Source organism: Pelobates fuscus, chromosome 11 (genome assembly GCF_036172605.1).
Source record: "Pelobates fuscus isolate aPelFus1 chromosome 11, aPelFus1.pri, whole genome shotgun sequence".
NCBI lineage: Eukaryota > Metazoa > Chordata > Amphibia > Anura > Pelobatidae > Pelobates > Pelobates fuscus.
Window position 1 is genome coordinate 143,497,513 of NC_086327.1, and position 72,089 is coordinate 143,569,601.

At 43.0% G+C, this 72,089-nt stretch overlaps 1 protein-coding gene across 1 annotated transcript; it reads right to left on the reverse strand.

Annotated features, from left to right (window-relative positions):
• Window positions 1–16,333: 16,333 nt before the first annotated feature.
• On the reverse strand, window positions 16,334–52,330 carry TMEM201 (transmembrane protein 201). The gene is made up of 11 exons (XM_063436611.1): window positions 52,121–52,330; window positions 38,122–38,242; window positions 37,477–37,671; window positions 36,830–37,006; window positions 34,173–34,513; window positions 30,873–31,067; window positions 20,355–20,581; window positions 18,913–18,990; window positions 17,670–17,945; window positions 16,553–16,690; window positions 16,334–16,475 (listed from the first exon to the last, which is right to left on the reverse strand). The coding sequence occupies exons 1-11, from the start codon at window positions 52,207–52,209 to the stop codon at window positions 16,369–16,371; spliced, it is 1,944 nt and encodes a 647-aa protein (XP_063292681.1). The 5' UTR covers window positions 52,210–52,330; the 3' UTR covers window positions 16,334–16,368.
• Window positions 52,331–72,089: the final 19,759 nt, after the last annotated feature.

Consider the following 72,089-nt stretch of genomic DNA (forward strand, 5'->3'; position numbering starts at 1 on the left):
CTAGTTAGACCCCTCCCGGGGCAGTTGATGGATGTAAGTCCTAGTCAGACCCCTCCTGGGGTAGTTGTTGGATGTAAGTCCTAGTCAGACCCCTCCTGGGGCAGTTGTTGGATGTAAGTCCTAGTCAGACCCCTCCTGGGGCAGTTGTTGGATGTAAGTACCAGTCAGACCCCTCCTGGGGCAGTTGCTGGAGGGGGCGGTAGGTACCAGTCAGAGGGGGGTTGGTAAGTGCCCATCGCGGACCTTGCTTTGGGCTCCCAGTAGTAGTAGGGCGGGGATCCGCCGTCCATCCCCGGTAGGGCGCGCCGTTCTGGCTCCCAGTAGTGCAGCAGGGGCCCCTGGGGGGGCAGCCCCGGGTACAGCAGGGATGTGAAGGCTCCCATGGGGTGGGGGGGCCCCCAGGGGCCGCTGAGCACCGGGCAGGGGCAGTAGGCGGGCGGATCGTGGTAGCGGAGCCCCATGGCGGGGGGCCCCGGGCTGAGCGGAGGCTGAGCCGCCCGCCTGAGCCGCCTCCTCCGCCGGTAGTTCCCCGGCTCGAACAGGTCCCGGAAGGCGGGCTCCAGCGCCCACAGGCTGCCCTTAGCGCGTCCCGCGGGGGCGGGGCCTCGGGGCACCTTCCGGAAGCAGCGGTGGAGGCTGAGGTTGTGGCGGACGCTGTTCTGCCAGCCCTTGGTCTCCAGCCGCCGGTAATACGGGAAGCGGCGCTCGATGGCCCGGTAGATGTCACTGAGCGGCAGCTGGCGGCCCGGACTCTCCTCCAGGACCAGCGCGATCAGAGCCACGTAGGAGTATGGCGGCTTCTCCGCCTCCGCGGGGCCGGGCTCCTCCTCCGCGGGGCGCTGATCCTCCTTCATGGCCGCTCCGTCCTCCTCCAACAGCGGAACCTGCCAGCACAGCGGCTCCGCCGGGCACCACATCCCCCACGGACCCGCCCAGAGGCATGTCAGGGGCTCCCAGACCGCCCCGGGCGCCATGTAACCACACCCACCGACCGTTACTGCCACCCAGGCCACGCCCACTCTGACTGGGCAGCCACACCCACCGACCGTTACTGCCGCACAGGCCACGCCCACTCTGACTGGGCAGCCACACCCACCGACCGTTACTGACACCCAGGCCACGTCCACCGACCGTTAGTGATAGGCAGGCCACACCCCCGGCCGCCCCGCCCCTGGTGTCACTTGAGGGTCAGTCCTAGAACGCTAGTCCTGTCCCTGACCTCCAGGCTGACCTGTGCCTGGAAACAATGTAACCAGCCTGAAACAATGTGTCAATCACAGCCAGCCAGGGCACAGGGAGTACCCAGACACCCAGCAATCACAGCCAGCCAGGGCACAGGGAGTACCCAGACACCCAGCAATCACAGCCAGCCAGGGCACAGGGAGTAACCACACACCCAGCAATCACAGCCAGCCAGGGCACAGGGAGTAACCACACACCCAGCAATCACAGCCAGCCAGGGCACAGGGAGTACCCAGACACCCAGAAATCACAGCCAGCCAGGGCACAGGGAGTAACCACACACCCAGCAATCACAGCCAGCCAGGGCACAGGGAGTACCCAGACACCCAGAAATCACAGCCAGCCAGGGCACAGGGAGTAACCACACACCCAGCAATCACAGCCAGCCAGGGCACAGGGAGTAACCACACACCCAGCAATCACAGCCAGCCAGGGCACAGGGAGTACCCAGACACCCAGAAATCACAGCCAGCCAGGGCACAGGGAGTAACCACACACCCAGAAATCACAGCCAGCCAGGGCACAGGGCGTACCCAGACACCCAGAAATCACAGCCAGCCAGGGCACAGGGAGTAACCACACACCCAGCAATCACAGCCAGCCAGGGCACAGGGAGTAACCAGACACCCAGAAATCACAGCCAGCCAGGGCACATGGAGTAACCACACACCCAGCAATCACAGCCAGCCAGGGCACAGGGTGTACCCAGACACCCAGAAATCACAGCCAGCCAGGGCACAGGGAGTAACCACACACCCAGCAATCACAGCCAGCCAGGGCACAGGGAGTAACCAGACACCCAGAAATCACAGCCAGCCAGGGCACAGGGAGTAACCACACACCCAGCAATCACAGCCAGCCAGGGCACAGGGCGTACCCAGACACCCAGAAATCACAGCCAGCCAGGGCACAGGGAGTAACCACACACCCAGCAATCACAGCCAGCCAGGGCACAGGGAGTAACCAGACACCCAGAAATCACAGCCAGCCAGGGCACAGGGAGTAACCACACACCCAGCAATCACAGCCAGTCAGGGCACAGGGAGTAACCACACACCCAGCAATCACAGCCAGTCAGGGCACAGGGCGTACCCAGACACCCAGAAATCACAGCCAGCCAGGGCACAGGGAGTAACCACACACCCAGCAATCACAGCCAGCCAGGGCACAGGGAGTAACCAGACACCCAGAAATCACAGCCAGCCAGGGAGTAACCACACACCCAGAAATCACAGCCAGCCAGGGAGTAACCACACACCCAGAAATCACAGCCAGCCAGGGAGTACCCAGACACCCAGAAATCACAGCCAACCAGAGAGTAACCAGACACCCAGCAATCACAGCCAGCCAGGGAGTAACCACACACCCAGAAATCACAGCCAGCCAGGGCACAGGGAGTAACCAGACACCCAGAAATCACAGCCAGCCAGGGCACAGGGAGTAACCAGACACCCAGAAATCACAGCCAGCCAGGGCACAGGGAGTACCCAGACACCCAGAAATCACAGCCAGCCAGGGCACAGGGAGTACCCAGACACCCAGAAATCACAGCCAGCCAGGGAGTAACCAGACACCCAGAAATCACAGCCAGCCAGGGAGTAACCAGACACCCAGAAATCACAGCCAGGGCACAGGGAGTAACCACATACCCAGAAATCACAGCCAGCCAGGGCACAGGGAGTAACCAGACACCCAGAAATCACAGCCAGCCAGGGCACAGGGAGTACCCAGAAATCACAGCCAGCCAGGGAGTAACCAGACACCCAGAAATCTCAGCCAGCCAGGGAGTAACCAGACACCCAGAAATCACAGCCAGCCAGGGAGTAACCAGACACCCAGAAATCACAGCCAGCCAGGGCACAGGGAGTAACCAGACACCCAGAAATCACAGCCAGCCAGGGCACAGGGAGTACCCAGACACCCAGAAATCACAGCCAGCCAGGGCACAGGAAGTAATCAGACACCCGGAAATCACAGCCAGCCAGAGAGTAACCAGACACCCAGCATTCACAGCCAGCCAGGGCACAGGAAGTAACCAGTCACCCAGAAATCACAGCCAGCCAGAGAGTAACCAAACACCTAGCAATCACAGCCAGCCAGGGCACAGGGAGTAACCAGACACCCAGAAATCACAGCCAGCCAGGGCACAGGAAGTAACCAGACACCCAGCAATCACAGCCAGCCAGGGAACAGGAAGTAACCAGACACCCAGCAATCACAGCCAGCTAGGGCACAGGGAGTAACCACACACCCAGAAATCACAGCCAGCCAGGGCACAGGGAGTAACCACACACCCAGCAATCACAGCCAGCCAGGGCACAGGGAGTAACCACACACCCAGCAATCACAGCCAGCCAGGGCACAGGGAGTACCCAGACACCCAGAAATCACAGCCAGCCAGGGCACAGGGAGTAACCACACACCCAGCAATCACAGCCAGCCAGGGCACAGGGAGTACCCAGACACCCAGAAATCACAGCCAGCCAGGGCACAGGGAGTAACCACACACCCAGCAATCACAGCCAGCCAGGGCACAGGGAGTAACCACACACCCAGCAATCACAGCCAGCCAGGGCACAGGGAGTACCCAGACACCCAGAAATCACAGCCAGCCAGGGCACAGGGAGTAACCACACACCCAGCAATCACAGCCAGCCAGGGCACAGGGAGTACCCAGACACCCAGAAATCACAGCCAGCCAGGGCACAGGGAGTAACCACACACCCAGAAATCACAGCCAGCCAGGGCACAGGGCGTACCCAGACACCCAGAAATCACAGCCAGCCAGGGCACAGGGAGTAACCACACACCCAGCAATCACAGCCAGCCAGGGCACAGGGAGTAACCAGACACCCAGAAATCACAGCCAGCCAGGGCACAGGGAGTAACCACACACCCAGCAATCACAGCCAGCCAGGGCACAGGGTGTACCCAGACACCCAGAAATCACAGCCAGCCAGGGCACAGGGAGTAACCACACACCCAGCAATCACAGCCAGCCAGGGCACAGGGAGTAACCAGACACCCAGAAATCACAGCCAGCCAGGGCACAGGGAGTAACCACACACCCAGCAATCACAGCCAGCCAGGGCACAGGGCGTACCCAGACACCCAGAAATCACAGCCAGCCAGGGCACAGGGAGTAACCACACACCCAGCAATCACAGCCAGCCAGGGCACAGGGAGTAACCAGACACCCAGAAATCACAGCCAGCCAGGGCACAGGGAGTAACCACACACCCAGCAATCACAGCCAGTCAGGGCACAGGGAGTAACCACACACCCAGCAATCACAGCCAGTCAGGGCACAGGGCGTACCCAGACACCCAGAAATCACAGCCAGCCAGGGCACAGGGAGTAACCACACACCCAGCAATCACAGCCAGCCAGGGCACAGGGAGTAACCAGACACCCAGAAATCACAGCCAGCCAGGGAGTAACCACACACCCAGAAATCACAGCCAGCCAGGGAGTAACCACACACCCAGAAATCACAGCCAGCCAGGGAGTACCCAGACACCCAGAAATCACAGCCAACCAGAGAGTAACCAGACACCCAGCAATCACAGCCAGCCAGGGAGTAACCACACACCCAGAAATCACAGCCAGCCAGGGCACAGGGAGTAACCAGACACCCAGAAATCACAGCCAGCCAGGGCACAGGGAGTAACCAGACACCCAGAAATCACAGCCAGCCAGGGCACAGGGAGTACCCAGACACCCAGAAATCACAGCCAGCCAGGGCACAGGGAGTACCCAGACACCCAGAAATCACAGCCAGCCAGGGAGTAACCAGACACCCAGAAATCACAGCCAGCCAGGGATAACCAGACACCCAGAAATCACAGCCAGGGCACAGGGAGTAACCACATACCCAGAAATCACAGCCAGCCAGGGCACAGGGAGTAACCAGACACCCAGAAATCACAGCCAGCCAGGGCACAGGGAGTACCCAGAAATCACAGCCAGCCAGGGAGTAACCAGACACCCAGAAATCTCAGCCAGCCAGGGAGTAACCAGACACCCAGAAATCACAGCCAGCCAGGGAGTAACCAGACACCCAGAAATCACAGCCAGCCAGGGCACAGGGAGTAACCAGACACCCAGAAATCACAGCCAGCCAGGGCACAGGGAGTACCCAGACACCCAGAAATCACAGCCAGCCAGGGCACAGGAAGTAATCAGACACCCGGAAATCACAGCCAGCCAGAGAGTAACCAGACACCCAGCATTCACAGCCAGCCAGGGCACAGGAAGTAACCAGTCACCCAGAAATCACAGCCAGCCAGAGAGTAACCAAACACCTAGCAATCACAGCCAGCCAGGGCACAGGGAGTAACCAGACACCCAGAAATCACAGCCAGCCAGGGCACAGGGAGTAACCAGACACCCAGCAATCACAGCCAGCCAGGGAACAGGAAGTAACCAGACACCCAGCAATCACAGCCAGCTAGGGCACAGGGAGTAACCACACACCCAGAAATCACAGCCGGCCAGAGAGTAACCAGACACCCAGCAATCACAGCCAGCCAGGGCACAGGGAGTAACCACACACCCAGAAATCACAGCCAGCCAGGGCGTAACCACACACCCAGAAATCACAGCCAGCCAGGGCACAGGGAGTAACCAGACACCCAGAAATCACAGCCAGCCAGGGCACAGGGAGTAACCACACAACCAGACATCACAGCCAGCCAGGGCACAAGGAGTACCCAGACACCCAGAAATCACAGCCAGCCAGGGCACAGGGAGTACCCAGAAATCACAGCCAGCCAGGGCACAGGGAGTACCCAGCAATCACAGCCAGCCAGGGCACAGGGAGTAACCACACACCCAGAAATCACAGCCAGCCAGGGCACAGGGAGTAACCACACACCCAGAAATCACAGCCAGCCAGGGCACAGGGAGTAACCAGACACCCAGAAATCACAGCCAGCCAGGGCACAGGGAGTAACCACACAACCAGAAATCACAGCCAGCCAGGGCACAAGGAGTACCCAGACACCCAGAAATCACAGCCAGCCAGGGCACAGGGAGTACCCAGAAATCACAGCCAGCCAGGGCACAGGGAGTACCCAGAAATCACAGCCAGCCAGGGCACAGGGAGTAACCAGACACCCAGAAATCACAGCCAGCCAGGGAGTAACCAGACATCCGGAAATCACAGCCAGCCAGGGCACAGGGAGTAACCACACACCCAGAAATCACAGCCAGCCAAAGCACAGGGAGTACCCACACACCCAGAAATCACAGCCTGCCAGGGAGTAACCACACACCCAGAAATCACAGCCAGGGCACAGGGAGTAACCACACACCCAGAAATCACAGCCAGCCAGGGGCACAGGGAGTAACCACACACCCAGAAATCACAGCAAGCCAGGGGCACAGGGAGTAACCACACACCCAGAAATCACAGCAAGCCAGAGCACAGGGAGTACCCAGACACCCAGAAATCACAGCCAGCGAGAGTACCCAGACACCCAGAAATCACAGCCAGCCAGGGGCACAGGGAGTAACCACACACCCAGAAATCACAGCCAGCCAAAGCACAGGGAGTAACCACACACCCAGAAATCACAGCCTGCCAGGGAGTAACCACACACCCAGAAATCACAGCCAGCCAGGGGCACAGGGAGTAACCACACACCCAGAAATCACAGCAAGCCAGAGCACAGGGAGTAACCAGACACCCAGAAATCAGCCAGCCTGGGCACAGGGAGTAACCACACACCCAGAAATCACAGCCAGCCAGAGCACAGGGAGTAACCACACACCCAGAAATCACAGCCAGACAGGGAGTAACCACACACCCAGAAATCACAGCCAGCCAGGGCACAGGGAGTAACCACACACCCAGAAATCACAGCCAGCCAAAGCACAGGGAGTAACCACACACCCAGAAATCACAGCCTGCCAGGGAGTAACCACACACCCAGAAATCACAGCCAGCCAGGGGCACAGGGAGTAACCACACACCCAGAAATCACAGCCAGCCAAAGCACAGGGAGTAACCACACACCCAGAAATCACAGCCAGTCCAGCTGTGAATATTTTTTTCTCTTTTTCCAGATTATTCTAGCCTGAATTTGCCATTTTGTTTTTAATTTGCTACAACTCACAGTCTAATTAATAAACCTTATTAAAGGGATATCCAAGCACCATAGCTACTACAGCCTACTAATGGTTATAGTCGGAAGAGTGCCCTGGCTGTCACCTGTGGTACATCGCTGGCTCCTTTCCTAAATGAAGCTTCCATTATCTCCACTGGGCGATGCCCTCAGTACGCTACCAGTGAGCGAAGCAGTTTTCCAGCTACAGAGGAGGCTACGGGTGCCTGGCAGAGTCCAGGTAAGTTGTCAAACAGTTGATTACTTACCTTGGATTCGATTCAGGACACTCTTGGCATCATAACTACAGCAAGATGTAGCAGTTACAATTCTTGGAGTGTCCCTTTAAAACTAAGATATGCAGGCAGTGGCATTGTGGCCCATGTGGAATTATCTCTTTCACCAGTGAGACAAAGGGGTTCAAATTTAAAGGGGAAAGTAGAGGTTTTTACATTCTGGCACCATGGACAAATTATAGGAGATTCCTTTGGCAATGGTGGCATATCTTTTGAACAGATGTTGCCATGTTTTTAGGTGATCTATATTAACAATATTAAAGGGACACTAGTCACCAAAACAGCTTTAGCTTAATGAAGCTGTTTTGGTGTATAGAACATGCCCCTGCAGCCTCACTGCTCAATCCTCTGCCATTTAGGAGTTAAATCCCTTTGTTTATGAACCCTAGTCACACCTCCCTGCATGTGACTTGCACAGCCTTCCATAAACACTTCCTGTAAAGAGAGCCCTATTTAGGCTTTCTTTATTGCAAGTTCTGTTTAATTAAGATTTTCTTATCCCCTGCTATGTTAATAGCTTGCTAGACCCTGCAAGAGCCTCCTGTATGTGATTAACCCATTAATGACGGACACGATCCGTCATGTGTTAAAATTAATCCTAGATCAGGGCGATCGCAGGGTTAATGCTCCTCCGGTCTGCCTCGGTATTCAAGGCAAAACGTGAGCACCCGATCGCGCTGCCCCTGCAGCTGTGATCGCTTTAACAGCATGTCAGAGCAAGCACATGTGCTGCAGGGACCTGGTCCGCCTCCCTGCGCTTCCGCGTTCTGTGATCTTCTCCCTGCAAAAAATTACATTAAAAAAAGGTAAATCCCACCCCCTTTCCCCTGCTTTAAAAAAATTAACCCCTTCACTGCCATTTGATCACGGACTACAGTGATCAATATACATATCAGGGTATTTTACTATGATCCGATTTTTATTAACTCCTGAGGGTTAACTTATTTTTTAGCCCTCAGGGGTTAAAAGTTATTTTATTAAGTTAAATATTTTTAAAAAAAATTATATATTATATATATATATATATATATATATATATATATATATATATATATATATATATTATCACCATTTACATAGCGCCAACAGATTCCGTAGCGCTTTACAATATTATGAGAGGGAGGATGTAACTATAAAAAGGACAATTGCAAGAAAATTTACAGGAACGATAGGTTGAAGAGGACCCTGCTCAAAGGTATAAAACACATTAGGACAGGAATTATCAATCAAATAAGGTGGGAGTGAAGCAGAGCTGGAGGAGAGAGTAGAGTGCTGCCCTTTAGGGGAGAGCAAGAGACAGGTATGTGAGGTAGAGCTTAGTCTGCCATAAGCTTTCCTAAAGAGATGGAATTTAAGGCACTTATTAAAAGATTGAAGACTAGGGGAGAGTCTGATGGCGGTAGGCAGGCTATTTCATAGAAAAGGAGCCGCCCCCAAGAGAGGTCCTGCAAGCGCGAGTTGGCTGTATGGTTGCGAGCAGCGGACAGGAGGTGGTCACGGGCAGAGCGGAGGGAGCGAGAAGGGACATACCTACGGATCAGTGAAGAGATATAAGAGAGGCTAGAATTGTTTAGTGCTTTATATGTATGGGTTAGCACTTTGAATTGACTCCTATAGGATACAGGGAGCTAATGTAAGGACTGGCAGAGCGGTGAGGTGTGAGAGGACCGACTAGAGAGGAAAATCAGTCTAGCGGCAGCATTCATTACAGACTGTAGCGAGGCAGTACGGCTTTTGGGGAGACCAATCAGGAGAGGGTTACAGTAATCCATGCGGGAAATTACTAGAGCATGGACAAGCTCCTTGGTAGCATCTTGCGTAAGAAAGGGGCGGATGCGGGCTATGTTTTTGAGTTGGAACCTACAGGATTTGGCAACAAACTGGATGTGAGGCTCAAAGGTGAGACCAGAGTCAAGTATGACGCCAAGACAGCGCGCTTGCAGGGATGGACTGATGTGGATATCACTAACTTGGGTGGAAGTTAGTGGGGAATTTGGTGTTCACGTTAAAAGTTTTTTTTTTAAAAAAAAAAGTAAAAAGTTGTTTTTTTTTAAGTTTTATTAATATTTAAAAAAAAAAAAAGTTACAAAAAATCCCACCCCCTCTTTAGCCAGTCCTAATAAAAAATTAACCCCTTCCCTGCCAGTTGATCACTGCTTATGGTGATCACAGTATAACTATTATTTTTTTTAACCCTCAGGGATTTAATTTATTTCATTAATTTAAATATTTTAAAATAATATATTTTGCTAGCTGGGGTGGATGGAAGTTATGGGAAATTGGGGAATTTACTTAGTGCTGCTTACTGCTTAGTTAGGGGTCAACGGTAAAAAAAAGTTTATAACAATTTTAAAAAGTAAAAAAAAAATACATAAAAAAAAATGCTAGTGAAAAAAAATGATATAATGACCACGCTAAGGTTCAAAATATGCCTTTTGAATTACCCCGAGGTGTAAATATACATATTTGTATTCAGCGATGTCTCACGTGTAAAACAGTACCCCCTATGTACAGGTTTTATGGTGTTCTGGGAAGTTACAGGGTCAAATAGAGCATGTTCCATTTTTTTCACATTGAAATTCGCCAGATTGGTTGCCTTTGAGACCGTATGGTAGCCCAGGAATAAGACCATGATGGCATACCATTTACAATAGTAGACAACCCAAGGTATTGCAAATGGGGTATGTCCAGCCTTTTTTAGTAGCCACTTGGTCACAAACACTGGCCAAAGTTGGTGTTAATATGTTTGTGTGTGAAAAATGCAAAAAACTAATTTGTACGCCAATTTTGGCCAGTGTTTGTGACCAAGTGGCTTCTAAAAAAGGCTGGACATACCCCATTTGCAATACCTTGGGTTGTCTACTTTTGCAAATAGTATTCCATCATGGGGGTAATTTTTATTCCTGGGCTACCACACGGTCTCAAAGGCAACGTAACCAATCTTGCGAATATCAATGTGAAAAAACTGAAACGCAAGCCTTATATTTGACTAACATTTGAAAACACCATAAAGCCTGTACATGAGTGGTACTGGTATACTCAGGAGACGTCGGTGAACACAAATATTAGTGTTTCAAAACAGTAAAACAGATCACAACAATTATATCGAGAGTGCAAGTGCCATTTGTGTGTGAAAAATGCAAAAAATTTAACTTTCACTGACAATATCATCATTGTAATACATTTTACTGTTTTGAAACACTAATATGTGTTCAGTGAAGTCTTCCGAGTAAAACATGACCCCCCATGTACAGGTTTTATGGTGTCTTGGAAAGTTACAGGGTTAAATATAGTGCTAGCAAATTAAATTCCCTGAACTTTTGGCCTGGGTTGTCAGGCAGGTCTCGCAAATTGTAATTAATAAAATCAGCTAATTATGTAAAATTATTAATTTATTAAAATGATTTTATATATATATATATATATATATATATATATACACACACACACATGTATATGTATATAATTTAAATTTATATATAGGTGTATATATATATATATATATATATATATATATATATATATAGTGCTATATACTTATGTATATAGATATCAAAATACATGTAAAACTAAATATATATTATCAAAATACAGGTCGAACGAAATTACACATTTTATTTTTAAACGTATTTACATATTTATTTTAGATATAATTATATATATTAATATTAAGATACACTTAGTGTGTGTGTATATATATATATATATATATATATATATATATATATATATATATATATATATATATATATATATATATATATATATATATATATATATATATAGTGGAATATACCTTGCACTTAGGCTTCAAACATGCCAGACCGGGTTCAATACCAGGGCTTGAATATCCAACTGGTAAAATAGTATGGCTGCACTCACGAATTTCCAATAAAATATAACTTTTATTCCAGTTCCAGTTATTCCAGATCTATTTTAAGGAACTGGAATAAAAGTTATATTTTATTGGAAATCCGTGAGTGCAGCCATACTATTTTACCATATAGATATATATATATATATATATATATATATAGAGAGAGAGAGAGAGAGAGAGGCCTGTAATTGTGGGAGGGACTATTAGTCCTATTTAAACCCAGTAAGCCCCTGCTTACCTGTCGTCGACGATCTCAGAAGTTCCCCTCCCACCGCACCCTTTATTATTTCATATTATCTAGGTGGACCCTCTTTTTACAGGTCTAACCTAACGTTGGTTTTGGCACACCTCAACAGACTTTGTTCTTATTAAACTTTCATTATATCACAACCATACGTCCCTCTAAATGTGTCGTACACAAATATATATATGTATATGTGATCTAAGTATATATAATTTTATTTTAAACTGTTTTAACCTTTTTTTTTCAGCAGGGGGACTACCTATCATTCCAGGCACTCCCCCTGCTGGCACTGCTGTGGACGGCTATTCCGTCCATGTGATCGCGATCACATGGCCCAGGAGGGCCGGAACGGCAGCAGAGGGACTCCCTGGGATGCCAGATAAGTCCTCCCACCGTGATCGCCGGCAAGTACATAGGACGGCGGGGACGTGCTATGCGTCCTGGCGGCGTTTATAGCCGGGTCCCCAAGGACGGCATAGCATGCCCGCCGTCCTTAAAGGGTTAAACATGGACACAGCGTGAAACTTCAGAGTTAGAAAAAAAACTGAATGGCTGTGTCTCAAATGTGCCCCTTCAACATCCACATATACCTGGCAAAGGTACATACGGGGTATTGTTGTACTCAGACGACATAGCTGAGCAACTTATGAAATATTATACAGCCATTGCACACATAAGATTTGCAAAATATACTGTGCAATCTCACTTTGTGTGTCAAAAAGGCAGAAAAATACGCTTATTACCACTACACTTGGTACAAGCTAGCGGAAAAAAGGTCCCACACTAAGGTTCAAAATATGCCTTTTAAAATACCCTGGGATGTCTTCTTTAAGAAATGGTATGCCTTTATGGGATAGTTGGAATATATAGCCTGCATAAAATACTCCAAAATGGGACGTGGACACAGCGTAAAAATTCAAAGTTTGAAAAAAAAAAAGAAAAAACTGGAATGGTTGTGTCTCAAATGTGCCCCTTTAATATCCACATATACCTGGCAAAGGTACATATGGGGGTATTGCTGTACTCCGCCGACATAGCTGAGCAACATATGAAGTATTATACAGTCGTAGCACACATAATGGTATGCCTTTATGGTGTAATTGAAATATGTCGCTTGCTGAAGTGCTCCAGAATGGAAAACAGAGCCATCAAAACCCATCAATGAAAATTCACACTTAAAAACCTGTAATTGTCACGTCTCTTTTACAGCACTGTAACTTCACAAAATAGTGTCTAGATCATACATTGGGCATATTGTTTTACTCAGAAGATGTAACTGAGCATTATTTGGGGGATTTTATGACAGTGACACATCAAGTGTAAGAAATACTCCTCATAAATTCAACATGTATGTAAAAAATGCAATTTTTTTCCTCACCACAAACTGACATAAATTGGTAAAAAAAAATGGTGACAAGTTAAAGGAAACCTCCAGTGCCAGGAAAACAATCCGTTTTCCTGGCGCTGCAGGTCACCTCTCCCTCCCACCCCCCAATCCCCTGTTGCTGAAGGGGTGAAAACCCCTTCAGTAACTTACCTGAGACCCAGCCGATGTCCCTCGTCGCGGCTTCCTCCTCCGCGCCGCTCCTCCTTCTGACTCCGTCGGCCGGTGGGCGAGGCTGATCCCGCCCACCGGCCGAGGAGACCTAATGCGCATGCGCGGCATTCCCCATAGGAAAGCATTGAAAAAGATTTTTAATGCTTTCCTATGGGGAATTGAGCGACGCTATGATTTAGGAAGTGCCCTCTAGTGGTTGTCTAGTAGACAGCCAGTAGAGGTGGAGTTAAGCCTGCAAGGTAATTATTGCAGTTTATAAAAAACTGCAATAATTACACTTGCAGGGTTAAGGGTAGTGGGAGTTGGCACCCAGACCACTCCATTGGGCAGAAGTGGTCCAGAGTGTCCCTTTAAGGCACAATATACACCATATAAAATACCCTGGAGTGTCTGCTTTCTCAAATGGAAGCCTTTTGTGGCTTAAACTGCTATAATGCCACAAAAGAGACATAGGCAAATCAATGACAATTCTAACTATAGAAACTGAAATAGCATTGTCTCTTTTATGGCATTATAGCTTCACAGAATAGTGCCAAAGGCATACAATGGGGCTATCATTATACTCAGCAGATGTAGCTGAACACAATTTGGGGTTCTGTGCAGGAATAGCGCACACCAGCTTTACGAAATACACATTACAAATACCTTGTTATATGTGAATGTGTCGAAATAGAGAAAAAACACAATTTAACCCCAATATTTAGCCGAGATTAGCGATGAAATGGCTATGTAAAAAGAGTCACAATAACTTTAGGTAAATAGCCTGTGGTGTCTACTTTATATAAATATATACTTCTGTGTGGCAATTTTGTTTTCTTTTATGGCTATTAAACTTACAAGACAAACATACCAAATTCTAAAATCGCTCCACATTCAATTTTATTTTAGTCCTTGTATTTTGTGACCCGTAACTTTCAAAATAGGCTGAAATCCTAGACATTATGTACTCTATGAATCAAGACACATACATTACATTATTCCCTACATTTTAGGGCTTAAACTTTTTTTTTAGTTTTTTTTAACCCCTTAAGGACCAAACTTCTGGAATAAAAGGGAATCATGACATGTCACACATGTCATGTGTCCTTAAGGGGTTAAATAAAGAAAATTTATGTTACATCAAATTAAAGCCATTTTTGTCCTCTAAAAAATAGTATATAATAATATGGTGTTGGTGCAATAAATGAGAGAGATGCAAATTGCAGTTGAACACAAACCGCAAAAAATGCAAAAATTGCTTGTGTCCTTAAGGGGTTAAAGTTCAAATTACAGAGAAAGAGATAAATTTGTTTAAGGTAAATTACATCTGATTGAACGTGAAACCAGTTTTTTTTTTTTAAGCAGACTGCGTCAATCAGAGCCAGGGGAGGTGTGGCAAGGGGTGCATAAACAGAAACAAACTGATTTAACTTTTAAATGGCAGAGAATGGAGCAGTGAAACCTGAGAGGCATGTTCTATACACTAAAACTGCTACATTAAGCTAAAGTTGTTTAGGTGACTATAAGACTGGCTTGCCGTATACGATTCTCTATTAAGGCACCCCTGCAATTGTAATACTTAAAACTACTACCCCAAGCATCATTACTACTTCAGTGCTCTGAAGTCTGGATGTGCAGCATGGTGCCTGAAGTCTGGATGTGCAGCATGGTGCCTGAAGTCTGGATGTGCAGCATGGTGCCTGAAGTCTGGATGTGCAGCATGGTGCCTGAAGTCTGGATGTGCAGCATGGTGCCTGAAGTCTGGATGTGCAGCATGGTGCCTGAAGTCTGGATGTGCAGCATGGTGCCTGAAGTCTGGATGTGCAGCATGGTGCCTGAAGTCTGGATGTGCAGCATGGTGCCTGAAGTCTGGATGTGCAGCATGGTGCCTGAAGTCTGGATGTGCAGCATGGTGCCTGAAGTCTGGATGTGCAGCATGGTGCCTGAAGTCTGGATGTGCAGCATGGTGCCTGAAGTCTGGATGTGCAGCATGGTGCCTGAAGTCTGGATGTGCAGCATGGTGCCTGAAGTCTGGATGTGCAGCATGGTGCCTGAAGTCTGGATGTGCAGCATGGTGCCTGAAGTCTGGATGTGCAGCATGGTGCCTGAAGTCTGGATGTGCAGCATGGTGCCTGAAGTCTGGATGTGCAGCATGGTGCCTGAAGTCTGGATGTGCAGCATGGTGCCTGAAGTCTGGATGTGCAGCATGGTGCCTGAAGTCTGGATGTGCAGCATGGTGCCTGAAGTCTGGATGTGCAGCATGGTGCCTGAAGTCTGGATGTGCAGCATGGTGCCTGAAGTCTGGATGTGCAGCATGGTGCCTGAAGTCTGGATGTGCAGCATGGTGCCTGAAGTCTGGATGTGCAGCATGGTGCCTGAAGTCTGGATGTGCAGCATGGTGCCTGAAGTCTGGATGTGCAGCATGGTGCCTGAAGTCTGGATGTGCAGGGTTTCAATATAAAATGCTGCAGTTACAACATTGACGGAGGTGTACCCATCGGCAGCAGCGTCACGTGCTAGAAAAATAGTTAGAGGATGGCTAATGTCAACTCTGTACATAATGCCATCTATTGGTAGAGCTGTTGCTCTCAGCCAATGAATGGCTAATGGATCGGCACCCAGCTCTGTAGAAATTAGATGTCACCATAGCACCCGGTGGGACCAAAGTAAAAGAGGGCAAATCATTGCAAAACGGTTTACTTCATTATCAGGAGACTGCACCAGGGCACACCTGGCATCATAACCACGATAGCTAGGTGTAGTGGTTATGGTGCTTGGAGTAACCCTTTTAAAAACTGTGTTTATTTATAATCATATCTACTCCAAGTGTAAAAAAAAAATAAAAAATATTATTCAACTACACCATAATAGCATCACAATATATTCCCAAATCCCAACAGATGGTACAGTGTTGCCTAAATACTGTACATTCCTTTCAACGATTTGACAAATACAGGAAACTCTTTAATAATATTCTCTCTCTCTATATATAAAAAACAAAAAACTAACGAAAAACAAGCACTGCCGAAATGAGGTTTTAAAATTTTATTCTATATCTTTCTACTTTAAACTAAAGAGATAACTAAGGGGTGAAGGTAGAAAGACAGGAAGAGGAGATTAAGGGTGAGGCTGATGACAAAAAATCCATGAATGAGGCCGATTCCACAGAAACCTGCAAGATAAAAGAGACTGTGAAAAACAGCACCACCTGCAAATCAGCCCAGCCCAGGATTGCACTAATCCTCATACCTTGCCGGATCTTTGGGGAGTCCATGAATCCAGTCGTCGTGTCCACTGGGCATGTAGAGGATTGTGAGGAGTTCTCCTCTTTGTAAAGTGCTGTGTTGTTTGACACACTGTAAGCTGTTGGTGGGATCCTCGCATTGGCTGTAGAATGAGAAAGATCATAAGTAGATGGCATTTTACGAAAGTTTGATGCACTTGTTGATAAACTAAATCATGTAATCCTAACATTATTTTGATAAACCCAAGAAAATACCCAGATACTTTACCCAAACATTGTGTTGAAAATCTGTATAAATAGAGGTCAGATTTGTGGCAGTTGTGATAAGAAAAAAGTAGCTGCTACCAGTTAATATGGGTCACTTATTACTATAATTTTTACATGTATTTAAATATAATTTGACAGATATGACAGTGTCAAGAGGAAAAAAAACAGCCTGAGCAAATCCTCTCTTATATAATAGCCTCAATGACATTGTGACAAATGTACAATATTGTGTAACCTGGGGCTAACTCGCAGTGTGTCATATTAATGAGATTGCTGGAGGGGTGTCATGCTTCAACCGCAATGGTAATGACCAGGAGAAAAATCACCACCTTAAGCATGGCAAATGTCCAATTTGGGCCTACTATATTAAATGGAGACTGAGTGGTAAGGGGGGGGGGGGGGGGAGGATAGGGACGAGAAAACCCTAAAAACAAACATTGAACGTTCATTAAATTATTCCAAACAGAGGCACAATTAGCCAAGAAGGGACAATAGCAGATTTGGAGAAACTGGCTAGGTCAGCTATTTTGATCTAATTCATGAAAATTCTAATTTTAGTGAATAACCAGGAAAAAAGGTCACAAAATTCAAGTCCCCACCGTGTTGTTGTCGATAAGGGCTTAACGCTGGAAAGCAAGCAGACTTTCACTCACAGCTTAGTTTACACAATTTCCCAGAAATATTGAACAGATTCCAGTCAATTGTACAAAATCAGTGCAAAAATATGAATGTAAACGATTCAGAATAACAGAACATACAGCGCTGCTCAATTGGCAGAAAAAATATGCTTAATAAAAAAAGATACAAAAATGGTTTGATGTAGGAATGATTTGCTCAGATGCGTAGGAGACTTACAGTAATGTTTGGTCACAAATTGTGGGATCTCCAAAAGGCAGAGTGTGCTGTCAGGGTAGCAAGAAGAATCCTCACTGCTGTTCCGAGTTAGATTTCCATTCAGTGATGTATGCGATAGTCCAAGCTTTTGCCCATGAAGGTTCAGTCGGGCAGGACTTATCAATGGTCTTCGATGGTACATGGACCCCGAGCTGGAGATAGCAGAGCCGGCAATAGAAGGGGTAGGGGAAGGAAGAGGAGTGGATGCACGACTACCTGACAGAAGGGAGTAGTAATCTGGGAGAAAGCAAATTGGACACCTCAGAAGTTCAGTCTTTTGTTCTAAGGCATTGCAATATATACACAAAGAAAAGTTAATAATACATTTGAAATCTGCAATTTCTCAGGATTTATGGGTTTAACAAGGGGTTTTGTTAGTTGTATTTCAATTGCAAACTAAAATCGAACGACTGAACTACAACTCTTATTTCATGACATCAAATACACCTGTACCAAAAACACTTTAGGTTGGGAAGGAGGGGTAGCAGAGGAGGACTTGAACTAAAGCAGAGCCACTGAACTCACCCAGACCGTGTCATTCCAAGTAACTACTCTAGCAGTCACAGTGTAGTCTGACGGATAAAACTAATTATGGATTAGGGCACTTAAAGGTTTAGAAATACAGGTTTGTATTCGTGACATTATAGTGTTCCTTTAAGGAACACTATAGTCACCTAAATTACTTTAGCTAAATAAAGCGGTTTTAGTGTATAGATCATTCCCCTGCAATTTCACTGCTCAATTCACATTCATTTAGGAGTTAAATCACTTTGTTTCTGTTTATGCAGCCCTAGCCACACCTCCCCTGGCTATGATTGACACAGCCTGCGTGAAAAAAAACCTGGTTTCACTTTCAAACAGATGTAATTTACCTTAAATAATTGTATCTCAATCTCTAAATTGAACTTTAATCACATACAGGAGGCTCTTGCAGGGTCTAGCAAGCTATTAACATAGCAGGGGATAAGAAAATCTTAATTAAACAGAACTTGCAATAAAGAAAGCCTAAATAGGGCTCTCTTTACAGGAAGTGTTTATGGAAGGCTGTGCAAGTCACATGCAGGGAGGTGTGACTAGGGTTCATAAACAAAGGGATTTAACTCCTAAATGGCAGAGGATTGAGCAGTGAGGCTGCAGGGGCATGTTCTATACACCAAAACTGCTTGCTAGAAAGATTTGATTCAAATGTTACATCCTTTTTTACCTGAACCAGCAGATTCCTGACCCTTGTAGGTAGAGGCTACGGATGGTGGGCGACTTCCGCTGAACAGGTACCCTGAATCTGCAGCAGGAGCACACAAGATTAGATTCAATCTATTGACTAATACTGCACACTAACTCGAACGCACAAAAAAATAATAAAATACACAAAAAATATATCACTGTAAGCTCCCATTTTGTAATTCACACAAAAAAATGGCATACATATAGGCCTGTTTAACAACTGTCCAACTTTGTTGTTAACTCACTGTATAATGAGTAAATCCCCAAGTGATATCTGCACTCTGACAACACAGGGAGGTGTAAATATGCCAAATACTTGTTCGGAGTTAAACCTTGACCATGACCACTGAAGAAAGCAGATTATGCCAAAGAAATTTACATTGATCCATTAAAAACTGTTCTTCTGTCATGTTAAAGAGATACTCCAACACTATATTTACCAGCATATACTTATTCCAAGACTGTTTTACATATTAGTAACTGTTTGAGAGCAGAATTAATAAGTGCCACACATTTTCAGTGCAGGAACCATATATGGCTATTCAGTGCATTGCGTGAGTACCACCCATTTAATATCTATAGGGTGTATATATGTGGCCAATGTCTCTGAAATCCATCGGGGGCAAGGGGCTGGCTGTAAAGTCTGAGACACTGAGTGTTGCACATTCCACTGCAGAGAGGGGGAGAGGTGTCCAGCTGACCGTGTCTTACGCCCATTTAAAGAGAATCAAAATGATCCATGCATCCGATCCCCTTCCCCTGATTCATTGAAGGAAGAGAAGACTAGAAATATTTTATATGAAGCCACTTAATGAATTTCTCGTAAAATCTCTCATGTGTGGAACCCCAGTCATTTTGCCATTCTGGTAGTACCTTTAAACTAGTTGATGCCAATCTCCCCATCAATGCAACCGGAGGTGGTCCTTCTGCTCTGATAATGTCAATAGAAGTAATAAAAGCAGAGATATGGAGACAAATTTAATCTTTAAAAGGTTTCCTTTACTTCATTTATTCTCCAGGTATGCGTTAAAAATAAATCCAGCAACGTACAACAAAAAGGGCTTTCGACTCCCCAAACATCAGTCAACGCATTTCATTCTTTAGTACTTTAGACTGGTGCACCTAAAGTGCTGACATACGAAACGTGTTGACTGTTAATTTGCTGAATCGCAAGCATTCTTGTACGTTGCCAAATTGATTTTAACCCAAATGTAGGGAATAAATGAAGAAAAGGGAACATTTTAAAGATTAACCTGGTCTCAATATCGCTGCTTTTATTACAAATTTTGGCAGAAATAAAATTGCAAATGTAAGAAACAAATCACAAATGGCGTTGAATCACAGTACGTTGCACATGTGCACAGTTGACTTTCAGACTGTCTAAGCATATCAGGTGGAAATCATATTCAACTGTTCCATTACCTGTACGGGAAAGTGAAGGAATAGTGCCCAGAGAGAGGGCTTTGCTCAGACGACCATGCAGCGAGGAAGTGGTGTCCTTCAGTTGGGATTCATACTTCTGCTTTTTCATCAACTGCAGTAGCAGCTCAGGTGGGGTAAATAAAATGGGAGTAGAAGCAGGCACAACTCCAGGGTTGATTGGAACAGTTCCGACAAACGAATCACAATTTGACTCTTTGGAAACAATCCTGTTGAAGGGAGGAGGAGGTGGCTGAGCAAGATTCTCAGGAAAAGAAGAAACTATACAGTCTATAGCAGAAAGTAAACAGCGAACATGAAAGAGCTCTCACTTCATCACAGAGTGTCTCAGGTTCTGCCAAGACCAGTGAAATAGTCAACATAAAGGAAATAGCCAGCATTTCTTAGATTTGTGCTTCTTTCACTAGTTACCCAAATGCAACCTGGCATTAGAATCCTGAAATGTGATCAGTTACTTGTGGGACCCAATAAGAAAACTGAGGGAGTGCTGGATGGTTTCATTTATTTGGCTAAAACTAGAACAGAAAAAGAGACTTCACAAAGACCTAGGGCCTAGGCAGATAATCACTTTACATAGAAAACATAGAGCATGACGGCAGATAAGAACCATTCGGCCCATCTAGTCTGCCCAGTTTCTAAATACTTTCATTAGTCCCTGGCATTATCTTAGTTAGGATAGCCTTATGCCTATCCCACGCATGCGTAACCCCTTAAGGACCAAACTTCTGGAATAAAAGGGAATCATGACATGTCACACGTCATGTGTCCTTAAGGGGTTCACGGTGTTAACCTCTACCACTTCAGCTGGAAGGCTATTCAATGCATCCACTACCCTCTCAGTAAAGTAATACTCCCTGGTATTATTTTTAAACCTTTGCCCCTCTAATTTAAGACTGTCCTCTTGTTGTGGCAGTTTTTCTTCTTTTAAATATAGTCTCCTCCTTTACTGTGTTGATTCCCTTTATGTATTTAAATGTTTCTATCATATCCCCCCTGTCTCGTCTTTCCTCCATGCTTTATTTTAAACCAAATTTATTTTAAAGCTACTCGGGGCAATTAAGTTATTATGGATGCTAGGGTGCCATAATGACAGCAGTCCTGAAAGGGTTAATGGCAATTTGACACTGCCAAGTCTGTCTTGCTTACCTCAGGTGGAGGGAAACCCAATATATAGCTCGCCTCTGGTTTTAAAATCATGTTGACACAATAAAACAAGCTTTCTTAAAGGAAGTTTTCTTATTGCTTGGACTAACAGAATTTTGAAAACAAGAACCTTTAAGGAAATCCTCACATTATTAAGTTGAAAGCGTTGAAAAATTAAGGAGGTTTCCAAATCAAGTCATTCAATAAAATAAATACTATGTGAATACACCAAGAAGTCTTCCAGACACCCGACGAGAAAGAATATTCGGTAAATCATACTAACATGGGGCAAAAAATAAATAAATTACCAACTCATGTATAGTAAGATTATAGCAATTTGCTTTAATTTAGCATTCAGCAAAGAATAAGGGGAAAAACAAACCCTTCAATCAAATGACCTGTGATGCCAATAAATGTACAAAATCAGAACAATGCATGGATTATCTCAATATTCATTATACTTGGATATCAATGCATGTCAGATGGTTCAAATTCCTTTTAATCTAGACCTGAAAGAATTCAACGAGTAAGAAGCCACACGTAAATCCCGCACAATTTGTTCAGGGGTAGATTAAAAAGAATTTGATTTGTTTGTACCAACTGAAAATCATTAACTCCCCCCCTCCCCAACTTAGCTTTAGATATATCTACATTACAAAGTATGTCATATTGAGACATGCCAACAGGAAGTACCCATCCAGTAACATATATAGAATATGTAGATATTGGTCTATGTCGGGGGGATTCCCAGATTCTTCCACGATGCTTGGCCATTCTAAAGGTGTTCCAAAGAATCAGGATAGTTGTAGTTTTAAAGCCTATGTATACGTAGTTACTTTATTTGTATTGCCCCCAATTGCTTTGGACCGTGACTCTGCCATCTCTCTAGTAATGTGACCCTAATATTTGATTGTATCACATCCATAAGGACTATTGATGTCCTTTCTGATGGAAGAAATCCATCAGTTCTGCTAAAATCTGGCTTCCCTTTATCAAGAGAATGGTAAATAGATTTTGTAGTATTTGCCACCTTCAACCATTTTCCAGAATACATCTTTATACTTTTTTTTGTAATCATTCTAAGGAACAGGGTAAAGAATAAGTAGACACAGCATATCCGAATGGAGAGCGAACCTTTCAGGAACAATTCATGGAGAATAACTGAAGACAACTTTATCTCCATGAAACATTAAAAGTATTTCATAGTACGACAATATAATGAAGAGGACATTCAAAACGAAGGTAGGATTTGATAATGTACAGATAGCCTTGAGTCTCTGAACTTAAGACTTTAGCTTAATTACTGTCGCCGATAATACTGCCAAAGCCTTTTTTCATGTATAAAATAAAGGCCCAAACAAAGATTTGCTGACATAGGTGCATCTGATCTCAGTGTGACCGTTCTGTAAAAAATATAACTCAGCAAATACTCACCTTTGACATTTCAGCATTTGCAGGTTCTGAAACCAAGAACGGTCTGAGTCAATCCTAGCATTGTTTTTAAATGGGATTGGGCAGATCCCATAGTTCCTATACAACAATGGCAACTTCTTTCTTTCAGGCAAATTCCAACATCTATTCTAGCTCGTCGGAATAATAAGTTTCCCTGAAAGAGTATTCTAGGTTGGTTACATATACACATACACACACACACACACACACCATTATTAAAACAGACTGTAGCAACTCACAGGAAGAAAGCGAGAAAAACACCAAAACAAACTAGTTGCAATTAAAATGAAATGTAAGGGCGCAGAGCCTATTGAACCTATTTTGGAGTGTTGGGGTTTTATTCACTAAACGCAGAGTTGCAAACATTCTTCCATGGTATTGGTGGAGGTGGGGAAGTATTTCTATTCAGATAGGTTGCATACGTTTTGGAATTCACCGGTCACAATGTTGGCACTCTATTGGTGCTCTTACCAATAATCATTTGGCCACCTCTGCTCTAAGCTTATTAAGCTGGGATGCTAGATGTCCTCCTCACCACAAAAGCTATTGAAGCCCTTACTAAACATTGCAGTGGAGACAATTAACAATCCCATGTTGGACTGAGCACACTCTTCATATGAAAAGTTAATTTGCAACAATGTATTTGGTCATATATAGGAGGACCTATAAATAAAGGTTTGCAATTTCACCATTTAAACTCTTAAAGGGACACCATAGTCACAAACAACTTTAGCTTAACCCCTTAAGGACCAAACTTCTGGAATAAAAGGGAATCATGACATGTCACACATGTCATGTGTCCTTAAGGGGTTAAAGGATCACTATAGGGTCAGGAACACAAACATGTATTCCTGACCCTATACTGTCAAAACCACCATCTAGCCCCCCTGCCTCCCTAAATATAGCAAAATCTTACTGTATTCAAGCCGGAAGCTGTAGTTATGGATGCAGTTTGCCTAAAAAAAACAAGCAGTCTGCTGACATCATCAGAAGTGGTGGCCTGGTCCAATCACTGTGCTTCACCATAGGATTGGCTGAGACTGACAAAGAGGCAGATCAGGGGCAGAGCCAGTATTAATCAAACACAGCCCTGGCCAATCAGCATCTCCTAATAGAGATGAATTGAATCAATGTATCTCTATGAGGAAAGTTCAGTGTCTGCATGCAGAGGGAGGAGATACTAAATGTTTGGATGCATTTCAGGCAGCCATGACCCAGGAAGGATCTCTAACAGCCATCTAAGGAGTGGCCAGTGAAGTTATCACTAGGCTGTATTACAGCAAAAAGCCTGAAGGTAATGATTCTGCTCACCAGAACAACTACAATAAGCTGTAGTTGTTCTGGTGACTATAGTGTCCCTTTAATTGAGCAGTTTTGGTGTATAGATCATGTCTCTGCAGCCTCACTGCTCAATTCTCTGCCATTTAGGAGTTAAATCCCTTTGTTTATGAACCCTAGTCACACCTCCCTGCATGTGACCTGCACAGCCTTCCATAAACACTTCCTGTAAAGAGTCATCTCATCTTTATCCGTCCTTTATTGCAAGTTTTATTTAATTAAGATTTTCTTATCCCCTGCTATGTTAATAGCTTGCTAGACCCTGCAAGAGTCTGCTGTATGTGATTAAAGTTCAATTTACAGAGCAAGAGAAAATGGTTTAGGTAAATTACATCAAACTGTAAGTGAAACCAGTTTTTTTTTTTTTTTCATGCAGGCTCTGTCAGTCACAGCCAGGGGAGGTGTGGCTAGGGCTGCATAAACAGAAACAAAGTGATGTAACTCCTAAATGGCAGGGAATTGAGCAGTGAAATTGCAGGGGAACGATCTATACACTAAAACTGCTTTATTTACCTAAAGTTATTTAGGTGACTATAGTGTTCCTTTAAGGCGTCACTGTCACGCTGAACTTACCTTTTGCCTATTGTTTTCTCTATTCTTCCGCTCTCAGAATCAGTTCTCCACTTAGTTCTTCATTTCGTTTTCTTTAAAACAAAATAAGTAGTAAGGACGACTTTGTCTTAGGTCTTTTTCCTACGCCTGACATTCTCTGACACAAGAGGGAGCTTAAGTTAGTTCCACTACCTGTGTCAGAGAAAGTTTTCCCTCAATACGAAAATGGAGCTGACTCTGAGCTGTCAGAGAATGTCAGGCGTAGGAAAAAGACAAGACATAGTCGTCCCTAATTTGTCTTCCGTTTTAAAGAAAACGAGACCAGAAAGGAAGAACAGATACTGAGAGAGGAAGAGAAAAAGGAAACCGTAGCAGAAAGATAAGTTAGGCATGACAGTGCCACTTTAACCAGTAACTGCAATGCAAAATGTGAAAGACTTCAGTTTATGGCCATTTAAAGAAGTTACCCTCACCTTTTTGTAATGCAAAGGAGGTGTGCAGAGATAAACGCTGCCCTGCAGTAGTTCTGAGCAACTGGCGCAGCTACCTGACCATATTGCACATATTTTCCCATGTTTCCATCTGACCATCACAGGCTAAAAGCTTGGGCTAATGGCCAACATTACGTGTGTGTGTGTGTGTGTGTAATGTGTATATAATGAATGCAGAGTGTGTGTGTGTGTGTGTGTGTGTGTAATGTGTATATAATGAATGCAGAGTGTGTGTGTGTGTGTGTGTGTGTGTGTGTAATGTGTATATAATGAATGCAGAGTGTGTGTGTGTGTGTGTGTGTAATGTGTATATAATGAATGCAGAGTGTGTGTGTAATGTGTATATAATGAATGCAGAGTGTGTGTGTGTAATGTGTATATAATGAATGCAGAGTGTGTGTGTGTGTAATGTGTATATAATGAATGCAGAGTGTGTGTGTGTGTGTGTGTGTGTGTAATGTGTATATAATGAATGCAGAGTGTGTGTGTAATGTGTATATAATGAATGCAGAGTGTGTGTGTGTGTGTGTGTGTGTGTGTAATGTGTATATAATGAATGCAGAGTGTGTGTGTGTGTGTGTGTGTGTAATGTGTATATAATGAATGCAGAGTGTGTGTGTGTGTGTGTGTAATGTGTATATAATGAATGCAGAGTGTGTGTGTGTGTGTGTGTGTAATGTGTATATAATGAATGCAGAGTGTGTGTTTGTGTAATGTGTATATAATGAATGCAGAGTGTGTGTGTGTAATGTGTATATAATGAATGCAGAGTGTGTGTGTGTGTAATGTGTATATAATGAATGCAGAGTGTGTGTGTGTGTAATGTGTATATAATGAATGCAGAGTGTGTGTGTGTAATGTGTATATAATGAATGCAGAGTGTGTGTGTGTAATGTGTATATAATGAATGCAGAGTGTGTGTGTGTGTAATGTGTATATAATGAATGCAGAGTGTGTGTGTGTGTAATGTGTATATAATGAATGCAGAGTGTGTGTGTGTAATGTGTATATAATGAATGCAGAGTGTGTGTGTGTAATGTCTATATAATGAATGCAGAGTGTGTTTGTGCAGTGTGTTTAAATATTAAATTTTTCTAAATGATGTTTTAGTTCCCCCTCCATGCTGCTTACCTGGCCAGGGAGGGGGGATATAGCACGGAAAGTGCAGAGGGGGCCCAGCACACTCTTACTTGCCTTCCCAGCAGCTCCCTTCAGCTCCCCTGTCTAACTCTCGCGGCCGTTGTGCTGCGCGGAGCTTTGCCATGGTAGCCCATGGCAATGCACTGACAGCCGCAGGACTCGCGAGAGTTCGAGTCAGGGGAGCTGATGGGAATGTAAGTAAGAGTGCTGGGCCCCCTCAGGACCCTGATATCGGCAAGATCGGTGTCTTTATTGGCCGACACCGATATTGCTGAAAATACAGAATATCGGCCAGACCGATAATCGGTCGATCCCTATTTTAGACTGTGCTTTTAGCTCTGAAGTGAGAGGTCCATTTTATATAATATGGGTGTTTATGTACTAGCTGTGTTCTAACTAAATCCTGAAATTTAGTATGTTAAAAATGGAAAGGGAAAATGGCACAATTGTGACTATAGCCAAATAGACTTTCAAGATTAGCTGTTTTTGCCATTTCAATTTAAATTCACAGTAATTTGGATTTAAAGTGGCACTGTCAGCCCCTGAAAGTGAGCATTTCATATCGATCGAATCTTTATAAAATATTCCGTTTGACTGTGTTGGAATTTCTCTGAAAGAGGTCTACAGAGAAAAGGTAGGGACTACATTGTCATTTTAATTTTCTCCACCAGACTTTTAGACACTGGGCGGAGCTACAGAGTCAATCCAGACAGTCATCACCAGTGACGGCTGCAGGGAATTGGCTCTGTGTGTCTCTGTGGATTCCACAGAGGAGCTAAAGAGGAACAGAAGGAAGAAGATGGCAGCGCCTGCGAGAGACAGGTTCAGGTAAGTATATCTCACCTTTACCTGCCTCCCTTCGGCCAGCAGCGATGTCACCTTTGGGAAGGGGGGCTGATGGGATCTTTGCAAACCTGTCAAAGTCCCCAAACTACGACAGTGCCGTTTTCAGTGTATAACACTATAAATAAAAATTAAGTGAAAAATCTAATTGCAGATTTTGGGTAGCATTAAAGTACAATAAACAATGGCACAAATTGTCCTCTTCAGCTAGTTTTGTCAAATAGTTTTTCAGCTGCCCATTTATTGAATAAACCCCAAGGTTTGAGAGCGGTCGGGGTCTGTTCAATGTCATGTGTCGCCTGGTGCGTTGTATGAAAGCACAGGTACTGAAGTCAATTTATTGAACATAGTAGGTTTTATGGTCATTTATTAGAAGAAAAAAAATGCAGTATTTTTGTTGAACACGTTAAAAATGTTTGTTCAAAATAAAAATCAAACACAAAAGTTTTACAGTAACACTGGAAGACAGTCACAAGTGGATGGTTCACAGTCATATAAAGAAGGCTGGCACAGAAAGCAAATAACAGACAGACAGCTGGATCAGCTACATGAGATGGAAACCAGATTAAAATACACATGGCACAGCAAAAGGACAGCACAATGCAGCCGCAGTTAATATCACAGGGTTAACAGCAGCTGCTCTAACAGACACACTCATTGCCCAACTGGAAGGCAGAGAGTGACAACTGATTTCTGCTCTAAACTGAATGGTCTGTTTACCAGGAATGTCCAAACGACACACGGCACCCCACAATTATGTCACAGGTGTCATGCGGGTCCAAAGATGCCAATATTTGGGAACTTTTACATTTGCTAGCTCTTTGGTCAGATTTTCTTTTCAACTACAGAGATATTTAAAAACAGCGACAATGCTTATTTAGAGCACTACATGCAACCTGGAGCTACCCAGCTCCTGAGCCATAGAAGGACAAACTTACCTTTCAATTCACTCACCTTTAAAGCCTGGATAGAGAGATATTTAGTTTTGTGACTAAAGTGTCCATTTAATGTAGTTATGGAGTCTATAGCCTGTCCCTGCAGGTTTTTTTGCAATGGAACACTGCCTGTTCAGAGAAAAGGCAGTGTTTACACTTCTGCCTAGGAGCACCTCTAGTGGCAGTCACTCAGACGACCACTAGAAGTGCTTCTTGGGTCCGTGCTACACAGTGTGTAGCACAGACATTCAGCATTTCCACGATCTGCATGCAGATGCTACACGCACCCTATAAAGATGCACTGATTCAATGCATCTATGAGGAGATGCTGACTGACGCAGAGTGGCATTTTGCAGCACATGCACATTAGGTTCCTATGAGAAAGCATTGGGTTATCTGAGATCATCAAGTCTGATGACCTCAGCCAAGGAGGCAGAGCCGGGCGGGGCCATCCACAACACTGCCCCCTAAATAAAGGAGGTTGTGAACCTAATCTGGTATAGCCTCATGCGGCTCCAGGAGGAGACAGTTTTCTTTCCCTGTTGGGCAACAGAAGCCTTAGCTTAAAAGTAAGAGATTCAAGAACTGACCAACCAGTGCATGCAGCTGATCACCTGATTCAAGAACTGACCAACCAGTGCATGCAGCTGATCACCTGTGAGACAAATAGGGAAGACCAGGATATGTACAGAACTGTTCGTTTATCCACTGTTCAATACCAAAAATAAGTAACTAAAATACACCAGACAACTATGAAATCTAAAAAGGTATATATGTCCTACAATTGCAAAAACTTTCCTTCATAAAGAGAAAGTTTGGCTGAAACTACTGGACAATAGAAAAGCCAGCCATTTCCTGGTGTCTGCAGAAGCTGCATATGTCCAGTCATCCAGTGGTGATCATTTTATTTTTATTTTAAAAAGGGAGGTATGTAACCGCAGCCCAGTGAGGAAGGAGTTGGGATGTTTTACATATGTCTCATTCCGTGGTCTCCATATACAACATGATATTAGGACGTAGTGCCCCCTTGAGGAGCATTAAAATTATGCCATGACTGACCTCATTAATACTTGCTTTGAAATCTGTCATACACAGCACATAGATTAAATAAATATATATAAAAATTACAAACTACACAATACGTTTCATGCTACACACCGGCTACATGTTTTCACTTTTTTGTGCTCTTCATACAGATAATTCAAATGTTACATCAAACAGAAAAAAACAAAAAAAAACATTTTAGTGCGTTAACATACAATTAAAAACCAAGCATTCGCATACTGGATGCAACATGGAAAATGAAAAATTGATGCGTTCGTGAAGCTATCAGTCATGTAGAAGTTCTCCATAACACTTTCAATCATGATAAATATAGCACCTTTTTCCAACTACAACTTAAAGGTTTCCCCTTATGGAAACTTGAGAATGATTGAGAATGGAAAAATTAAAAGGTTTTTGTAGTGATGCACACAATAGAAACTAACCTCCTCTACTCTTCTCAAGTGACTTAAAGGACCACCCAGACCACTAACTCGTTTTCCTAGCACTATAGTAATAATAGGTCCCCCCCCACCCTCATGGCCCCCCTCCCGCCATGATCGAGGGGGAGGAAGGGGTTAAACACTTACCTTTCTCCAGCGCCGGGCTTCCTCGGCGCTGGGGACTCTCCTCCCCCTTCCGCCGAATGAGCATGCACGGCAAGAGCCGCACGCACAGTCAGTCCATAGGAAAGCAGTCTTCTTACTGTGAAAATCACAGTGAAAAGCGCGGAAGCGCCTCTAGCGGCGGTCAATGAGACAGCCACTAGAGGCTGGATTAACCCTAATGTAAACATAGCAGTTTCTCTGAAACTGCTATGTTTACAGCAGGCAGGGTTAACCCTAGATGGACCTGGCACCCAGACCACTTCATTTAGCTAATGTGGTCTCTGGGTGCCTATAGTGGTCCTTTAACCACATATAAAACACTTTTCATGATCTTATTTAGTGAAAAAACTGATCTGTCAAATATTATAGTAGTGTTAAAAACCAAACAAACCCCATTAAACTATGTTGATTAAGGTAGGATAGAACACGGACACCTATTAATGATCATCATGAACCAGAACACTGGTCACATATGTAGTACTAGCCATATGTCTTCGGGTACTTTGATGGAAGCATTTTATAGCTAAATATATGGACGTCTACTGGCACATAAATGGCTTTAAAAAAAAAGAATTGAATATAAAATCCCACCAGCCTAAAACACTCTGCTTTTATCAATGGACAAGATGTGCACAGTGACACATAACAATAATAAAAAAAATTAGAAATTATATAAACATTCTAGCATTTCCTAAAACCACCTTAATATTCAAGTGCAAAAATTTGCATACCGACATCCAATGGTACATTTAGCATATGTAAAAGCAGTAACCCTCTTTTTTATTAAGTCAATGGCTCTACACTATGTCTTAAAAGTAACTAGAGGAATGAACTCTTAACAGAAGCATGGAGAGGAGAGAAGACGATGAGGAACGGAGAAAGACAGATGCAGATTGAACGGCTGAAAATGGGGACGAGGATATTCTGGGTCCCAGGATTCACGGTTCTGGTTCTGACCTTCTCAGCTGTTTTTTCTTGTGAACCTTGTATGTTGTCATAGAAGATATGCAGCAGGCCAGACAGCACAAGGACGTGACGCCAAGACGAGCAGAGTCCAGGGTGGGAAATTCAGTCAGAAGATATCGCTGGATTACGTAGACAGAGGCGACCATCATCCACAGAAATGTGGCAAGAGCATCAATTCGGCGCAGCCTAGAGCAATATAAAAGTAACTTTAATTAAACCCAGAAAAAATACAACATCGTAATGCTTAAATATACCAAAAATGATGGATTGTGTTTTCTTTTTTTAATTCACAGTAGGATTACTGTGGAAGAATTTGGCGGTTCTGTATTGCAGGATTGGGGAGTTCCAAGATTCAAAATCAAATCAAATGGAGAATGTGCTATTTTTTATTTTTTATTTTTTTTTAAACAAAAAGGAAAACTATAGCGTTGGTAATACAAACATTTACTTCTTATGCTATAGTGGTCTACTCATTGAAAGAGGGAAGGGAGGGGGGGGACGACCACTCTACATGCAGCTGCCTGCTCTGCCGCCTTTGATTTCTTCCTGCAGGCTGTCTCCTGTTTGTTTTCTCATCCAATCTTCTAATAGAGAAGTATTGAGGACGAGAAACACAGGCGCAACAAGCTCTCCTCCAATCAAACGATTCTAATAGAGAAGCAATGAATCCAGTGCATTCCACAGATAACCATCATAAGAGGTTCGGTGTTTTCATGCAATTTATAAGGACAATGATTGTCTCAGAACAGAGTCTGATCCCTCACATTTTTGTAAATACTTTATCTTTTCATGTGACAACACTAAAGAAATGACACTGCTACAATATAAAGTAGTAAGTGTACAGCCTGTATAACAATATACATTTGCTGTCCCCCTCAAAATAACACCACACAAGAACACTATAGTCACCTACATTACTTTAGGTAAATAAAGCAGTTTTAGTGTATAGATCATTCCCCTGCAATTTCACTGCTCAATTCACTGTCATTTAGGAGTTAAATCACTTTGTTTCTGTTTATGCAGTCCTTGCCACACCTCCCCTGGCTATGATTGACAGTCTGCATGAAAAAAAAACTGGTTTCACTTTCAAACAGATGTGAAACTGAGCTGCAGCACAGCGGGCAAGACCATACAGGGGTTTCACATGACAAGTTCCACTCAGAACATGCCTCGTCATGGTCGGGGAAATAGACGTAAGAGTGCTGCCAGCATTGCTGCAGAGGTTGAAGGGGGGGGGGGTTAGCCTGTCAGTGCTCAGACCATACGCCGCACACTGCATCAAATTGATCTGCGGGGCTGTTGACCCAGAAGGTAACCTCTTCTAAATATGATGCACAAGAAAGCCCGCAAACAGTTTGCTGAAAACAAGCAGACTAAGGACATGGATTACCGGAACCATGTCTTGTGGTCCAATGAGACCAAGATAATCTTATTTGGTTCAGATGGTGTCAAGCGTGTGTGGTGACCACACCAGGTGAGGAGTACAAAGACAAGTGTCTTGCCTACAGTCAAGCATGGTGGTGGAGTGTCATGGTCTGGGCCTACATGAGTGCTGCCAGCACTGGGGAGCTACAGTTCATTAAGGGAACCATGAATGCCAACATGTACTGTGACATACTGAAGCAGAGCATGATCCCCTCCCTTCGGAGACTGGTCCGGAAGGGAGCATTCCAACATGATAACGACCCCAAAAACAAATCCAAGACGGGCACTGCCTTGCTAAAGAAGCTGAAGGGAAAGGTGATGGACATGCCAAGCAAGTCTCCAGACCTAAGCCCTATTGAGCATGTGTGGGGCATCCTCAAACGGAAGGTGGGGGAATGCAAGGCCTCCAACATCCACCTGCTCTGTGATGTTGTTGTGGAGTGGAAGAGGACTCCAGTGGCATCCTGTGAAGCTCTGGTGAACTCCATGCCCATGAGGGTTAACGCAGTGCTGGAAAATAACGGTGGCCACACAAAATATTGACACTTTGGGGTGTACTCACTCACTTTTGTTGCCAACGGTTTAGACATTAATGGCTGTGTGTTATTTTGAGGGGACAGCAAATTTACACTGTCATACAGGTTGTACACTTACTACTTTACATGGTAGCCGAGTCATTTCTTCAGTGTTGTCACATGAAAAGATAAAATATTTACAAAAAAATATACACTTTTGTGAGATACTGTAATTGTGAGAGGAAGCATCAATAGTGGCTGTTAGGAAGACCTACAATGTAAACATTGCCATATCTACTACAAGAGCATTACCAAAGCAGCAGGGTCACGGCACCCAGACCACGTCATTATGATGCTACTAGTGATCCATTAAATCCAAACCTCAGGAAAACCGTGAGGTATGCAACTACAAATGTTATTCGAAATGGATATAAAACATTTAGACAAGTAGACATTTTGGACAAAAAAAAATAAAAAAAATTCTAACTATGCAATTTCTTATTTTAGCTATTTAATTTTGGAATTTAATTTTTAGTTGGTCACAATCCATTTTTCGTTTTTCATAATCGTAAAAATATCAGTTACACGATCAATACATTTTCCCTGATTTTATCTTGAGGGATCAAACTATTTTACGGGTCCCTAAACATGTTCATCTGTCAAGACAGTGCAGTTTGCAATTCCAGCAAATTAATATGTGAGATGATAATGCCCAAGTTACAAAATAACCACTTCAGCATTTCTTTATACTCCATACACTAGTTTTAAAAGAATACAATTTTTTTTTTTTTTTTTTTAAAAAGGAACCTATAAAAAATAAAGTGTTTACATGTATTAGTTAAAGGACAACTATAGGCACCCAGACAACTTCAGCTCAATTAAGTGGTCTGGGTGCCAGGTCCATCTAAGGTTAACCCTGCAGCTGTAAACTTAGCAGTTTCAGAGAAACTGCAATATTTACATTAGGGTTAATCCACCCTCTAGTGGCCATTTCATTGACATGCGCTTCACAGTGATTAGACGCTGACGTCCATAGGAAAGCATTGAGAAATGCTTTCTTATGGACTGATTGAATGCGCGCGCGGCTCTTGCCGCGCATGCAGCGCAGACGTCGGAAGAGGGAGGAGATTTCCCCAGCACTGAGGGAGCCCGGCACTGGAGAAAGGCAAGTGATTAACCCCCTTTCTCCCCCTTGAGCCCGGCGGGAGAGGGACCCTAAAGAGCCAGGAAACAGAGTTTGTTTGCCTGGCACTATAGTGGTCCTTTAAGTATCCCGAATAATCCAATACCATTACTTTACCCTCCCTACCACCCTTCAGCATGCAAAAAAAAAAAATTTATGAACACTAACCTGATTGGACCGGCTGAGACAAAAGCCAAAACAGAGGCACATGTTCCAAGTAACGCCACTTCCATCGGGTGAGTCTGGCCATAGCACCATGCCTCATTCAGTATTTTAGCAGTTTTCAATATTGCCATCCAGAAGCCATTAAGTTTGTCATCAGATGAAAAAGTCAACAATGGACTTTTAATTGGTTCTTCAGAAATATTTGTGTTTTCCGTGGAGAAGATGAACAGGTCGCCAGGACCAAAGACATTCAGCCACAGCAGGAATAGGCAACTTAAGAAGGTGAATAAACGAAGTATGAGGATATGCATTGGAACTTGGCAGGATATGGAAGGTCCAAAACTCTGCAGCATTAAGAAGACACATTTTAAGTTAATTTTATTTTTTTAATTACACTACATTTTATTTTGTTCTGGCAGTTAAGACATGCAGTGTACATATTTAACCCCATTAGTGCAGTCAAATTTGAAGACAAGCATGTCATAGGATGGATGCACTTGTACAGACCATGTCACACAATTGACAGAGGAAACCTGGAGCATTATGGGACTTTATTATGTCCCATAGAGGGAAGAACAGTGGAGAATAAACATTTTATACTCCACTCTGCTGTACTTCTCATTCTATTAGACCGTGCAAGAGACTTTACTGGTTTGAAGGATCTGCGGATCTATCCCCCCCATTAAAAAAAAAAAAAAAAAAAAAAAAAAAACACACTACAGTGTAATACAGTGTAACACACCAAACAAATAAGAATAATAAATTGTTTTATTCCACTGTCTACAAACCTCCCTTTATTTCTAGACATGAGCATTAGGGGCCCCAGTTTGAATGGAGTTCTAAATCAGAGTGCTAATTTCATAAAGTGCAAAACAACTTTAGATTAAGTTGTCTCAGTGTCTAGCTCATGTCTCCTCAGTCTCACTGCTTAGTTCTCAGCCATCTAAGAGTTCAACCACTGTTTAATTAGCGCTCGACACACCTCTGTGGGGAGGTTTAACAAATGTGTTTGTTCAATAAATAGAGTTAAAAAACAACAAGTCGCAAGAGTGCCGAAAACGGAGAACAGCTCAATTAGCCTGCCCTTCGGCGGGTCCCCGCTCTCTCTGCACAAAAGCTACAGCAACACCAGACAATTGTTTCAACCTTGTTAGGCATCATCAGTGAGGTATAGCCAATACCCCTCCAAGCACCGTGAGTAAGGAGTCCACGTCTGGATTACCCTTTAAACTTAAGGAGAACAAAAAAAAAAACAAGTCGCAAGAGAGTGCTGATAATGGACAACAGCTCAATTTTTTTTTTTTCCTCTCCATAAGTTTAAAGGGTAATCCAGACATGGACCCCTTGCTCACGGTGCCTAGAGAGATATCAGCTATGCCTCACTGATGATGCCTAACAAGGCTGAAACGAACGTCTGGGGTTGCTGCGTCTCTCGTGCAGAGGGAACGTGCTGGCATTCCAGATCTGGACTGCCCGTATGGGTGGGACCAGTCTGATATGCTTCAGATATGTTCTCTCTGTAATGGCACAAGCTTGAGATCTGAGCGGGGACCCACCGAAGGGCAGGCTATTTCAGCTGCTGTCCGTTTTCAGTAAACTCTTGCGCTTTTTTTTTTTTTGCTCTCAATAAATAGAGCAGGAGACAAGAACAAGAATTTGTAATGACATAGGAGGCTGTTGTAGGCTCTTAACAGTTAACAACTCCTAAATTAAACATGCTGTGCAACAAAAGGAAGCTAAAATATGGGTGCTCTTTTTCCGGAAGTGTGTAGGGAGGCTGTGTAAGTCACATGCAGGGGAGGTGTGGCTAGGGCTGCACAAAAAGTGATTTTCCTCTAAATGGCAAATAATTGGGCAGTGAGACTGCAAGGGTATGCTCAATACACAAAACCACTTTATTAAGTTGTTTTGGTGATTCGAGTGTACCATCATTTAAGTAATTAAGGAGACTCAGTGCCTGGCAGGAATGCCGCAAGAGGGCCAACCATTGCAAAAATGCTTGCCCCAGTACCGAAAAATGGGGCCCATCAGAACCCCTACAGACGGTGGTTAAGCTGGATATTAGGATAGAAATGAAAGTATTGTAATGCATACACAACAGGATTGCACAACAGGGGGCAAGTAAGCAATTTACATAAGTATTCTTCAACAAGTTATATTGTATTAAAATACAATTTTAGGAATGTTTTTCTGCTCATTTGATGCGATGAATGATTGCTGATCGAATCAAGAACATCTTGAAAATGTATTCCTCTTGTTATTGGGCATGTGCAATACTGGATGTGTACTATAACTTTACTTGTGTTATCACTACATGTGCTTTGGTTTTCTCACCATGCAAAACACAATACATAACTGCACCCTTATCTTGGTGCTGGTTTTACCTTACAAGATTATGTAGCTTTTACTTTGCATTTACTTACTAAACACTGAATTGTAATGATATCCAGAGCAAAATACAACATTAAAGTTAAAATAATCAATATTTGAATATAGCAGAGCTGGAAAATTTCCAAATCTGCTATTTTCACCTAAATTGTGCAACTGTTCTCTAATCGGTACAATTCAGTATTTTGTGAACAAACCCCAAAATATCAGAAAGAGCCAAGCAGCCGGTTCTGATATAGAGTTGCAGCTACCATGATTTTCTCATTGCTCACCTTAATATGGTATTTATCTGTTTCCCTGTGTTTCAGATGCTGGTTCAGCATATGAGCTCTCAGCTGCCGGTTCTGGTGTTTGATGTAGCATTCTACGGCAGCCTGGCATGGGCGGCACAGTTTGTATGTCTGCTCCAAGTGATGTTTATATACCTCAATTTCCTCATCGTATCGGTTCTAAGGGACAAGTGTAAACCGGATTAAACATAAGTCAGAGTGTCTCCCAAACAGCAGAAGTAGATATCGCTTTCCCACTTTTCTCTACTAAATGCTTTGATTATTCACTAAACTCTGGAGGCTGATTTGTATAATTACTGGAATAAACTATAGCCCATATTTAAAAGGTACAAATAATTTTATTCTTCCTAATAAGATACTCCTAACTGCTCCACTGTGCCCACAGTAGTGACAGTGGTGGCCTAGTCAGATACATAACAAAACACATTTAAACAAATCTGATCTATGCTTCTACAGCAAGATACCCCATTAAACTATTCAATACAGTATCCAACCTATGGTCTTCCTTACCACTGCATCGAATGCCATTAATTCATATTTCATTAAACACACCACCATGACACATTCATACTCCTTACCAGATAAACACAGGTTAGTAGAGTATTAAGCCATTGCAACTTGATACTTACATCATCTCTTGGTACAAAAGATGCCAGTTGCTTAATTATGGTGTTTTGGTTGACATTGCATTTTTTGCAAAGCAGAGTCTGGCAGTTTACCCACTGTTGGGGTTTAATGACATCAGGTAGGTGGCTTCCTCCAGACACTACATGATTCAGATGTTCATGGTGCTGGGCAGGAATGGGCTTGTTGTAGTCTCCATTCTGCAAAAAAAAGAGTAACATTCATGTATACATTTCTAAAAATGAGCATGGAACAAAGATTTCACTTTAGCACACAGAGAAGATAGCTGGTTTGCAAAACACAAATAAGGTTTAACTAGCTAAAACAGCATGTATGGATTTATCAGAGGTATACGAGGCGTATAATATGCCCAAACAAGTTAGAAATTCATTGAGGGAGAGAGTGGAGGAAAATAAATAAAATGTAATCAAAACATTGTCCTAAAGTATACCAATAAAGCAGATGCAGGCTTGGATAACAGACATCATAAAATGGGAGTGAAAAAAAAATAAAAAAGACTTGAAATCTATTTTTCTCTAAAAGATCTTTACATGTTTCTCTTAATTTGAGTACAGTAGCATGCTTGCTAATTTGACAAGTTCTTAAAATTCCAGACTAATTATTACCCAAACTCTGTTCATCAAGCTCACCTCCTTGAAGCCATTGTACTGTTCACAGCTGGGGCAATCCCAGCAGTTTCTGTTACCATAAGGCACAAAAGTGTCCTGATTGCAAAACCAGCAGTTGACCTTCACGTGACTAGGACGTTTTCTAGTGGAGAAAAAAGACACATTAATCACTATGTTATAAGGACATACATGCTGTAACATACTGCATAGAAATTATCAGCTAATCGCATGATACCAGGTACCAGGAAATTAGATTGAATTAAAACAAAAACTATCTACATACGAGAGAATGGAATTGGTCAACACTACAGGTTTAAGAGAAAACCTACTAAAAAGGACACTCCGGGCTTAGCTGCCAACATCTCTTGTTAATGGTGCTTAGGAATTGTAAGAGGGGCACATCTTGTGTGCATACAGTGAGATACTGTTCATCCCAATGTATCCAGTAATCCCTGGTCTTGCTTTCACCCCTCAGACCGGGGGGCATATATAAATAAATTTATTTTATTATTCAAATTGGGGTTGTTTTTTAAATAAAAATTTTTGGTGAAACAAAATCTATCCAAAAGATACTTTTCTCTTTAATATACATTAATGTCAAATGTTGTTCAGTATGGGACAGGAACAGATGTGCAGCAGGAGACTATTTTCATGCAATATATATATTTTTTTAGTAAATGTTTAACTTGGATTAAAGGTAAACTTGTGTTTGCAGAGATAATACGCATATTTTCACAGAAAATGGTTATAAAATAGACACAACGTTCTGAAAAAGACCTTCATCCTACATATACACTACACCTTTCATTTAAATAGTTACTCCAGGCACCATAACCCCTTTAGTGGTTAAAAGTATTTCGCTTCTAAACTCTGCACATACAGAGCTTAGGGGTGTCAACAAACACCCTGGAACTAGAGCCCCGGGCTCACCAATATCAAATCTGTGAAAATGTCAGTGCAATTCATTGGCTAAAAGGTAGTCAGGTGATGTGCTCAGTCAATGAATGCAGGACCTGCATTGAGCTCGTGCAGCTCTGCAGAAGCTGAATGTTGTATGTCCTACCTCAGAGGAGACCTGGCACGTAAGAAGGTAAACTGTTGTAAAACAACTTGTGCCATTAACAGGGTGCGACGCTGGGTACTCTTAACATCATAACCACTACAGCAACTTGGTCATGATGGCTGAAGTTACATCAAGTTGTTCTCCAAATAGGAGAGATTAACCTAGTAAACTGGAGAGATAGTTCACCGAGCACGAATTTCATCATTATCTATGCATTTATAATGGAATATAGCAAAATTTAATATAACTGTAAAACTGATCGAAATATGAAATCTTGATTTGGTTGCAAATATTAAAGATTTTAACAACCAGCAAGAATGAAGATTAAAAAAACAAGCAAACAAAAAAGACACGTGATGTCAATGAAGTCCACACCGCAACAGCTTAGCTTGTAAATTCTGGATCAAATAAATCTAGAGAAGCCAGCCGTGTCAGTGTGATCACAGGAAGGAGACGGATATTACAGTCATAAACCAATCTGCTTCTTGTCAAGTAAATTACAATTTTCTTGTTACGGCTCTCCATTCAGTATCATGTTTAGAATAATCCCACAGTCAGTTACAGTTGCCCCTTTTTAATCCCTGGGACAGGAGGCCTTTCAAACAGATGCACACTGTACACAAGCCACTCTTTCAGACTGCTAATACCCCACAAATGGCTAATCGCTGCAGTATGCACGAGCAGTGGCAAGAACAGACCGTAGAAACATAACATAGAAAGTGACGACAGATAAGAACCATTCGGCCCATCTAGTCTGCCCAATTTTCTAAATACTTTCATTAGTCCCTGGCCTTATCTTATAGTTAGTATAGCCTTATGCCTATCCCACGCATGCTTAAACTCTCTCACCGTGTCAACCTCTACCACTTCAGCTGGAAGGCTATTCCATGCATCCACTACCCTCTCAGTAAAGTAATACTTCCTGATATTTTTAAACCTTTGCCCCTCTAATTTAAGACTGTCCTCTTGTTGTGGTAGTTTTTCTTCTTTTAAATATGGTCTCCTCCTTTACTGTGTTGATTCCCTTTATGTATTTAAATGTTTTTATCATATCCCCCCCCCCGGTCTCGTCTTTCCTCCAAGCTATACATGTTAAGATCCTTTAACCTTTCATGGTAAGTTTTATCCTGCAATCCATGAACCAGTTTAGTAGCCCTTCTCTGAACTTTCTCTAAGGTATCAATATCCTTCTGAAGATACGGTCTCCAGTACTGCGTACAATACTACAAGTGAGGTCTCACCAGTGTTCTGTACAATGGCATGAGCACTTCCCTATTTCTACTGCTAATACCTCTCCCTCTACAACCAAACATTCTGCTAGCATTTCCTGCTGCTCTATTACATTGTCTGCCTACCTTTAAGTCATCAGAAATAATCCCTTTCCTCAGATGTTGAGGTTAGGACTCTACCAAATATTCTGTACTCTGCCCTTGGGTTTTTACGTCCAAGATGCATTATCTTGCACTTATCCACATTAAATGTTAGCTGCCACAACTCTGACCATTTTTCTAGTTTACCTAAATCATTTGCATTTGGCTTATCCCTCCTGGAACATCAACCCTGTTACATATCTTAGTATCATCAGCAAAAAGACATACCTTACCATCAAGATCTTCTGCAATATCACTAATAAAAATATTAAAGAGAATGGGTCCAAGTACAGATCCCTGAGGTACCCCCACTGGGGACAAGCCCAAGCTTCGAATATACTCCATTGACTACAACCCTCTGTTGCCTGTCACTCAGACACTGCCTTACCCATCCAACAATATTGGAAACTTAAAGATTGCAGTTTATTGATAAGCCTTCTATGTGCAACAGTGTCAAAAGCCTTACTAAAATCTAGGTAAGCAATGTCTACTGCACCACCCTGATCTATAATTTTAGTTACCCAATCAAAAAAAATCAATAAGATTCGTTTGGCTTGATCTCCCTGAAGTAAACCCATGTTGTCTCTGATCTTGAAATCCATGTGTTTTTAGATGCTCAACAATCCTATCCTTTAACATGGTTTCCATCACTTTCCCCACTACTGAAGTAAGGCTTACTTGCCTATAGTTGCCCGACTCCTCCCTATTACCTTTATTGTAAATGGGCCCAACATTCGCCAACTTCCAATCTTCTGGGACTACTCCCGTTATCAATGATTGGTTAAATAAATCTGTTAATGGTTTTGCTAGTACACCACTAAGCTCTTTTAATAGCTTTGGGTGTATTCCATCAGGTCCCATTGACTTATTTGTCTTTACTTTTGACAGTTGAAATAGAACCTCTTCCTCTGTAAACTCACGTGTAATAAATGACTCATTTATCCTTTTTCCTAACTGAAGTCCCTCTCCTTCATTTTCATCTGTAAATAACGAACAAAAATATTCATTGAGGCAGTCAGCTAGACCTTTATCCTCTTCTACATACCTTCCTTCTTTTGTTTTTAATCTAACTAATCCTTGTTTTACTTTTCTTTTCTCATTTAAGTATCTAAAAAAAGTTTTGCCCCCCCCCCCCCCCGACTTTGCTATTTTCTCTTCTGTGTGTGATTTGGAAGCTCTTATAAACTTGCTTAGCCTCTTTCTGCCTAATCCTATAGATCATTCTGTCTTCCTCACTCTGGTGTTTTTTATAATTACTAAATGCTAACTTTTAGTTTACCATTTTGGCCACATCTGCGGAGTACCACAGTGGTTTCTTGAATTTTTTGCTTTTACTGACAAGCCTAATGCAATTTTCTGTTGCCTTCAGTAGTGCAACTTTTAAATAATCCCATTTCTCTTGGACTCCATTTAAATTGCTCCAGTCTGATAATGACTCCTTTACACATATTCTAATTTTAGAAAAGTATTTTTCTAAAGTCTAAAACTTTTGTTTTTGTGTAATGTGACTCAGTCAATGTTCTTATATTAAACCACACTGACTGATGATCACTGGATCCTAAACTTTCACCTACAGTAATATCAGATACCAAATCTCCATTTGTTAACACTAAATCTAGTATGGCCTCTTTACGAGTTTGCTCCTCAATGACTTGTTTTAGAGACAATGCCAGTAGGGAATTTAGAATATGTGTGCTCCTGGCACAAGCAGCTATTTTTGTTTCCTTTAGACATAACAAAATCATAACACATCCTTGGTTAAAGGAACACTAAAGTCACCTAAATTACTTTAGCTAAATAAAGCAGTTTTAGTGTACAGATCATTCCCCTGCAATTTCACTGCTGAATTCACTGTCATTTAGGAGTTAAATCACTTTGTTTCTGTTTATGCAGCCCTAGCCACACCTCCCCTGGCTATGATTGACAGTCTGCATGAAAAAAAAAAAACTGGTTTCACTTTCAAACCGATGTAATTTACCTTAATAATTGTATCTCAATCTCCAAATTGAACTTTAATCACATACAGGAGGCTCTTGCAGGGTCTAGCAAGCTATTAACATAGCAGGGGATAAGAAAATCTTAATTAAACAGAACTTGCAATAAAGAAAGCCTAAATAGGGCTCTCTTTACAGGAAGTGTTTATGGAAGGCTGTGCAAGTCACATGCAGGGAGGTGTGACTAGGGTTCATAAACAAAGGGATTTAACTCCTAAATGGCAGAGGATTGAGCAGTGAGGCTGCAGGGGCATGTTCTATACACCAACACTGCTTCATTAAGCTAAAGTTGTTCATGTGACTATAGTGTCCCTTTAACAGTGCCAGTCCTCAAGGGTCACTAATACCAGGCTTGCAACACACGGCATACACTTAATTATGCAATGTTTATTGTTATTTAAATAAAAAAAAAGAAATTGGTTTTGCCCCGTAATCCTACCCTCTTGTCCCTATTTTTACCAGCCCACAGGAGTTTGTCTATTCGATAAATGCAGATGTACATTTTTTATGGGAGTTGTATTCAAAGGAACAGTTTAGGCACAGAAATAACTTAAACTCAATGAAGTTGTTATGGAGCTTGCCGTGTGGTCTAACCGTTATCTTACCGTTTCACAAGGATGCAGGGTCGTCAGTGCTTAGTCCAAACCCCAATGATTACACAGCAAAAAAGGAGAGTAGCGCCAACTTTCAACATACCAAGTTGCATGGCTATCAGAATAACACTGAGAGGTATGGCGCAAGGCAGAGCAAAACTGCATCATCTCCGTACAGTCATTGGGGGCAAGGCTGGGAGCAACAAGAGACGCTACATTATTATTATTATTATTATTGCCATTTATATAGCGCCAACAGATTCCGTAGCGCTTTACAATATTATGAGAGGGGGATTTAACTTTAAATAGGACAATTACAAATAAACTTACAGGAACAATAGGTTGAAGAGGACCCTGCTCGATCGAGCTAACATTCTATAGGAGGTGGGTGTAAAACACATTAGGACAGGAATTTGCAATCAAATAAGGTGGACTGCCCTTTAGGAGAGGGCAAGAGACAGGTATGTGAGGTAAGGGTTAGTCTTGGAGGCCATAAGCTTTCCTAAAGAGATGGGTTTTAAGGCACTTCTTAAAAGATGCAAGACTAGGGGAGAGTCTGATGGCGGTAGGCAGGCTATTCCATAGGAAGGGAGCCGCCCGCGTGAAGTCCTGCAAGCGCGAGTTGGCCGTACGAGTGCGGACAACGGACAGGAGGTGGTCACAGGCAGAACGGAGAGACCGAGAAGGGACATACCTATGGATCTGTGAGGAGATATAAGAGGGGCTAGAGTTGTTCAGTGCTTTATAGGTGTGAGTTAGTACCTTGAATTGACTCATATAGCATACAGGAAGCCAATGTAAGGACTGGCAGAGGGGTGAGGTGTGAGAGAAACGACTAGAGAGGAAAATCAATCTAGCAGCAGCGTTCATTACGGACTGTAAGGGTGCAGTACGGCTATTGGGGAGACCAATCAGGAGAGGGTTACAATAATCCATGCGGGAAATTACTAGAGCATGGACAAGCTCCTTGGTAGTATCTGGTGCAAGAAAGGGGCGGATGCGGGCTATGTTTTTAAGATGGAATCTACAGGATTTGGCAACATGCTGGACGTGATTGATTACATCAATGTCAAATGGTAAGACACTGGCGCTTGTGGACTACGGGCACCATAAACACTTGAATTCGCTTGCGTGGTTATGGTGCCTACAGTGTTGCTTTAAGATTTAACTTTCCAAAATGAACATCGACAAGTGAACTAAAACTCACAGAATTTTTTTTTACGCCCATAAAACACTACTAAAAGGATCATCAAATGAAGCAGGACTCTAGAATGCTACAAGAGCATCACAATTCATCAGACATACCCCGAGAAGCCAAAGCAAGTTACCGGTACTTTGAAAGTATCTTGCAATGCATTAGGTTCACAAAGCAAAAACATCCCACATTTAATTATAGGTAAAGACATCTCAAATGAACAAAGAGGGACAATTTCATTTTAGCTGTGTGAGTGCAGCTGATCAAAGCTGTGATGTATGAGCTATAGTGATAGCTGGGGTAGACATTTCCCATGAGACTCACCAAGTGTTTAGATTTGCAAAACAGTAGTGCACAACAGCTTGAGTGTAAAGATCTCATTAACGAGGAACTAATCCTATTAGTCTGCCCATTCCTTGACTTTGAAGGCAATGATAGGCTGAGGGTGCTGAGCTCAATGTTTTTAGCCTATCACAGTCAACCAGAGTTTAACAGGCAAAAGCAGACATTCACATCTTCATTAGGGAAGCAACAGCTGAATGTCGAGAGAGCCCTGTTATTTGTCAAACCTCTTCAAAATGATTAAGACAAATCTCAAAAATGGCACAAAAGATCATTTTTGCAATAGTACTACTACAATGAGGTTTAAAAATATACATAAGCGGGGGCGGGGCCAAGCAGCCAAGCTGAATGGCCGCACATTCTCTGAGCTCCTACCAAGGAACCCACAAATATACCTCACAAGACCCTAAAATCGAGCCATCCACAACTGGGGAACCCCCCAAAAGACAGTGGACACACCATGGGTCGCAAATTTAAAAAGATGAAGCCCGATAAGCCTCGGATGGGCTTTGATATCGGAGACATGCTGCGGCAGGCAAGTGGAACGACAAGGCCAAAGATGGCCGACCACCCAGTAACGTACTCTGACCTCTCAGACGATATGTCCCCTGATGAGGAAAACGACAATTCCCCTACGAACTAAAGGGTAGTACAAAAGCACAACGAACAAGACGGTGCACCAGTAATGGCGGCAGTGCTGAAGGCACTCCTGGCGGACCTCCAGAAGAGCATCCAAACTGACGTCGCATTGCTCCGCACTGACTTGCAAGGCCTTACAGGCAGACTAGCGGTAGAAGAGGCTGCGTCCGATAGCCAAGCCCAACAGATTGCCACACTTCAAGAGGCAGTCAGGGGGCTCCAGCGACACAGCGAGCAGACTGAACGCCGCTTCTCCGCCTTAGAAGACTGGAGACGGAAAAATAATATTAAAATTAGGGGCATCTTGGACGAAGTGCCGACAGCGTCCTAAGGCGCCTATTGGGCACTATCCTCACCCCACGGCAAGGCAAACTAGTGGGAATAGATGGATTCTTCCGGGTGCCAAAATCCCCACGAGCACCGGAAAAGGTACCAAGGGACCTGGTCCTCCGGCTGATGAGCGGGAAAGACAAAGCAGCGGTGATGGCGGCGGTCAGAAACCACGCGCCATACAAATTTGAAGATATGTCTCTTACCTTTTTCCAGGACAGGTCAGGGAGCACACTGGCTTGGAGAAGATCGCTCCGACCTTTTACATCACTCCTCCAGCAAAAACAGATTCCATACCAGTGGCGGCAATTCCATACCTTAATGTTCCAGCATGGGGGAATCAAGTTGCAGATAAGGGATCTCGAGGAGGCAAAGGCCACACTGCCCACCCTTAACCTGCCCCCTGATGCCCTGACACCAGCTGAGGCAGGAGAGGCAGCCCGCACTCCACACCAGTGGAACTCGGAAACAGTGATCCCCTCCTCCCCCCGACAGCTAAACAAGGGAGGATACACAGCAGCCACCACTTGAGGACACTATGGAGACGGACAGTTATCTGATTCCAAGTCCTCAGACACTGCCTAGGGCAGCAGTTCACATTACTGACTTCTCTGTATCTTTTTACACATTTGGTTCCGCATTTACAAATTCCAGCATAGCTAAAGCACACACATATGAGAGCTCACATACAAATAGCTCACCAAAGCTCGACAGCCTACCTTGAGCCGCACCCCCCCCCCCCCCACATGCCTCTGGCAACCGGTGTACACAAAATATTAACTTGATTAGCGCTGGAGGCACACATCAGTGAACCACTAACCCACTCCGGAACAAACACTAGCCGAGACGGATACTACAATGCAAATGACAACACTTCTGCAACCTAGTTAGACCCAGGTCATAGCACACCAGTGAGAATTACTAGAGTACGGAGATGGACAGCCAACTCTGAATCATCAACACCTAAAAATTAAAAGTGTGCTATTCATATGCATTCTATGCTACCGCTGTTCTTTGAATGTTCTTAAAACGTTTGGTATAGCTATTGTGACATACCGAATTTATCTGTTAATATGTGCACAACATAAATAAAGAATTAAAAAAAAATATATATATATATACATAAGCAAGTCTATGATATATGCTGCGTAATTAGAGGGGTTGGTGTGAAAATCTTTAAAGGGACACTATAGTCACCCAGACCACTTCAGCTCAATGAAGTGGTCTGGGGTGCCAGGTCCCTCAGGTTTTAACCCTGCAGATGCAAACATAGCAGATTCAGAGAAACTGCTATGTTTACATTTGGGGTTAAGCCAGCCTCTAGTGGCTGTCTTCCGGACAGCCACTAGAGGCATATTTTAAGAAGTGCCTTAAAACCCATCTCTTTAGGAAAGCTTATGGCCTCCAAGACTAACCCCTACCTCACATACCTGTCTCTTGCCCTCTCCTAAAGGGCAGCCCACCTTATTTGACTGCAAATTCCTGTCCTAATGTGTTTTACACCCCACCTCCTATAGAATGTTAGCTCGATTGAGCAGGATCCTCTTCAACCTATTGTTCCTGTAAGTTTATTTGTAATTGTCCTATTTATAGCTAAATCCCCTCTCATGATATTGTAAAGCGCTACGGAATCTGTTGGCGCTATATAAATGGCAATAATAATAATAATAATCATGCAGAGCGCCCATAGGAAAGAATTGAAAAATGCTTTCCTATTGACAGCTTGAATGCGCGCGCGGCACTTGCAGCGCATGTACATTTGGCTCTGCTGACGTCGGCGGGGGAGGAGAGGTCACCAGCGCCAAAGGAGTCCGGAGCTGGATTAAGGCAAGCTGCTGAAAGGGTTTTAGCCCCTTGAGAGGGGGACCCTGAGGGTGGGGGCACCCTCAGCGCACTATAGTGTCAGGAAAACCGCTTCGTTTTCCTGACACTATAGTGATCCTTTAACCCCTTAAGGACACATGACATGTGTCAAATGTCATGATTCACTTTTATTACAGAAGTTTGGTCCTTAAAGGGTTAAACTACTGCAGACCTGTTATTAGTGGTCCCTTGAGGACTGGCAGTGTGAACCAAGGTTGTATAGGGATTTTGTTTTGTCTGAAGGCTTAAGCATGCCCCAGTGGTTAGCAGCTCGTGTTGGTCTGTGGGGTTTTAGCATTCTGAAAGGGTGGCTTGTGTACAGTGTGCATCTGGCATAATTGCTTCATCTCACTTTAAGGAACACTCTGGGCACCAAAACAACTTCATTAGAATTCAATTTATTATGCCTGAAGGTCCCTGGCGCTGGCTTATCTTTAAGGGTTAAATGGTTTACAAATCTGAAAGTCCATGATCCAACACCCATTTGCTCTGTCCCTATCCTTCTGCTGCTGAGAATCTTAAAATACAAAGCCTCACCCAGGGACACCGCTGATTAGTAATCAGTAGCTCTTCATTGGCAAAACAGCTTGAGAAAAATGCGTATGCTTAGCAATTCCTTTTGTGAATGGGAAGCTACTGATTGGCTTACAATGTCAGCAGAGATTCTCAGCAGCGGAAAGACAGGGTGCAAACAGATCAGGCGCCAGGTAATTTACTTTGGTGGTAAACCGTTTAAACCTTAATAGTACGCCAGTGCCAGGGAATTTCTGGCACTAACAACTTAATTCCAATTAAAGTTATGGTGTCTGTAGTTTTCCTTTAAGTGAGTCCCCTGCCGCCATCCTTACATTTAGTATATTAAAACGTTTTTAGCATGAGCTAATAAGAAAACATTGGCCACAGCACCAGTGGCAGCGGTGATTGGCTGAGAGTGTGCCCATTGTTGGTATGAGTTGAAGTGCATTTATTATTTTTTCGCCCCCTTGTACAGGTTTAAAATCAATTCGGCAACATCCAGCATACAAAGCTTGCGATTCGCCAGTATAGCAGCAGTCTACGCATTCTGTATTTCAACAAGGCTTGTTAACAAGATTTCTGTTAAAATGTTGAAGTACGAAACACGTAGACTGCCGCATCGCAAGCTCTGTAATGCTGGACGTTGCAGAATGAATGTTAAACCTGTAAAATGTTAATTATTTGGGGTCAGTACTGTTGCCTTATTGTTCACTTTGATGCATTTGAATTGACAGACTGACACATATTACAGCAATCAGGAGATGGGTGTCAATCACATTTAAAAGGCATTAACATTAACGTTACAAAGTTGACCGGGCAGCCATCAAGCAGTCATTTTACAGATTTTAAATATTGGTATGCCTAAAAGGAAGTGTGCAATCTCTTCCTCAGTCATACTCCCAGTGAAGGTTGGGTGGCCAGGTGACATTATTTACTATTAACCTGCTAGATAATGGTTTAACGCTAAATGGAGAGACAGTATGTGAGGAACTCTAGGCAATATAAGCAATTCAATGAGATGGAATATTTAGTATCTATGGTGTCCCCTTAAATCTGTAGTATATTACCAGATTTGTTCACACAGCCGATTACAGTAATGTTGAAAAGAAGCTGCAGTGTATGTTAACAATACATTATAAACACTTCCTATCTAATACCAATGATATCCAACATTTAGATGTAACTGAAGAACCTGGTGCATGTTTCATACATGTACCAGTAGTGGGTCCTAACCCAGTCCTCACCAAGAGTCTGGACTTTTTCAGTAACCCCACAGGAACTTAATTTGGGAAATGGATAAATCATGGACTGTCGGTGGGTATTGAGGACTGAGCTGGGAATCACCAGATCCAAATAATTCGCAGGTTGGTGAATATCGCAGGGGGATAGTGGTACCCAGGGACTGACCGAGCTGGGGGTTTGGGTTACGGTAGGGGCATGGAGCAGGTAATGCTCAATCTCGCACATATCACTGTTTAGTAAATAAGCCCCGGAGCCGGACACACAGTTAGCTCGGGGTTACAGGATATGGGAGGGGTGTCTGGCTGGGGATGATAGGAATGTTAGTCCCCCGCCCCCATGAAGGACACAAAGCCCGCGGATATTGAGGACTGAGCTGGGAACCACCAGATCTAAATTTACCAAGCCAGAAATGAAAACAGACCATTCAAATCTGGAATATAATAAGACAACCGAATACAAAGCATGTTTCTCCTCATACAAAGAAGAGAAGGAGAACACCAAGTACTTGCATAGTTCCCAATACAGGTCAGTCCCGCAAGAATTTTTAACATATGCTACCAGGGACTGTACACATGAGTACCAAGAAAAAGCCTCACATATACATGTATGTGCATAGCATGTCACTTGACTGAACCAACATACAGCAAAGTGCAAACACAAACAAAAACGGGCACTCACCACTACAAATATATAATAAAGTATTTAACCAGTAAAGGTACATTCAGATTACTCTGGTTTTCAAGTATGTCCTGATGATGTTACCTGAGCCCAATATCCAGGGGTTGTTACTATTAACCAATTTAATGGTAAAAGACACGACAGCTGAAATGTATGGAAATTCCCAATACACTAAGTCAGTCCCTGTCACACCAACTTCACTGTAAGGCATCTTTAATATTACACATTTTGTTTTACATATTTTTCATTAACGTTTTGTTTCAAAACAGCTGGAAGACAAGATTTTGTTTCTTTTGTCTTTCCAGAAACTGTGAAATACAAAAACACCATAAAAGAATAGAATGTCAAACAAATTTTTCATTACAGCGCTTAGAATGACCATTTATAGCAAGAATTGGCATTCATTCAAGGTGAATTTTACATTTTAGGACAAAATGCTTGAACTGAAAACACAAGCTACTTTGAGCAGTTTGCAGGAGTTTATTCTCTAAACACAAAATCACAGAGAGCTGAATACCGGCTAAAATAAGCAAGCTGTGGTTCAAATTTCACCATATTTGCCTAAATATTGCATTCCATTTTTGGTGTTTCAGCTCACAATAACTCCGTGTTTTACTGAATAAGATGCAGCACGTGTACTGGGGTTCCATGACAATCCGGGGAGACCAGACTTGTTATGTTGCCACGGTAACAAGTGCATCTGTCCGTTAGTTCTGTTGACTTATACAAGACATTAGTTTTATAATAAAATCTAACAACAATTAATAGATTAACAGTCATTACAAATAAAACACGGTGCTATTTAAAGGAAAGTCAAATATTAGTCCAAAAACAGCCCCAAAAAGACTGAAATCACAGCTGATCTGGAGAAATCTTCCAATTTGTATTTAATATTTGAAACTCACTAAATTTCTGTGATTTCCCCCATTAAATCCCTTAATGTAGTGAATTAAACCCAGCCCATAGATTATCATTTTTATACCTCTGTCCAAAGATTACCTGTAGTATTAATATTATACCTCTGTCCATAGATTACCTGTAGTATTAATATTATACCTCTGTCCATAGATTACCTGTAGTATTATTATTATACCTCTGTCCATAGATTACCTGTAGTATTATTATTATACCTCTGTCCATAGATTACCTGTAGTATTATTATTATACCTCTGTCCATAGATTACCTGTAGTATTATTATTATACCTCTGTCCATAGATTACCTGTAGTATTATTATTATACCTCTGTCCATAGATTACCTGTAGTATTAATATTATACCTCTGTCCAAAGATTACCTGTAGTATTATTATACCTCTGTCCAAAGATTACCTGTAGTATTATTATACCTCTGTCCATAGATTACCTGTAGTATTATTATATCTCTGTCCATAGATTAATTACCTGTTATTATAATGGACAGAGCCAGAGAACCACCAGATTGGAGATTCGGATTTACAGTCGGGATAATTCGCAGGTTGGTGAATATCGCAGGGGGAGAGTGGTACTCAGGGACTGACCGAGCTGGGGGTTCGGGTTACGGTAGGGGCATGGAGCAGGTAATGCTCAATCTCGCACATATTGCTGTTTAGTAAATAAGCCCCGGAGCCGGACACACAGTCAGCTCGGGGTTACAGGATAGGGGAGGAGTGTCTGGCTGGGGACAATAGGAATGTTAGTCCCGCCCCCCCCCCCATGAAGGACAAAAAGTCAACGGTTCTGGCTGGGGATGATAGGAGTGCCAACCCCACACACACACAGTCCTGGCTGAGGATGATAGGAATGTTAGAGCCCCGCCCCCATGAAGGACACAGAGCCCGCTGTTCTGGCTGGGGATGATAGGAGTGTCAGTCCCCGCGCCCCCCATGAAGCACACAAAGCATGCGGCCTGGCTGGGGACGATAGGAGTGTCAGGCCCCCCCCCGGCTGGGGATGGATGATAGGAGTGTCAGTCCCCGCGCCCCCCCATGAAGCATACAAAGCATGCGGCCTGGCTGGGGATGATAGGAGTGCCAGTCCCCCCCCCCCGGGGTTCTGGCTGGGGATGGATGATAGGAGTGTCAGTCCCCCCGCGGTTCTGGCTGGGGATGATAGGAGTGTCAGTCCCCCCGCGGTTCTGGCTGGGGATGATAGGAGTGTCAGTCTCCCCCCGCCCCCCATGAAGGACACAAAGCCCGCGCTGTTCGGTCGCTACTCACAGGCCAAAGTTATAAATGAAAGCTCCGGTGACTCCGGTAGCGGCGACGGCGGCCAGGCCAGCCCAGGGTAGAGAGATCCCGACTTCCATGCTTCCCGGCAGCTCGATCGCTCTGACAGGAGATCCGAACGGAGCGAACACACAGCTTCTCCGCTCGCGGCCGTGCTCGGCCAATCAGAGCGCAGCTTGCAGCCCCCCGCCAATCAGCAGCCACGAGCGGGCGAGGTCAGCGCGAGGAGGTTTGAGTGCGCGTCCAATCAGAGTGCCGGGGAAAATGAACTCCAGCCAATCAGGACAGGCGGAGGAGGGGAGGGGCTAGAGGGAAGCTTTGCCGCACGCGGGACTCTGGAATATCCCAGGCATGGCGCGCGCTGCGGAAGGCGAGGAGGGGGTGTGTCCTCGCGCTTGACGCATTTTAGGGGCGGGATTAAGAGCGATGCGTGCTTCTGCTCTCCGGGGGCGTCAGTCGTGAAATGCCGAGTTCGTGCGCGAAGTGAGTCACCTCCCGGCTTCCGTCACTATCACTGTGTCCATGACAACCCACAGCATCCCCCGCCAGAACTGCTGGCAGTGCATGATGGGACTTGTAGTCCTCCTTGACACCATTTATTGGAAGTGCAGGAGCCAGCAGATAACTAAAAGCCATTTTTATTTATTTTTTATTACTTTAACCCCCGCCGTGCTGTGTGCAGGTAAATCATAATCCAGACATGAATGTGTTAATTCCTAATACAGACATTAATGCCTTAATTCCTAATACAGACATTAATGCGTTAATTCCTAATACAGACCTTAATGCCTTAATTCCTAATACAGACATTAATGCGTTAATTCCTAATACAGACATTAATGCCTTAATTCCTAATACAGACATTAATGCCTTAATTCCTAATACAGACATTAATGCGTTAATTCCTAATACAGACATTAATGCCTTAATTCCTAATACAGACATTAATGCGTTAATTCCTAATACAGACATTAATGCGCTAATTCCTAATACAGACATTAATGCCTTAATTCCTAATACAGACATTAATGCGTTAATTCCTAATACAGACATTAATGCGCTAATTCCTAATACAGACATTAATGCCTTAATTCCTAATACAGACATTAATGCGTTAATTCCTAATACAGACATTAATGCCTTAATTCCTAATACAGACATTAATGCGCTAATTCCTAATACAGACATTAATGCGTTAATTCCTAATACAGACATTAATGCGTTAATTCCTAATACAGACATTAATGCCTTAATTCCTAATACAGACATTAATGCCTTAATTCCTAATACAGACATTAATGCCTTAATTCCTAATACAGACATTAATGCCTTAATTCCTAATACAGACATTAATGCCTTAATTCCTAATACAGACATTAATGCGTTAATTCCTAATACAGACATTAATGCCTTAATTCCTAATACAGACATTAATGCCTTAATTCCTAATACAGACATTAATGCGTTAATTCCTAATACAGACATTAATGCGTTAATTCCTAATACAGACATTAATGTCTTAATTCCTAATACAGACATTAATGCCTTAATTCCTAATACAGACATTAATGCGTTAATTCCTAATACAAACATTAATGCGTTAATACCTAATACAAACAATGCGTTAATTCCTAATACAGACATTAATGCGTTAATCCCTAATACAGACATTAATGCCTTAATTCCTAATACAGACATTAATGCCTTAATTCCTAATACAGACATTAATGCGTTAATTCCTAATACAGACATTAATGCCTTAATTCCTAATACATACATTAATGCGCTAATTCCTAATACAGACATTAATGCGTTAATTCCTAATACAGACATTAATGCGTTAATTCCTAATACAGACATTAATGCGTTAATTCCTAATACAGACATTAATGCGTTAATTCCTAATACAGACATTAATGCGTTAATTCCTAATACAGACATTAATGCGTTAATTCCTAATACAGACATTAATGCGTTAATTCCTAATACAGACATTAATGCGTTAATTCCTAATACAGACATTAATGCCTTAATTCCTAATACAGACATTAATGCCTTAATTCCTAATACAGACATTAATGCGTTAATTCCTAATACAGACATTAATGCGTAATACAGACATTAATGTGTTAATACCTAATACAGACATTAATGCGTTAATACCTAATACAGACATTAATGCGTAATACAGACATTAATGCGTTAATTCCTAATACAAACATTAATGCGTTAATTCCTAATACAGACATTAATGCGTTAATTCCTAATACAGACATTAATGCGTTCATTACTAATGTTATGGTACTTTTTAGCAGTAAACCAAAATGTTTAAATGTCTATCTGTTCCTGTCCAAATTAAGAAAATTGAATTGCGTATATACGCTGAAGTAATTAAGTCTGACACACGGAGTTCAGGTTAAAATAACTTCGAGAAAATTTATTGGCAAGTGAAGAAAAGCGGGCGCGCAGGCCCTTTTAAGAGGCATTTTGCGTCATCATTGATTATCAGAATATCAGTAAATACACATCATTAATTGGATTAATTGTTAAGTGTCTGGATTAGTGTCCACCTATCAATATAATTAATTGGCTCAAAAACTAAGTGGTTAGCTATGTGTCCACCCACCGAGAGGTGGTATTGTTTGGACACGGGTGGGGACAAGGGGCTCAAGCGCCATTTCCCTTAGCATGAGGTTTATTCGGTGGAAAGGGGGGCTTGAGCGTCATTTTACACTGTCATGATGTCAGGTCTGTGGTCAGGTGCAAGGTCTCTTATGAATAGAACATTTCATTACTACAGTGTTCTCATGGCCTTGTCTTTATACTATGTTGCGAGTTAGGGGAAATTCAGCAGTTCCTGAGTTAGTCATGTCTTTATAGAAAATACAGTCTTTGTCCATTGTGTTAGATGTGCTGGGAAATTCTGTCATGTAATGTAGTTTTAAAATGAAGAAGTCAGGTTATGAGGACAAAATGGAGGATTTGTCACAGTATGAAGTTAAAATGGAGTTAGTACAATAATTCAATACAAGTTCAATAAAGATTTGTAATAATTCTACATCAGTCCCCCCTATGAAATGTTAGATTCTAAGAGATAAAACTTTATTTGTTAGTATCAGAAGACGTGTTAACCCAAAGGCACAGAAACCCCGTGGCCGCTAGCTAGGTGTTAATGCAAAGTGCAAGTCTGTCCCTAGATCTGACCCTAATAGGCTAACTCATCGTCAGCATGGCTCTCGAACACTTCACTCCCATGGGTGGCCCATGATGGCTTGCCAACCACTTCTCCACACGGGGTCTTTACCATTCACTGACAGATGCTGTCCCTAAGCTGGTCCCTTCCTAGAATTCTCGCACTTTATCAACAAAAGGGATAGATTGCAGCGGTAAACAGGGTGAGTTGAGATCTTGGAAATCTTGGTCATCAACTTCGAGATGTGTGAAAGTGGGTGCCGCTTGGTCAACAGTCTTCATGAGGGATTTTCTCAGACAAGGGAGGACACAACAAAAGAGAAGAGCAAAGATAAAAAGAAAAATTAGTATTGCCATACCAATATGCATTAAAGCCTTTTGCCATCCTGTCATCCAACCAAGCCATCTTTCCCAGGGATCTTTTATCCCAGAATTCCTTTTTAACTCTTCAGAAAGTTCATTTAATTTTTCTATGGCTAATGTAACTTTACCATTAGGGCCTGTGTTTTCTGGGATGTAGGTACAACATGTCATGGTGTCGGGCAAAATTTTACATACTCCTCCTTTTTCAGCTAGAATCATATCTAAGGCCATTCTATTCTGGAAGGCCATTTGGGATGTAGCCTGCAACTGTTCGGCCAATCCCTGGAGGGCATCTCTGGTATAATTAACAAAACGCTGTTGATTATAATAAATGTAATTTATCCAATTTAAATTCTTGTTTGCGGTAACTATGGTAAAAAGTGATTCAAATCCCGCAGCAACTTCATCTCTTGCTTTAAATTCGTTGGGCACCCCCCTAGGCACCCCAACGGCATCAATATAAACATGAGGGTCAAAACTTCCTTTCACTGGGGCTTCGCGCTTAACCTTAGTGTGTCTGGACTCATGGGTGTTGAGGTGTGTGTCAGAGATGATGTGTATGGGCATAATGGCTTTAGCCAAAGTACACTCCCCCCACCACTCTTTGTCCATTCTGGATCTTAGCTGTAAATCCCCACACAACCAGTAAATATCCCCCAATGACCTGGTGTGAAACTGCAACAAGTTCATGGAGACATTTCTGTAGGTAGCACAATACCCCTTAGAGAAGTTACCCAAGAATTTACCAATTCCATCATAATTAGCATAACAAGTGTAATTGCCTTTATATACTGTAATACCATCTGGGGGTTTGACATCCTTGGTTAGGAGAGGATACTCTTTTGTCCATGCTTTACATATGGACCTGTTGAAATCATAGTGATAGGCAAAAAGGCTCAAAACACATGCTTCTATATCTACTGGCAGGGTTAAAGGCACAGTGCCCAGGTGAGGCCGGGCACCGCCACACACATAGCATGCGGTCTTATTATGCTTATTAGCAGTATATTTCATCCATTCTAACCATAGATTAACATCATTAAAACCTGTTTCAGCGGCCATGGTATCTTCAAAGGTGGGGTTAGCAATGGCCATCATGTCTTGAAAGGTCTGGATGTGTGGTTTTAATGGGTTAGGGACCATATGAGTGGCCCCTTGCCACTCAGAAGAGTTGCACATATCTTTGAGGTAGAAATGCCCTAACTTGTGGTAGGAACCCTTTTTCCAATACATTCCCATCACATATTGGTCTGCATCTGTTGGACTTGGATGCTCAATATTAAGGATTAATTTCATTGGTGTACCCCCCCCAGGCTTTCTCAAAGTCATTCTCTGGAGAAGGGATCTACCATGATCATCTACTTTAGATAAGGCACTTTTTGGTTTGTAACCCCAGGCAGGCCCGGCATTCCATCCCGCCGCCCCCCAATGGTCACAATTGTGCCCCCATTGTTTGTCAACTACACAAACATATGGGTCTTTTGCATGAGGGATATCTCTATAGATATTCTGAATTTGTGATGTAGGGAATGGGCATTCTACGATGTCACAATAATCAAAGGAATAAGTAGCCACATGGGTGCATGATGAGTTATACCAGAAGGTGTACCCACTAACATCTTTGGTGATGGCTACTTGCTGAGCCTTAATTAGGCTAATTAAGGAGATAATGTACCAGAGGTACATGCTTGTGCGGTATCTGCTTCCTCTGGGGCAGGAGACTTCTTGCAGTGGGAAGCGTGGATCCAATGTGGCCTACCGGCCAGTTTGACGGAGGTTGCAGTGATCAGAAGAACTTGGAATGGACCGTCAAATCTTGGTTCCAGGGTATTTTTCCGCACAAATTTCTTAACCAGAACCCAATCTCCGGGAAGCAGGTTGTGGGTGCCTGTATCCAAATCGGGATCTGGAATTGAAGAGAAAACTTGGGCATGTATTTTGTTTAAGGCACTTGCAAGTTCAATTACATAGTCTACTAAAACATCTGATTGGAGCTGTAACTGTTGCGGAAAATAACAACCTAGTCTGGGTGCTGTCCCAAATAGAATCTCATATGGGCATAGTGAGTGCTTCCCTCTAGGTGTGTGCCTAACGCTGAATAAAGCTATTGACAGGCTTTCTGGCCAGGGCATCTTTGTTTCTTGTGATATTTTTAACATTCTGGCTTTTAGAGTGCCATTCATGCGCTCTACTTTACCACTACTTTGTGGGTGGTAAGGGGTGTGGAAGGCTAGGGTCACCCCTAGAGCAGTCCAAATTTCTTTAGTCACTGTTGCTGTAAAGGCTGGGCCTTGATCACTTTCAATGACTTCTGGAAGTCCGAATCTACATACAATATCTGTAAGTAGGCGTCTTGCGGTTGTTTTTGCAGTAATATTGGCCACTGGGTAGGCTTCTGGCCAGCCTGAGAACATGTCCACTATTACTAGTGCATATTCATGAGACCCACTCTTGGGCATTTGGATGTGGTCAATTTGAATTCTCTGGAATGGGTACATGGGTTTTGCCAGGTGCTTTGAAGGCACTTTGATTGGTTTTCCTGGATTGCATTTTGCACAAATGACACAGGCCCTACAGAAGCTGTTGATCAATGTTGTGATTCCAGGTGCTTCATAATACTTTTGTATGAGGGCGGCCATTAAGTCTTTTGACAGGTGTGCAGGCCCATGTGCCCATTGGACAACTGCTGGATATAAATTTCTTGGAAGGCAGAATTTAAAGTTGTTGTAATATATTCCGTCCTTTAGGATGGCTCCTTTCTTTTTCCATTTCTGGATTTCTTCAGGGGTGATTGCAGTTTGCTGTTCTCGCAAAATTCTTAAATCAGTAGGAAGGGTTTGCAGAGCAAAAACAGTAACTTCTTCTTCTTGTCCGGACACTTCTTCATCCACTTCCTGCAAATCTCTGGCTGCTTGCTTAGCGGCCTGATCAGCCAAATGGTTGCCCTTTGCTTCATCTGTATCCAATTTCCCATGGGCCTTCACTTTCAAAACGGCCACTTCTTCAGGGAGTAGGAGGGCATCCATTAGTTCCTTGATTGCAGAGCTGTGTTTAACTGGTGTACCGGCGGTGGTAAGAAATCCTCTTGTCTTCCAAATGAGGCCGAAGTCATGTGCCACACCCAGAGCATATCTTGAATCTGTATAGATGTTGGCACGTTTTCCTTCGGAAATTTTGCATGCTGAAGTCAGGGCTTGTAATTCAGCTTCTTGCGCAGACATTGCTGGCGGTAAAGATGATGATTTGATAACTTCATCTGTTGTGGTTACGGCATATCTTGTATGGTATTTTCCTTCTTCATCAGCATATCTTGAACCGTCCACAAACAGGGTAAAATCTGGATCTGGTAATGGATTCTCATGCACAGTTGGTAAGTGCACTGTCTCCATTTTCATCTGTTCAAAACAGTCATGAGGTGTTTCTGGGTCATAATCATTCACTATGACCAGATCTTGGAACTCCTTTTCCAGGAAATGGCGTGGCCATGCTTCCAGAAGGTCAGTTGTTGGGTATTTGGCAATACCATTTTCCTGTAGCTGTGTTTCATCCATGGTGGCCCATAACTTTGCCATGGGCCCAAGATCATTCCATGACCTTGTTTTCAACTTGGTAACAGGAATATGTGGGATAGCAGTATCCCAATGACGGTACAGGTAATTGAGTTCTGGAGGTAATTGGATCAGAAGCATGCTATTGCCTTCAGAGTCACAATAGAAATCTTGAGCAGTGAGCTTCACATCAATCCAGTGGTAAAGCTCATCTTCATAGCAAGGTTCAGGAGTAATGTTCGGCTTGTACCACATGGTACAGAAGGCGTAATCCGGGCCTTCACAAAGAGGTGTCTCATCTTCGTAAAATGTCAAATGTGGATGCATGATTTTCTTGATACATCCACATAGCAGGTAGATGTAGGTCTCATCTGTGATAAATCCATAGTAGATACCCCCCTCAGGGAGTGGAAGAAGAGTGGATGGATTAAGCACTTGACATCTTTGTATAGAAATGTTGTCAGGTAAAAGAAGATGACATTGCAGACGCAAGTGTCTAGCAGGAGACACGTGCTTGAGCTGGACTTGGTTGATAATGGCAGAGATGTCATGAGGGGCCAAAACAACCAGAGGGTGGCCAAGGACCAGGTCTGAAGTTCTTTCTATGAGTTCTCTCGCAGCAAAAACAGCCCTAAGGCATGAAGGAATCCCTCTGGCCACAATGTCCAGTTGACATGAGAAATATCCAATAGGCCTCTGGCGGCCTCTTAAGTCATTAGTTTGGGTAAGAACTCCTGTAGCATGGCCTTGTCTTTCAGAGACAAACAATTTGAAAGGTTTGGTATAGTCTGGTAGGCCCAAGGCAGGAGCAGAAGCAATTGCACGTTTAAGAGATTTGAAGTTATCCAGAGCTTCATTGGTCAGGCAGAATGGGTCTGACTTGAGTGCATCATAGAGAGGTTGCATAAGCAGAGAGGCTTCTGGGATCCATGCTCTGCAGTAGGAAATGAGGCCTAAGAAGGCATGAAGAGATTTTGAAGTCCTTGGAGGTGGGATATCCAGTACTGCTCTTACCCGGTCCCGAGTAAGATGTCTGGTACCTTGAGATAGGCAATGTCCAAGGAAAATTACTGAAGGTTGGCAGAATTGCAGCTTGATAAGTGAAGCTTTGCATCCTTGTTCTGCCAAATAGCAAAGGAGACTAATTGAACACTTTTCAGTAGTGGGTATATCATCTCCACAGAGTAGTAAATCATCCACATACTGGAGCAAAACAACTTCTGGGTGTTCAGCTTGCCATGGGTCAAGGATGGTGCCCATGGCTCTTGCAAATTGACTTGGAGAATTTTGTGCCCCTTGGGGCATGACAGTCCAGGTATACTGTTGCATTTCATGGGTGAAAGCAAACAGGTATTGACAGGATGGGTCCAATGGGACACTGAAAAAGGCATTAGCCAGGTCAATGACTGTGAAATACTTTGCAGATGGTGGGACTCCAGAGAGCAGAGTGTGAGGATTTGGTACAAGAGGGGTGTCCAGGACAGTAGCTTCATTGACGGCACGGAGATCCTGAACCATCCTGTACTTCTCTGGCTCACCTTTTGGAGTTTTCTTTTTCACAGGAAATAATGGAGTATTGCATTCAGATTTACATTTCACTAGAGCACCCTTCTCCAAGAGTGCTTTGATTTGGATAGAAATGGCTGCAGCCTGTGCTGGTTTTAAAGGATATTGTGGTTTTCTTGGTAACTTAGCTCCTGGAATAAGCTTTACCACCACAGGTGGGACATTTAGGTGACCTATGTCCTCTGGGCCTGAGGACCATAATTTAGCAGGCACCTGTGTTTTTAACACGTCTGGGAAATTGGACCTCAGTTCTGCTGCTTCCCCACGGGGACCTTCTAAATGCAGCATCAGAGGTAGGGAGCACAAGGCTGAGGTGTCTGATTCAGATAGAGGTGTAGACATTTCTACTTGTCCGTCTGGAGTGAAGGTGATAGATGCCTGCAGGCGTGAGAGAACATCAGCGCCTAACAGGTTAATTGGGCATGTGGAGGATACCACAAAGCGAGCAAGCAGGCTAGTGCCAACTCGTAGTGGAGTTGTTAAAGGGCTGTGTCTTGGCTGGCCATCCACTCCAACACAAGAGACATCAATATTTGACAGAAAAGATGGGTCTGGCAGGTCTTGTTCTCGCAGAACACTACGGGCTGCACCTGTGTCAACAAGAAATGTGGTTGGTTGGCCCTCAATGGGTAAAGTCACTGTAGCAAGTGGCCCCCCCTTATCCCCTGTAGACACTGCCATGACAGGGGTTAATGACACAGGCTTGCCAATTTCCTAATCATCTGGTTCCTCAACTATTGGAACAGTTTTAGTGGATTTGGGAGCCGGGGCAGGCTTAGGCAGCCTCTTAGGTTCTCTCTTGGGTTCAGGGCAATCACTTCTAAAGTGTCCCTTGGCCCCGCAATTAAAGCAATGTCCATCCTCAGGTTTGGTGCCTTTTGGGACAGGAGTGGAGCGGGACACCATGAGAGGAGCTGAGGTGGGTCTTCTTGGGGTCTGGGCAGATTCCAGACCTCTAGCAACTAAAAGTAAAGTATCCAGAGGAACAACCTTATATTCAGGGCGTGCAGCAATGATTCCCTTGCGTATGGAATCTTTAACACCTTGGACAAATGCACCGGACAGCATTTGTGAATGGATCTTGTCAGTAAGATCAAACCCCAAATCTGTAAACATTTGATACAGTCTTGCATGAAACCTTTCCACTGATTCTCCTTTATCTTGTATAACATCAGTAAGGCCAGCAGCCTGATCTGCAAGTTTGTCCTTAGCCCATTCTCTTAATTGGTTGCAAAAAGTTACTCCGGAGGGGTAATCAACATCACTGGTGAGCAGATCTGTACTGAGGTGGCGGGCCATGCTGGGCCAATATGCATCCCCTGCTTTAATAGCACAAATGCTCAATAAATCACGCCATGCGGCGGAATAAGTCTTTTGAATTTGAACTATCCCTCGGTAAAAAGGCATAGGCTGCTTTTCTGGGTCAGGGAGTGATTTCATTAAAGCACTAGCTTGAGTGGGGTTAAAGGCAACATATTTAGGAGGGGCCCGTTCTCCCCGACCCTTGTGTCCGAAGGGATCATCGATAGAACGAAGAGCTGAGGCTCCCGCAGCTTCCAATGAGTCCTGGGATACCCTGTCATCCTCTTCCTCATCTATTTCTACGATTTGGGCCCTCCTGCGTGAGGGGCCCGCTTGAGGTGTCAGGACCGGGGGGTGAGAGGGAGTCCCAGATGCGGGGGTGGCTTGCGGGTCATAGTCTTGGGATAAATAGTCACCGGGAAGTACCGGCATCAGGGCTGAATGACTGGGGGCCGCCATATTGGGGGCGTGAAAGGAAGCTGCATTGGGGTTAAGGGAAGAAGTGGCGGCCATGTTGGATGTGGGCACATCCGGGGCAGACTGTGCCGTACTGGGCATGACCGGAACCTGGGGGGTGGCTTGGGGAAGGGGGTATGGGTAATTTGGATAGGGCAGGGCCATGGGATACGGGAAAGGGTATGGCCAGGCTGGGGAGGGCAGGAGAGTTGGGTGAGGATTTGGGAAGGAGGTGGGATATTGGGCCGGGGTGGGGGCGGTTACGGGAGAGGACGGAGAGGGATTGGTAGGGGTGGGTGCAGAAGGAGGAGCCGGAGCAAGGGAGGAGGGGGTAGTTAGCTGGGCGGATGCAGATGGGAGGGGATTATCAACGGAGAGAGAATGCAGGGAAGAAATGGCAGATGAAATGTTAGGATTAGGTACAGGAGGTAGCGTAGGGATGGATGAGGATGATGGGAATGTTAGAGACGGGGAAGGGGAAAAGAAAGATCCATCAGAATTCAGGACCGGGCAGACAGGGGAGGTGATGGGATGGGCTTCGGGAGGATTGGGAGTGGGGAACATAGTCAGCTGGCTATCACCTACTGCTGACTGAACCTTGGGAATAGACATCCCCTGGGCGCCATTTTGGGGCGCTGGCTGAGGGAATGCCCCAGCAACACAATTATTATGATACACAAACAATTTCACACCTTTGTGATTTATTTCTTCCTCAACCCAACCTTCCTGCTGAATAGCCTTCGCTACTCTGTACCATGCTTCAGCAGTCTTTAATAAATCGTTATCTGTGAGCTTGCCTTTCTTCTCTGTCAGTAATCTACGCCAGCTTTCTGGTTGTAATCTACCACATGAAGGCACAGCAATTTTACACACTTTAGCAATTCTTTCAACACCTTTAACCATTTCCTCTCCCTCTCTGTCTTCAACTAAATCACATGCGAGCCAGCCCCTACCGGGCTTACTCAATTCCTGCCCCATATTCCCCCTCCCCCTACACCAGCGTCCTAGATATAGGGAAAGACGAGGAAAACTGAACAGGAACGTCTACAATGCTCGACTGCCACCTGAGGATTGTGGGCCCCCCTCAAGTGCGTCTTCCCAAAACGTAGACTAGTCACTGAATCCGCCTACCCGAGGTGGTAGACACGGATTGGAGCGAGGTGAGAAGTGTGTGACCAATCACTTCTCTATCAAGAGAAATAGGAGTGGATAGAATAACAATATAGGAAGTGTAGAAAAGGTAGAAAGGTAAGGAGAAATCCTTAGAGACAGACACAGGAGTTTGAATGACTCCTAATTAAACAAACAAGACAACAATACAATTGAAATACAGTGCATGCATCACAGTTCAAATAAAATCAACAGTAATTCCTTTCCTTTACTCGTGTGACCTAAGTCACCTCCCTCAACCTCGTAGTGTCCCCGCTCGGAGAACGACTTCCTCAAGTCTCACTACCAGCGGCTACAGGAAACAGCAATCCTCTCCGACATGAATCCTGTCTAGCCTCCCTCGTTACAGCAGTCCACAAGAATGTGGCCACCTCTATCCTCACTCCCGTAGTGCCCCTATAAAATCCCACTTATAAGTCTCACTACTACGTGGTGCTGGAGACAAGCAATGCCTGCTTGAATCCGCCCGCCACAAATAAAAGAAAATTGGAATTCCACCAGCCTCAGCGCTCGAAGCTGTGGGTTACCACCTCTCTGCAAGCAGAGTTACGTGCACAATGGAGCTAGCTAGGCTGTCAAAGTGACACAAGAAGGATCACAGGAAATTATGAGTCTACACAAAATCCACAGTTCCAACACTCCTCTTTTTCCATACAGCCACAGCTACGAGGCTCCTAAAAGAGGTAAACAGGCAAAGAAGACCTCAAGGAAAACTTCCAAAGGTCAACCCCCCTTTTTCCCTACAGCCACAGCCACGTGGCTCCTAAAAGGAGTAAACAGGCAACAGGACTCCAGGCAAATCCCCCGGGTCCACCCCCCCTTTATCCCAAAAGGGGCAACAGACAAACACAGGACCCCCAGGCAAACTACCACGGGTCCACCCCCCTTTTATCCCAAAAAGGGGAAACAAATAAACATTCAGCCCGGGCACTTAACTAAAACAGGCCAATTCAAACACACCCAGGCAACAGATAGACTAAATGCAGGTAAACAAGTGAGTAACGAGACACCGGGCAAGATATTACCTGTCTTTGATGTCCTCCCGGGAAGCAGTCACAGACACGTGGACGGGTCAATCAAAGGGGCCGGAACATACCGGTGGCTCTGCAGTAGTCTCTACCGTGTACCTGGAGGTGATCAATCTCCTTTCCTTCCCCCCGGATTCCTCCGTCCAACCGCGTCTTCCTTAGGACGGCTCACCGGCCGGACATAGCCCGATGCCCCACGTTGGGCGCCAAAGTTGTTATGGTACTTTTTAGCAGTAAACCAAAATGTTTAAATGTCTATCTGTTCCTGTCCAAATTAAGAAAATTGAATTGCGTATATACGCTGAAGTAATTAAGTCTGACACACGGAGTTCAGGTTAAAATAACTTCGAGAAAATTTATTGGCAAGTGAAGAAAAGCGGGCGCGCAGGCCCTTTTAAGAGGCATTTTGCGTCATCATTGATTATCAGAATATCAGTAAATACACATCATTAATTGGATTAATTGTTAAGTGTCTGGATTAGTGTCCACCTATCAATATAATTAATTGGCTCAAAAACTAAGTGGTTAGCTATGTGTCCACCCACCGAGAGGTGGTATTGTTTGGACACGGGTGGGGACAAGGGGCTCAAGCGCCATTTCCCTTAGCATGAGGTTTACTCGGTGGAAAGGGGGGCTTGAGCGTCATTTTACACTGTCATGATGTCAGGTCTGTGGTCAGGTGCAAGGTCTCTTATGAATAGAACATTTCATTACTACAGTGTTCTCATGGCCTTCAATTTATACTATGTTGCGAGTTAGGGGAAATTCAGCAGTTCCTGTGTTAATCATGTCTTTATAGAAAATACAGTCTTTGTCCATTGTGTTAGATGTGCTGGGAAATTCTGTCATGTAATGTAGTTTTAAAATGAAGAAGTCAGGTTATGAGGACAAAATGGAGGATTTGTCACAGTATGAAGTTAAAATGGAGTTAGTACAATAATTCAATACAAGTTCAATAAAGATTTTTAATAATTCTACATCACTAATACAGACATTAATGCGTTAATTCGTAATACAGACATGAATGTGTTAATTCCTAATACAGACATGAATGTGTTAATTCCTAATACAGACATTAATGCGTTAATTCGTAATACAGACATTAATGCGTTAATTCCTAATACAGACATTAATGCGTTAATTCCTAATACAGACATTAATGCGTTAATTCCTAATACAGACATTAATGCGTTAATTCCTAATACAGACATTAATGCCTTAATTCCTAATACAGACATTAATGCGTTAATACCTAATACAGACATTAATGCGTTAATTCCTAATACAGACATTAATGCGTTAATTCCTAATACAGACATTAATGCGTTAATTCCTAATACAGACATTAATGCGTTAATTCCTAATACAAACATTAATGCGTTAATACCTAATACAGACATTAATGCGTTAATTCCTAATACAGACATTAATGCGTTAATTCCTAATACAAACATTAATGCGTTAATTCCTAATACAGACATTAATGCGTTAATTCCTAATACAGACATTAATGCGTTAATTCCTAATACAGACATTAATGCGTTAATTCCTAATACAGACATTAATGCGTTAATTCCTAATACAGACATGAATGCGTTAATTCCTAATACAGACATTAATGCCTTAATTCCTAATACAGACATTAATGCCTTAATTCCTAATACAGACATTAATGCCTTAATTCCTAATACAGACATTAATGCCTTAATTCCTAATACAGACATTAATGCGTAATACAGACATTAATGCGTTAATTCCTAATACAGACATTAATGCGTTAATTCCTAATACAGACATTAATGCGTTAATTCCTAATACAGACATTAATGCGTTAATTCCTAATACAGACATTAATGCGTTAATTCCTAATACAGACATTAATGCGTTAATTCCTAATACAGACATTAATGCGTTAATTCCTAATACAGACATTAATGCGTTAATTCCTAATACAGACATTAATGCGTTAATTCCTAATACAGACATTAATGCGTTAATTCCTAATACAGACATGAATGCGTTAATTCCTAATACAGACATTAATGCGTTAATTCCTAATACAGAAATTAATGCGTTAATTCCTAATACAGACATTAATGCGTAATACAGACATTAATGCGTTAATTCCTAATACAGAAATTAATGCGTTAATTCGTAATACAGACATTAATGCGTAATACAGACATTACAGGGAGTGCAGAATTATTAGGCAAGTTGTATTTTTGAGGATTAATTTTATTATTGAACAACAACCATGTTCTCAATGAACCCCAAAAACTCATTAATATCAAAGCTGAATATTTTTGGAAGTAGTTTTTAGTTTGTTTTTAGTTATAGCTATTTTAGGGGGATATCTGTGTGTGCAGGTGACTATTACTGTGCATAATTATTAGGCAACTTAACAAAACACAAATATATACCCATTTCAATTATTTATTTTTACCAGTGAAACCAATATAACATCTCAACATTCACAAATATACATTTCTGACATTCAAAAACATAACAAAAACAAATCAGTGACCAATATAGCCACCTTTCTTTGCAAGGACACTCAAAAGCCTGCCATCCATGGATTCTGTCAGTGTTTTGATCTGTTCACCATCAACATTGCGTGCAGCAGCAGCAGCAACCACAGCCTCCCAGACACTGTTCAGAGAGGTGTACTGTTTTCCCTCCTTGTAAATCTCACATTTGATGATGGACCACAGGTTCTCAATGGGGTTCAGATCAGGTGAACAAGGAGGCCATGTCATTAGATTTTCTTCTTTTGTACCCTTTCTTGCCAGCCACGCTGTGGAGTACTTGGACGCGTGTGATGGAGCATTGTCCTGCATGAAAATCATGTTTTTCTTGAAGGATGCAGACTTCTTCCTGTACCACTGCTTGAAGAAGGTGTCTTCTAGAAACTGGCAGTAGGACTGGGAGTTGAGCTTGACTCCATCCTCAACCCGAAAAGGCCCCACAAGCTCATCTTTGATGATACCAGCCCAAACCAGTACTCCACCTCCACCTTGCTGGCGTCTGAGTCGGACTGGAGCTCTCTGCCCTTTACCAATCCAGCCACGGGCCCATCCATCTGGCCCATCAAGACTCACTCTCATTTCATCAGTCCATAAAACCTTAGAAAAATCAGTCTTGAGATATTTCTTGGCCCAGTCTTGACGTTTCAGCTTGTGTGTCTTGTTCAGTGGTGGTCGTCTTTCAGCCTTTCTTACCTTGGCCATGTCTCTGAGTATTGCACACCTTGTGCTTTTGGGCACTCCAGTGATGTTGCAGCTCTGAAATATGGCCAAACTGGTGGCAAGTGGCATCTTGGCAGCTGCACGCTTGACTTTTCTCAGTTCATGGGCAGTTATTTTGCGCCTTGGTTTCTCCACACGCTTCTTGCGACCCTGTTGACTATTTTGAATGAAACGCTTGATTGTTTGATGATCACGCTTCAGAAGCTTTGCAATTTTAAGAGTGCTGCATCCCTCTGCAAGATATCTCACTATTTTTGACTTTTCTGAGCCTGTCAAGTCCTTCTTTTGACCCATTTTGCCAAAGGAAAGGAAGTTGCCTAATAATTATGCACACCTGATATAGGGTGTTGATGTCATTAGACCACACCCCTTCTCATTACAGAGATGCACATCACCTAATATGCTTAATTGGTAGTAGGCTTTCGAGCCTATACAGCTTGGAGTAAGACAACATGCATAAAGAGGATGATGTGGTCAAAATACTCATTTGCCTAATAATTCTGCACTCCCTGTAATGCGTTAATTCCTAATACAGACATTAATGCCTTAATTCCTAATACAGACATTAATGCGTTAATTCCTAATACAGACATTAATGCGTTAATCCCTAATACAGACATTAATGCGCTAATTCCTAATACAGACATTAATGCCTTAATTCCTAATACAGACATTAATGCCTTAATTCCTAATACAGACATTAATGCCTTAATTCCTAATACAGACATTAATGCCTTAATTCCTAATACAGACATTAATGCCTTAATTCCTAATACAGACATTAATGCCTTAATTCCTAATACAGACATTAATGCCTTAATTCCTAATACAGACATTAATGCCTTAATTCCTAATACAGACATTAATGCCTTAATTCCTAATACAGACATTAATGCCTTAATTCCTAATACAGACATTAATGCGTTAATACCTAATACAGACATTAATGCGTTAATACCTAATACAGACATTAATGCGTTAATTCCTAATACAGACATTAATGCGTAATACAGACATGAATTCCTAATACAGACATTAATGCGTTAATTCCTAATACAGACATTAATGCGTTAATTCCTAATACAGACATTAATGCGTTAATTCCTAATACAGGCATTAATGCGTTAATTCCTAATACAGACATTAATGCGTTAATTCCTAATATAGACATTAATGCGTTAATTCCTAATACAGACATTAATGCGTTAATACCTAATACAGACATTAATGCGTAATACAGACATGAATTCCTAATACAGACATTAATGCGTTAATTCCTAATACAGACATTAATGCGTTAATTCCTAATACAGACATTAATGCGTTAATTCCTAATACAGGCATTAATGCGTTAATTCCTAATACAGACATTAATGCGTTAATTCCTAATATAGACATTAATGCGTTAATTCCTAATACAGACATTAATGCGTTAATTCCTAATACAGACATTAATGCATTAATTCCTAATACAGACATTAATGCGTTAATTCCTAATACAGACATTAATGCGTTAATTCCTAATACAGACATTAATGCGTTAATTCCTAATACAAACATTAATGCGTTAATTCCTAATACAGACATTAATGCGTTAATTCCTAATACAGACATTAATGCCTTAATTCCTAATACAGACATTAATGCGTTAATTCGTAATACAGACATTAATGCGTTAATTCGTAATACAGACATTAATGTGTTAATTCCTAATACAGACATTAATGCGTTAATTCCTAATACAGACATTAATGCGTTCATTTGTAATACAGGCATTAATGCGTCAAATCGTAATCAGACATTTAATGCGTTCATTCCTAATACAGACAATAATGCGTTAATTCGTAATACAGACAATAATGCATTCATTTGTGTAATAGATTCTTTTATGCAAACCAATACGTTTGAATGACTATCTGTTCCTGTCCAAATTAAAAATAATAATAATAAAAAAAGGTGCTTTCACGCTGAAGTAAGTTCACACTGAGACACAGGGTTCAGCTTGATGAAAGAACTTCGAGAAATTTAATGGCATCTGTTAAAAAGTGGGTGCGCAGACCCTTTTAAAGGCATTATTACATCACTAGCATTGTCAGAGATAACATTGGTTTATGTATTAATAATTGGTCTATGTGTTAAGTGGTAAGTTAAATGCCCTCCCATCTATATTATTAATTGGCTTAGAGGTTAAGTGGTCAGTTGGGCATCCTCCCATCATGGGATGTCGTCATCTTTGATACGGGAGGACATTAAGATACAAGCGCCATTGTTGCTTAGCACGAGGCTCGCTCGATGGGAGGGGGATCTGGCAGCCAGCCATTTTGAGTACTTGGCACCATTTAGCTTCAAGGTTACTTTCTCAGGGCTTTTAGTGAATAGGCATTTTATTAGTACCAAACTCATGATCTAACTATGGCATACAATGTTTCATACTACAGGAACTTGACTGTTCCGGTGCTGCTCATAACCTTCTAGAAAATAATTTCCTTCTAATATTCTAAATACTGTTAGGAAAATCAATAATAGGCAATCAATAATAGGTAATTTAATAATTCTACAACAGTCCCCCCTATAAAATGTTAGTCACTAAAAGATAAACTATATATGTTAGTTCCCGAAGACATGTTAGCCCAAAGGCACAAAACCCTATGAAGTAACGGTTCCTAAAGTCTTTTTAGTTCTTCAGAGGGACATCATAAAATAGACAAGCTTACATTACCATATAGACCTGTGTTATCTGGAATATAGGCACAACAAGTCATGGTGACAGGTAGTATTTTACATACACCCCCCTTCTCAGCTAGAATCATGTCTAAGGCCATTCTGTTCTGGAAGGTCATCTGGGATGTGGCCTGCAACTGTTCGGCCAAGCCCTGGAGGGCATCTCTGGTGTAGTTGACAAAACGTTGTTGGTTGCAATAGATATAATAAATGCAAATCAAAATATTATTAGCAGTGACGGTTGGGAAAATGGACTCAAACTTTTCTTTAACTGCAAAATCATCTGGTACCCCCCCCCTTGGCACACCTATGGCATCAATATATAACCTTCTAGAAAAGCATTTCCTTCTAATATTCTAAATACTGTTAGGAAAATCAATAATAGGCAATCAATAATAGGTAATTTAATAATTCTACAACAATATGTAATACAGAAATGAATGCGTTAATTCGTAATACAGACTTGAATGCATTCATTCGTAATACAGACTTTAATGCGTTAAATTATAATACAGACATTAATGCGTTAATTCCCAAAAGCCGTATAGCCCCTCTACGGTCTGTAATGAATGCTGCCGCCAGACTGATTTTTCCTCTCTAGTCGGTCCTCCCACACCTCACCGCTCTGCCAGTCCTTACATTAGCTCCCTGTATCCTATAGGAGTCAATTCAAAGTGCTAACCCATACATATAAAGCACTAAACAATTCTAGCCTCTCTTATATCTCTTCTCAGATCCCTAGGTATGCCCCTTCTCGGTCTCTCCGCTTTGCCCGTGACCTTCTCCTGTCCGCTGCTCACACCCGTACGGCCAACTCACGCTTGCAAGACTTCTCGCGGGCGGCTCCCTTCCTCTGGAATAGCCTGCCTACCGCCATCAGACTCTCCCCTAGTCTTCAATCGTTTAAGAAGTGCCTTAAAACTCATCTCTTTAGGAAAGCTTATGGCCTCCCAGAGTAACCTCTACCTTACATACCTGTCTCTTGCTCTCTCCTAAAGGGCAGCACTCTACTCTCTCCTCCAGCTCTGCTTCATTCCCACCTTATTTGATGTCTGTATGTATGTATGCTTCTTTGTATGTATGTGTTTCTTGTGTGTGTGTGTGTGTGTGTGTGTATGTATGTGTCTCTGTATCTGTGTGTGTGTGTCTGTATGTATGTGTCTTTGTATGTCTGTGTGTATGTATGTGTCTCTGTATATATTTGTGTATGTGTCTGTGTGTATGTATTTGTCTTTGTATGTCTGTGTGTATGTATGTGTCTCTGTATATATTTGTGTCTGTGTGTATATGTGTGTGTCTTTGTATGTCTGTGTGTATGTATATGTCTCTGTGTGTTTGTATGTGTCTATTGGGGGGGGGGGCATGGATC

What these genes read in the sequence shown, in the direction of transcription:
- TMEM201 (XM_063436611.1), bottom strand. Translation starts at nt 52,209, where the DNA reads ATGGAAGTCGGGATCTCTCTACCCTGGGCTGGCCTGGCCGCCGTCGCC. An exon ending in TTCATTTATAACTTTGGCCT is followed by an intron (nt 38,243 to 52,120) that starts GTGAGTAGCGAC and finishes TTTCTCCACTAG; the next exon opens with AAAACGTCCTAGTCACGTGA. An exon ending in AGTACAATGGCTTCAAGGAG is followed by an intron (nt 37,672 to 38,121) that starts GTGAGCTTGATG and finishes TTTTTTTTGCAG; the next exon opens with AATGGAGACTACAACAAGCC.